Source organism: Homalodisca vitripennis, unplaced genomic scaffold, assembly GCF_021130785.1.
Source record: "Homalodisca vitripennis isolate AUS2020 unplaced genomic scaffold, UT_GWSS_2.1 ScUCBcl_2810;HRSCAF=7915, whole genome shotgun sequence".
Taxonomy (NCBI): domain Eukaryota; kingdom Metazoa; phylum Arthropoda; class Insecta; order Hemiptera; family Cicadellidae; genus Homalodisca; species Homalodisca vitripennis.
The window spans coordinates 1-72,089 of NW_025779002.1; the positions used below are offsets into that span (position 1 = coordinate 1).

The 72,089-nt window shown below is 31.6% G+C and overlaps 1 protein-coding gene across 2 annotated transcripts; it reads left to right on the top strand.

Annotated features, from left to right (window-relative positions):
* Positions 1-6,793: 6,793 nt before the first annotated feature.
* LOC124372310 (nuclear distribution protein nudE-like 1-A) lies at positions 6,794-55,808 on the top strand (the record flags this gene model as incomplete). 2 transcript variants are annotated; one of them, XM_046830689.1, is given in 6 exon segments in its annotated part: positions 6,794-6,942; positions 11,780-11,916; positions 12,303-12,440; positions 38,330-38,430; positions 50,198-50,253; positions 53,632-55,808. In XM_046830689.1, coding segments are annotated over 6 exon segments (645 nt in total), but the record flags the coding sequence as incomplete, so codon positions are not given.
* Positions 55,809-72,089: the final 16,281 nt, after the last annotated feature.

Below are 72,089 nucleotides of genomic sequence, written 5' to 3' on the forward strand. Positions count from 1 at the left end.
TATCAGCAATAAAATTGCAAAATTTGCACGAAACAAAAGTATATTCTATTATGCTTTGAAACCATGAGAAACTTAGGCCTAAAGTTTTAATTTTTATAATTTTTTTAATATTTCAAAAACGAGACACAGGATTATATTTTAATTCTTTATGTTTACAATTATTATACCTTTCATTTAAGTGTACATGTAGAATATGTCCATAAAAATGGAACAAATAATTATCTTAATAATGACATAGTTATCAGTTGATTTGTAGGATGTGGCCATAAAAAAGTTATTTTTAGTCTGGCCAGTTTTGAATTTTGGTCTCTTATCTTTATTTCTCTACTTTAGATTAATATTTAAAATACAAACAGAGTCAGGTGACAATTTTAAATTGTGTTTTTTAATAGTACCTATAATAATGAGTAAGTAGAAACAGCTTTTCAATATTTCAATCTGTTTAAATATTAGTCAAAATGCAGTGAAATATTGTTAAATTGAATTTTGATAAATATTGTTAAAATTAAATTTGCAAATACATTGTCCGTACTAAAAAAGGGTTAGGGTATGATAAGCGGACCCAGATTTTTATATCGAAATTGGCAAACGATATTACTTAATCATAACCACCGATATAATCAATCGATAGATACTGATTAATTATTTTGAACAAATAACTTTAAAAATAAACTAAATCGACAGCTGTAAACACTTTTAAATAATACACGTAAGGTAATATTTCAATTTTACATATAAGTAACATTTGATTATTAAAAATGGCAGTCAATTTTAGAAAACTACATGACATTGCTTTGAAAGATGATAAGACATGTTTTACGCGGCTTCAACATGTTGGACTCGTACCGAAAAATCCATTATGTGAAATTTGTGGGAAAGAAACAACTGTAACTGTGTGAGGAGCAAATATGGTCATCTTCAGTTTTCCTAATTTTGCTTATAATAATTTGTTTCATCACTGTAAATATTAAACCCATATTTTAATTTAAAACATATTATTGTTATTGAGGACTATAGATACTTTTATATCGATTGATAGTCTAGGATTTGATATGCGAATATTAGATATCGATGATTACATTTTTCGATACAAAAAACCGGGTCCGCTTATCGTACCCTACCCCTAAAAAGAGTTAAAAAGTTGTTATAAAAATATTACTATGGTGTATGGATGAGGAATAGTAGGTACATTATTTAGCTGGTACTTAAGCATTCACTGCAAGCTTACCACCATGTTATAAATGATCAATAAGTTAGATTTTTGTTGTCAAAATTTGATTTGATATAGTTGATAAAAAATTTAAATTAAGTCAAACCCTAACATTCATTTACATTGTTTTGGAGTAACAAAAGGCACTAGGCCTAGTTACTAATAATAATTTAAGATTATTGTTTTTACTATGAGTAATATATTAGGCTATATTAAAATGGCTGCATCTCTAAAATATTTTTTTAGTGTTGTGCTTAACTTTTTAATATTAAATAATTAAAGTTGTTGGGCTAATTGTTTTGTTAGACTTCAGTTTTGGTAAACCTTCCAAACATAAAACAAATGTGTGATAAAGGTTTTTTTTTATTTAAAAAAAATGGTAAAGCACACTGAATGCAATGAGTTTTATTTTTGTGTGTGATTCAAAGCTTTTTGTAGATATGAATTTAAAAAAATTGATTATTACAGATGCCTTTTTTAAGATATTGCGATTTTAGTAAAACACCTTTTCCGTCCCTAAAAACACTTAAAGAATTTTAAAAAGTATTTTTTTAAAGCCACATAAAGATAGGTAGGGTTTATATTTTTTTCTGAAATTAGTACAGTTTCCTTAATAATATTGTGAATTTTCATTACATTTACACTATAAATCATGAAGATACAAATTTTTTAATGAAAGTACAAGCTTGTCCGGAGTTCTTTGAGTATTTAAAAACGCCCATTTTGGCCAAACTGGAACTGCCTATAAAACAAAAATGAGTTGAGGCAGGAAAATTCCTTATCTGTATGGAAGGATTAAAATTTAAAGTTTCATAAAAATCTGAGATTGTGACAAATCCAAAATTTTCTGGCTAATTTGATGTGGAATGATCCCATAATAAACTAAACCAACCTCTTCTATTATAGTGTCTTTCCATTAAAATATATGGTTACTTAACATGTAGGTGCTTATTTTGAACTATCTCATATGATAATACCAAAGGACAAGTATTGTTATGTTTGTGGCCATGGCATATTGTTAACATAAGGCGTCCAGCGAAAACAGTTATTACCACTGCTCTGGATACATTTATTCAGAATCTGAATCAGAATCAGAATATCTTTATTGTCATTTGTCAATATTTACAATTGCTATAGACAACGTCAATATAACTAATATAATAAATAAAAATGTTATAAGGCTACTCAGTTTATTTGAATGTCATTAACTGATATAATATATTGAACTAATTTGTACAGTGTATTTGTCAATTTAAAAAATGTAACTGTAGTATTAGTAAATACATAACAAAATAAATAGTTGAAACAATGAATTAAATTACAACTAATCAACAACTCCATTCCAGGCCTAAGGAAGGTAACAATTCATAGCAAAAAAATTCTTCAAGGGAATAGAATGCCTTACTTATAAGCCAGTTCGACAGTTTAGCTGCAAATGGTTGTAGTTCTAAGCTTCTAAACGTTTGAGGGTAATTTGTTAAAACATTTAATTTGTAAATATATTTATGGCTAACTAATGGTTTTCCTAAGTCTAGAGGAAGGTGCAACAATATCCCGAGCTCCCCTAGTGTCATAATCATGAATTTCATCAAAGCAGATAAAGTCTTCAAAATTCTCCTTTACATATATTACATTTTGAAATATGATGAAAATGCCAGGAACAGTCATTATATTGTAGTCAATAAAGCATTGTTTACAATCATCTTGATAACCCAAATTGGCTAAAATTCTTACTGCCTTTCTTTGCCACGCAAAAACTTGACTGGCACCCCTACTGTTACCCCAGAGCATTGAGGCATAAAGTAAGTGTGAGTGAAAGTCACTGAAATAAGAAGAGAGCAACATATTTCTACCAACACAGTTTTGTAATTTACGTAACAGAAAACAAGCCTTAGATAGTTTAGAAATTACTGAGTTAGTTTGAGCTTCCCATGATAGTTTTTGATCTAATGTTACTCCAAGTAATTTCACTGGCTTAATACAGCTCTCTGCTATGTGCAACTTTTTTAATGTGAAACAAATTGTTTCAGTTTTATCCCATTGACTTTAAGATGGTTGACATCAAACCCACGAGTTTTGCAATTTCCTCCACTCGGTCACTTTGTGCTTCCCACTTTCTTGGAAAACTTTGCCAGTAACTAAAAAAGAAGTGTCATCTGCATATATAGAATAGTCTTACATGGAATATTGGTTGGCAGATCATTTATATACATAATAAACAAGAGTGGGCCCAAAACTGACCCCTGTGGAACCCCAGCAAGGACCTCCTGAAAATGAGGATTCTGAACCGGCCACTGAGACTTTGTGTAATCTGCCACAAAGATAAGTTTTAAGGAAGTGCAACGGTTTATCATCAATACCATAGTATTTCAGTTTACTCAGTAGAGTTTCATGTGATATACTATCAAAGGCCTTACTGAGATCCACAAGAGTCATATTAACATATTCACAGTTCTCAAAGCTATTTATGACATTAGTTACAACTTCATTTAGAGCTTTAGTTGTAGATCGACCAGGACGAAAGCCAAATTGGGCTATTACTTAAAATGTTATATAGATCAAAGAATTCTAACAGTTGGTTCTTAACGCATGACTCCATTATTTTTGAAAAACACAGATACAATACATATTGTTCTATAGTTGTCAATACATGATTTATTACCTTTCTTAAAAAGAGAGTATACTCCTAGACTTTTTTAAGCAATCTGGAAATTTAGAACAGGTGAAAATGAAAGATTGATTCAAAAATGTTAATGGCTTAACAATAGCATCAGCAATAAGTTTGATAACTTTGTTACTAAAACCATACACATCTTCACTGTTTAGAGGGTTTTAATGATCTTATTACCTTAAGTACATCAAGCTCGCTGACATATGTCAAGTAAAAGTTTCCTGGAGGCTGTTCAACATTACTTAGAAAGGAAAAATGACTAATATTATTCTTATTAATTGCCTTAGCACTATCAACTACATTTTTCCCAATGCCAATATAATAGTTAGTTATTAAATTCTTCAGCTGTAATAGGTGGTATTGGATTTTCCGTTTATAATAGTAATTACCAGCCTCAGACTTTATTATTTTTCCATGCGGCTGAACATTTATTCTTTGAATTTTTTAATATGTTCTCATTATGCAAGATTTTTGCTTCTTTAATTTTACTCCTGTAAAACTTCTTTTTGGCAATGTAACACTTCTTAAGTAATATATTGTTTTTTGTAATGAGGAATTTTTAGCAAATCCTGTAACATAATTACCGTGCTTCTCATTTTTCTTAAGCCACTGTCAAACCAAGAAGTATTATTCTTACTTTGATTTCTCTGTTTAACATTTTTAGTTTTTTTTTTGGACAACTGTTATTGTACACTATTGATAATTTACTTAAAAAATAATCATATGCAATATCTACATCTTCTATGTTATACAACAAGTTCCAATTTAATAAAGAACTTATTTCTGTGAACTCTTGCAATGTTTTCATCACTTATCTTCCTATAAGAGATTTTAAACAGTTTGGGGAACAGTAAGTGGAGCAGTGAATTCAAAAATAAACAATAGAATGGTCTGAGATTCTCTCCTTCCATAAGCGGTTTTTTAATACAAATTATTATCTAAATCTGTAGCTATATTGTCAATACAACTGTTATTTCTTGTTGGGAGTTTATTTACGCAGTAAAGATTGAATGATTTTAGAAGGTTTACAAACATTACAGTGTCTTGCTCTCCACTCTTTAGAATGTCAATATTAAAATCCCCCCTAATACAATTTTTACATTTAGGCTTTTTTCTTTGAATAAAGCATAAGAGATTATCAAGATTAGCCAAAAACATTTGGCACATAGAGCTAGGAGTCCCTATATACAGATATAAAAATTACATTCCAAATATTTACATGTATACAAACAGCTTCAAGTAAACCAATTTGGGTTAAATGGGCGATATCAATCACCTCAAAGCAATATTGTCATTAACAAGAATAGAAGCACCTCCATAAGCATTTTCTCTGCAAAAGGCAGCAGCTAAATTAAAACCTACAGGAAAATACAAGGAGACTTCCATTTTGTGCAGCCAGTGCTCATTAATAAGGACAATGTCGCAATTGGCTTCATCTAAAATAACAGCTAACTCATTTAACTTGTTCCTTATTGACTGGATATTTAAATGCATGATGCGTACAGTTTTGGTGTTATTTGATTTCAAATTGTGACTTAAACTAGACTTAAAATTATATACAGAATTTACATCATCACTCTTGTTGCACACTAGGTCATCAGGTGTTGGACTGCCATTGGTAAGTTTCCCGCTGTAGACCCAGGTACTGCTGACTGCTGAGGGCTTCCTGGTGTGTTGTCTACTGTTGCAGGCTGCTCGCTGTTGCTCGGTTTCCTCAGATGGGGGTGACGGTGAATTAGCTTTCTCTCTCGCCGCCTCACATATCTTGCTCACCAACCACAGCTTTCCCGTACGATTTAGGTGCATTACCATGCCTTGTGTGGAGGAGGTCCCTAGTGGCTTTGCTGGCTTCCACAAGAGTGACATTACTGAAACCATCGCAAATGTTCTTTAGGGCTACATTAGTTTTCTTAGTTTCCTTGTTTTCGCCAGTCCAACAAATCATACCGGTTAGGAAAGGTCAACCAGAATGATTCTTTTTGTACTATATCTTTTTAAGGTGCTAGTAATGGCGGTCAATGGCTAGGTGCGCTTCATTATGAGATACATCGTTAGTGCCACAGGAAATCACCAAAATATCCTTGTTCTTCAACTCCTCCCCATCAATGTTTTTATGATCCAAAACCTGACTAGCTCTGCCGCCAGGTCTTACAAAAACCCAATTGCATCGTATGGATGTTTGTGTTTATTGATATACCATGCTAGGTCTTTACCATGGCTATCAGTGCAAAGCAACATTCTTGGCAGAGTGACTTCCCCAGCTCTTGCTTTGTCATCAGTGTTTGTGATGCTAGTTTCTAGATCGTCATCTATGTGAGAAAGAGCTGCAAAGGGATTTTGGGTCGTAAAAGAACTCTTCGTTATGTTATCCAATGTTGGAGGTTTCTCCTGTGCCACTGAACGACCTCTTTTGTAAACCACCTTATTAAAACCTTGGTCTGATCCTTGAGTATTCTATGTTCTATGTGTACTGTAATAATAACCTCCTTCTGTTATCTCCATATTATTCTGGTAGAAAGAATGTTTGTATAGTTTGTAACTATCAGAATACACATACTGTAACATAAAGGAAGCTGTCACCTTCCTTGTCGTTACATGTCATAATCTACTGAAGTCTTGTTCCCAGTGAATGTACTGTCCATGACAACATATCATCTACCTAAATGAAAATATCATTGCCACTAGTGTTTAGAAAAAAATAACATGATTCCCTTACTTCACGCCTAAAAAAGCAAGCAAATGATGTAAGTGGAGTTATGTAACAAGAAAAATATGTGGTAATAAGGTCCACTTAGTGCAGTCCTGTTCTGAGAACTTGTGGGTACCCTCTCTTATTTTTGCACTGGGATAATTATGTAGCATTTTACTTAACACAATCGATCGTTTAAGGTTTAATCTCAATTGTTCTGCAGGAAAAAGTGGAACACAGCCAACAAGAGAAGGTTTCCCAGATTCTGGAGCTGCAGGAGGAGGTGGCACAGAGTCGAACGAGAGAAGAACATTACCGCAAATATATCCGGGAACTTGAGCAAAAGAATGATGATCTGGAGAGGGCACAGAGGTGAGATGTACTGCTTCTTCATGAAAATTATTTGCTTTTTGTATAGCAGCTGTGTTCTGTGTATTCTTCATCTACTGTAATGGGAGTGTGGGGAATTGAACACATGGAGTGACCAACGATATTATTAGCTGGAGGTGTTCTCTATAGCATTGGCACAATCTAAAGGAGAATGTATTATCATTTTAAACGCCTAGTAACAATTTTTGTATCATAGAGTGGCTCAGTATATGTTGGGTAGTTACAAAAATAAAGTCTAACCTTAACTCAGTCAAAGCTAAAAAGTTTTTGCAGAAAAATGTGCATTATTATTTATGAGTGAGTATTTGTGGCCATCGCATATTGTTAACATAAGTAGGAAAAAACATGGGAAAATCAGAAGTCTTAATTTAAAATTAGAATTCTTGATTTTAATAATACTTGCATAACTTAAATACAATTTTTGTATGGTAGAACTCATCATGAGATAGGGTTTTTTATGTTTTTGATCAAGATTAAATTCTAGCCTAAATAAATAAGAACAATAGCTAGTGTACAGCACAATGAGTGTTAGTATTCTGAGATATTTAAATGACTCTGGAGCTGTCCATTAGACTGAGATTTGCCATCACCTCTCTGACTCTCTTTTGAAGGACAGATATTTGCTGTAGGTTACCTTCAGTGGTCTTCCCCAAACTACTAGGCCATGAGATGTGACTGTAGAAGCGAGTGATAGACTTTCTTTGGTGCATTTAGATTACCAATCCGTTTAATTCTTCTCATAATGAAAAATCCAGTACTTATTTTTTTGCGTAGATTATTTATTTGTTTGGTCCAGCTAAGATCATCGGTATCAGTTGTAACACCCAGCAATTTTGATAAATTTTCTTACAATGCTGAAAATGTTTCTTTTTTATTACTTAAGTTTGGGTGTTATATAACTAAATATTTTTCACAATTTTTCAAACAGTAATGAACAGTTTATTTTTGCTATGTTGGCGGTTTTATAATCCATGGAATGACTCATCATCATAGCCAATTCATATGTGATTGTAAAAGAAATATCACATTTGAAATTCAATGCAAATAGTTTTTTCTTAAAGAAGTTCGACTCCCTCTAATCAGTAAAACTGATCCAGATAATCTGGAGATCTGGATAAATGAGGTCCAGAAGAATGCAGTTGTACTACATGAAGAAAATAAATAACATATAGCACCTTTTCATAATTTTTATTATTTACATCTGTTTCAGCAATTATATTGAAATTCTGAATTATACAATAAAATAATGAAACAAAGAAAAAGTACAGTAAACAAATGTATTTTAGATATGATTGATATTGTATTTAACAAGAAATACAATTAGTTATGGGTTACCTTTGTCAGGTATGTCAGGAAACATCATTTTACATAAATTAGAAACTAACAGTACACTCAGTGGTAATAACCCGCTTCATAGTAAAGTACAGATATGTCAATGACATTATATGTCCCTTTCTAGATCATTACTAGAAACAGAAAAAGAGACCTTTTTCTTCAAGAAGAGATTAAGCGATTTCTTAACATTTGTAAAATGCATTAGGTAACACTTTTAAATTTTTTAAAGAAATTCAAACAAAAAATCTACTTTCTCGACTTCATAATAAAAAATGAAAACTGTAATCGTAATTCCAAAATGTTAAGAAAACTATATTAAACTGACCCATTTATCCCAAAATACTGTAATCGTACTTAGAATTATAAAATGGCAGCATTTAATTTAATGGTGATTTGGTGATAAAAATAATTAATCAATAAATATATTACTATGAATAAATCTGATTTTGAAATGAAATGAAAATAATTATAAATTAGACAGTAAAAAATCAATACAATTCTAAAATTACTGGAAAAAAACCAAAACGATTTGTGGCTAAAAATTAAACAAATTTGAGATAGTCATGGAAGCTGAGACTCAGTAAATCATAATGGGAAGCATAAAGGAACAACAGCAGCTCACTTACCTAGTGTTAAGGTGACAACAGAGGCAACATACTTGGGAGTGATAATAGATAAAGACCTAAGCTGGACACAGCATATTGATAATCTATGTAGAAAACTGAATACTGGGATCTATGATTAACAAAAATAAGTAACACAGCCACTGCTAAAACAGTATACAGTACCATGCTCTGTTTGAAACTCATTGCCTCCATGGTCTCTTAGTGTGACAACAAATCTTCAACTTACATGGGATCTTAGTGATCCAGAAGATAGCAGTGAAGGCACTAGCTTTGTACATGAGAGTAGACTACCCAGAGGATCCAACATCCATCACTACAAAACTCTAGGTGCAGCAAACTTCCAACTTCCTGTACACCGACTAGCTCTGTTTGAATAAAAGCCCATGAGGAGAAGCATGAGAATAAAGCTGTAAAATTACTTAGCAGACCTCAAGAAGTGTAAAGCAAATAATTTCAAGAGTGAATTAACATCTTGCCTGCCATGCCGACCCGATCGGTCGGCGACGTAATTGCAACAACTCGGCAATGCCGACCCGATCGGCCGGCACAATGACGTTTCCATTGTTTTTCTTTGTTGCCGCTGTGGATGTCGACTCTAGTGGCAAATGACTGAACTAAGTTTTCTAAACAGATATGAGACTAATCAGAGAACGTTGTCTGGAGTCGTTTTATTGTTTATAGGTTAGCTAAAAACACCACGCAATATCGTTAACATTTTGACTCACGATCGGATCGGCAGGTTTTTTTTAAGAAAATATTTTACGTTTTTTTTCTTTTATACATTTTTTAATAATTGAAGCAAACATTGTTTTAATTTAATATTGTACTTTCCTCGCCAAAATTGTATGGGGAATTTTTTAAATTAAATATTTGAAGCTGCTAACTTAGTTTTCAGTTATTGGGTAGTAAATTAAATTTCGTATTCAATTTGTTATGAAAAACAAAGTTTATTATTGTTACAAAGATATGTTTGAGGATAGCAAGGTTTTAAGTTTATTATGAATAAGCTACAAAGATATGTGAAATAGAGGATTACATAGTTGTATTCAAATTTATTTGTGAATATTCTTGAAGCAGTCTTTGCAGAGATAAGGCTTCCCTGGACATAATTCACTAAAAGTGGTCACTTTTTTAAGATTCTTGGCTGCAAGTCGACCTCCTTGAAGCATAGCTGTTTGGTAGCAAATCTTGCAGTTTTTTCTTGATCTAGTTTGTTTTTACCTTCTCCAATAAACGTAGATGATTCTGAAACGTAGTGATCCAGAAACAACTGTATGTCATTGTCCTCTAGGTTTTCATCCATCTTGGAGAGTTGTTAACACAATTACAATAATGCCTACGCACACGGATAGACACAGCTTGAATGTAAAGACGTGAAGTATCAATGAGGTTAGTATTTAGGCGCGAAACAACCCGCGTTACAGCTATAAGCGGCAAGGAAAAGGAGTGGGGGACGAGTGAGTACTGTGTCTGGCATCAGCTGGGGTCTGGTAACAGCTGGCGCTAGTCAGCCAGTGCGCGCACACTCTGTCATCACAGTAGTATAAAGTAAAATATCAAGGTCGACTGAAATTTGAACGTCGGTCCGATCGGGTCGGCAACAATTTTTTAAAGGCAATTTTTGTTGAAAAATATTGTTGCCGACCCGATCGGGTCTGAGTTAACCCCCCATCCCCTTAACATGTGTTTTGTGAAAATCAATTTTATTAACCAGTATCAATAGTCCAAAACTAATTTCACAACCAAAAACACGACTGCACAAGTTGGCAATCCAGGAATCTTGAGAATCTCTTATGGTGGTAGGCAAGGTGTTAAAGAAGTGGCTGATACAAAACCCCTTGTACACTATTGAAGAGTATTTTGGAAGAGATATTGTATGATATAATGAAAACTGAAGACCAATAAAGCACTGATAAATAAATAAACTTAATTTAACTAACAACCTAATATTTAACTTGACTTTGTAATTAACAATTTTTATTATTAGTTTTATGGCGAGTTTATTATTAGTTGAATATAAGTGTGTAAAAACAAGAGAAAATTTATATTTTAAAGAAGAACTAAAAATTTATTTAAATAACAAAGAGGTTCAATTATTATGTTAAACTCAATGCAAATCAATGCAAAAAATTCAATATTTGAACAAACTTCAAACTAAAGAAAGTAATTCAAACTAAAGTAAACTTTACGAATGAAGTTTGTTAGTTCAGCTGTGTTCAACAATAATTATAAAGAGTGTGTCAACCATCATGTAGGGTTTGGGAGCCTGAAGAACCTAATTAAATTGTAAAATATGTTTGAGATTCTCCCAATTAAATGGGTGTGGTGCGGTTTTTTATACGACCAAGTGACTGGCTCTTTTTCTTCATCAAAGAAACTATTACAGCAAATGTTTATTGGGACATGCTCCAGCAGTACGTTTTCCTTTAGTAAGACCAAATTAAATAAGAAAATTGACAGTGTACTATTTCAACAATATCATGCACAATAAAAGATTCCCAAATCGTTGGATCAGTAAGCCTATTCCTTGACCTCCATGAAGTCCCGAATTACATCTCCAGGCTTTTACTTCACTGAGAAATGTGAAACATGAGTTATGTAACTGCTTACTCAATTTTGTTATAATTTGATATGTTGAAAAATAATATTACTATTAAAGGGTAATATTAAAGTATGTAAAAAAGTATCATGACAAGTTAATACATCACAGTAATAAAAGAATTTGTAATGTAATATATATCAGTTGAAAGTATCTGTTTTACAAAAATCAAAGTCATTACTATTGCCCTCTAAATATTCTTAGGAATAACATAATAAGTTGAGTTTGTATTTTGTCTTGATCTTGAAATTTTGTACAGGGCCATGTATGTGTCTCTGGAAGAATTTGAGACCAAACTTAATGCTTCCATAGAACGGAATGTTCTTCTGGAGTCTGAGCTTGACGAGAAGGAGAGTCTCAAAGTCATGGTGCAGAGGTTGAAAGATGAAGCTAGAGGTAAAGTATTTTGTAATGCTTTATTCCTGAAATTATCATTTTATCCACCATTCTCAGGGTTAACAATTGTCACATTCAGATATTTTTCTTAACTGAAATACCACAATGTTTATATTTTTGTTTTGTCGTAAGTCCTCCGTAGCCTTACCCCTGGACTCATGTACCTATGTTTGCCATACAATTAATTGGTGTTCCTCAAGTAAAAACTTGTTGATTATTGTGTACAGATCTCAAACAAGAAATCCAAGTGACACAGAGCTTTATGATGACATCGGAGAATTGCAAGTCATCTTATCCTTACCCATGGACAGTTCTTACATACCTATGTTAGCTATACAATTAACTAGTGTTTTCTCATATAAAAACTTCTTGTTTGTTGTGTACAGATCTGAAGCAAGAAATCCAAGTGATACAGAGCTCCAAGATGACATCGGGGAGTCGCAAGTCCTCTGTAGCCTCACCCCTGGACTCCAACAAGCTGCCTGACTCAACGGTACCATCCCTGACGCCCTCCTCTGTCAAAAGTAAGCTCAACAAAGCCTACCGTAACTCTTTCGTTTGGAGTTGCTTGAGGCCAACGGCCGATCGATCGTGATAATAGACTTGACAATTGATGTTAACTTCGCCTTAGTTGTAAAAGTTTTTTCTGGAAAGTTTTCTTGAGTTGTGTGACACTTGTTAATTGTTTATAGTGAAAAAACTTTTTTTACCAAAGTACTAGAAATTCAGCACCCAATCACTTTCAATACAAAAAGTCCTTTTGGCATTCCAACATGACCAGATTATGTACATTTATCATTATTGTGTGTTTTATAAAATCAACTATAATCAGCATAAAATAGAATAAGTAATTTTATTGTGTTTTAAAGTCATCCATATGTATATTCATAGTTCTGTTGAGGTTTTTTTATTGTTGATTAAAATGTTATTAAAAATTATTTTAATGTCAGCAGAAATTAAAATTTTAAGTTACTAAATTATTGACGGTTACAAGGAGGCCTAGCGGTTGAATTCAATCCCTGCAATGCAACAATACATGTTTTTCCTTAATTAATTATCAATTATTGATTATAATTTTGTCAGTTTAAAACTAAAATCTCATAAACATAAATACAGTTACAAATTTATTCTTTAAAGGATTTTCAGGTTTATATACATATCTTTTTAGACATCAATATGTTTAATTTTGTATTTTAACCAATATTTTGTAATCTTATGAAATTAATTTAAAACTATTAAGTTATTTATGTAATGAAAAGAAGAGTATGTACAATGAATTATGAAATAGAAGTGGTAAAACACATTCTTTAAAGAAGACCAAACTATTCAAACAATGGGCATTTTACTCAGCTAAAAAGTTATTGGGAATATAGAAAATTGTTTATTGATCAAGCACATTGGGCATATTGAGAATAATTGAAAGCCAACTGTACTGGTGGCCACCTTGATTTTTAACCCCACAAAAATAGTGTTAAACTCACAATACCTTTTCATCTATGTTTAATCGTAGTATTGTGAGAGATATCTCATTTTAAAGATATTACAAAATAGGAGTGTGCGGCATCACATGTCTTGTAATGAGTTCCCTGAAGTACAACATAAGTCTATAGGTTATTTCATTATTAACAGATAGAATGACAGACAATCGTTTGGAAAAGAAATTTTTGCATCTCCCCCCCGGCAAACAAAAAAGATAAGTTATGACAGCCTACTGAGTAATAAACTTCAATGGCGGTCAGACAAATTCCATGGTTGAACATGCAACATCTGTTCATTTTTGTCCATTTAGAAATGAAATTCATGAACAATTTTAAGTCTGCAGATGAAATCTTTCTCAAGATATCTTGACATATGATACATCCACATTGGTCATTGATTTAGATAGTTGTGTGTAATAGATTAGTTGTGTGTAATAACAGCACATGTTTAACCCTTTGGAGACCAACTTCCGATATATTGGAAGTCGCTAATAGTAGCGAATATGGCCAACTTTCGATACATCAGATGTTTCATAATAAATGTTTTTGATTAATGCAATGACACATTTTAATTGAATTTTCACGAAAAAAGATTCTGCCTCTCAAAAGGAAGGGAAGTCGGCGAGAACTGAGTTGAATGCATCGCCACCAGTTCCCACCAATAAAAAACTTACATCCTCAGTTCGAGGTAAATTTTGGAGCCCAAGATAATTATTCATGATGACATTATAAATTAATCAAGCACACGACAGTAAAAACAAACTAAAAGAACAATTAATTATTCGAAACTGTGACCGATGATTCGTGTGTTTGTAAATACTTGATGAGTCACTCATCTAGGCCTGTTTGGAGGCGATTTGGTGACAGGAAACTTGACTCATCGGGTATTTTTCGATACATTAACTAAAATAGTACAAGGAAAGTACTAGTAACATGTAATAAGATTTATTTTGGTTCCCTATGAGGAAAACTCGTCCAAAAATAGTGGCCTCTGGGATACCAACACAGTTGCTGATGTCGTTACATTACAAATAGCGTTATTTACGTGAAGAACAATGCTTCAGTGTACTGAACTAGAGTAGGCCTATCTGGAAAACATTTGGTTTAGTTCACAAGAGTCAAATTTTATCCATACATTGTTGGAAAACACAGTATTGAGGATTTTGTACTAAATGTATATAAATATGTAATATTTATAACTGAGAATTTTCTTGAAAGTCATACATTTTGTAGTTGTATATAAATATTCTCTTATAATATATTCTCTTTTAGAATACATATGGCTTTATGCCTCAACATTTTTATATCACTGACCAAGGGTGGTTTGAAACTATTTTTTTCTCAAATTACGAATATTTTTTTTAAGTATTAAAAATAAATATTAATATATTTTGCAAATAAATGACATATACTCTGGTAGCCCATTTTAAAATATACAATATAAAAAAACAGGCAAACGATTTGATTTATGGTTACTAAAATATAGCCATTTCTCCAAAGTTCACAAATCCCATAAAAATAGCTTGGTATTTCTGGTTTACTTCTTGTCATATAGACTGGTCTCCAAACGGTTAAACAATGAAAGTTTATACACCAAGTCACTATACAATGACTCGTATGTATGTTGTATGTGTTAGGATAGTTGGGCTACATGTGTTATGTGTCACATGTTAAAATCTCTTATAATTGAACTGAGATTGTTTAGAAATTTATTTATTCAGCTATTTTCTTGTTACTATCATGGTTATCCATATTTCCAATGTAAAAATATTCACTAATGCTCAGCCAAATCTCACGGAATGACACCATAATCAGATTTAGTGTTCCTCATATAGAAATGAAGCTTCATTCACAATTTCAAATCTATATAGGGCAGTTTGTTTTTGAGATATTGTGCAGATAGATAGGCATTTTCTGTACCTGTTATGTTCCTTATTATGCTTGATGCCACAGTGAATATATAAAAAGATATTGTGTTGCAAAATAGAAAATGGGACAAAATCTTTGAAACAATTTTTTGTTATTGGCAAATTTTTGTAGTATTACCATTTACATGTTATAAAGACTATCATCATAGGGTTATTTCTATACAAATCAACCAATGATACAATGATTTTGAAGCTTGATGTCTAATTTTTTAATGATTTTCAGATGAGAATCGTATCTACCAAGACTAGTTATAATGCAAAATGTTATTAATGAGATGACTTTAAAAATTAACAGCATTGTGTTTTTGGTTGTACCATAATATTTTTAAAAACAGTGTAGCTCAAAATCAACTCATGCATTTTGAATGCCCCTTTAATTTTATACATCACATGACTATTAATAGTTGAATTTTATTTCTGTGAGGCCTTTTGTTTTCAAAGAAAACATCATCAGACGAACTCGGAAGTCATACAGGGACAGTCTATCTGAGTTGTACATGTTGTACAGGTAAAAAGAATTTACTACAACAACTTGGAGAAAGTGCATTTCATTGCGACTCATTGTCTTCATCAGATGAAAAATTATCGTCAATAACATTATCGTCTTCCTCCATTATGAGTACATACACTTACACAGTCAACAGACACTATAATCCACTAACACAATATCGCAAAGCATACACAACAAACGAAAATGATGAACCAGCGACAAATCGCACCAACTGACTCACCGAAACAGGCACACCTCTCTATGAGTGTTACAGCTTTCCCGGGTAACTGCTCAACTCACACTGAGGCAATATGAAAGCAGCTGCCGTATGCCGAGCTCGCTCGTCCACCGCCCGGCACACCATTTTCGCATGACGAGCATGCTCGTCACCCGCAGTGAATGTGTTAAATTACACTTTTTAATGTTTTGTTAATCCTCCCAAAATATTTTTGATGAATGCAAAATATTGTTCACTTTAATCTTTTTGAAATAAATATATATGTTATATTATATACATACAAAATTTCAAAATTGGAAGGAAATGGGTTCTTATTTTAACAAATATTTTGCTACTGGAGTACACACTGGTTTGGTATGAGCTGCCATTTACAATAAGTAAGGTACTGTGTTCCGCAATCAATTAGGTGTGAATTTATCTGCCGTACCCAGTTTTTTTTACATCTAATTTGGTTAATGTTTTTAAATTTGTGAAAACAATAAAACCGTTATTAAACCGTGAATTTTTTTCACCATGTAAAAACCTTTAACAAAAGCTTTGAATTTAATTTAAAAACCGTGAAAATTTTTACAACTTGCGATAAAATTAATCAACAATGCATCGTCATGACGACTATATCATAAGATCCGGTTCACATGTGAAAGAGAAAATACGATTTCATTTTAGATCTTGGCTATAACACAAGCAAGAGGTGGTATGAGTTCAATGGCATGGTTTGCTAAATAATGAGTGTCAAAGGAAATACAATTTTTCTCTTGTATAATAAAGCTCTTACTATTTACTAGCATGTAGGAACGGTCCACACGTGGAGAATTGCATAAGCCTGATCGCAACGATCAGTCCGGGTACAATTTACTTTCACAAGGGCCAAAATACACTGACAGGACATTGCAAAAAGCTGGCTGCTGACTGTAGCAGCAAAATTACTGGACTCTTTAAGAGAGCTAACGCAAGTTTCAGTGTTCTACTACAATTCAAGTCCCCTTACCCTGCCTCATTCAGCAGACATCTCTTGATGAAACAACAAGAATGAACAGTTTATTATTTATAATGATTCGCTGTGCTTACAAGCGAAGCAGAAGAGACTGAAGAGTGGCAAGATAGTTTAGAGTTTATCCCATCTTGAGTTCCAGGTGTCTATCAGGTCAGTTTTACCTACTGCTACTGGACTCAAATCATAAGGAAGATGCCATAATAAAAAAAAAAAATTACCATATGCCCAAAAGCTCACTCAACAAACAAATGCGGAGTAGTAACTTGCTTCTTGTTTCCACAACACATGCCTACACTCTAAATCTTCTTTTATAAACCATTCAGTTTTAAAGTCACACATTGTTAACAGTAAAACAATGTTAACAACATCAGAACTGACACAAAACACAGCTGTGTTCAGGCTAAGTTGAAATTCGAGAGCACGCAAGAGTTACCAAAAGTGATGAATCCCGAGTTACTGCACTCGTTCAAGGCATGTTTTGGCACTAGACACTGAAATTGGCCCACTCTGTTAGAAAGCACCAATCGTGATGCCTGCACATTGTGGTCGGCTATGATTAGCCAGCTCACGCTCATTTGTGTGAGCCGCTTTCACATGAATTCGGTTCACCACCTTATGACGTGGTGTAAAGAGTTTTTGTTCATATGGCCTTTGTAAACTTGCTTTAGGAGCTATTTAATAGTATTGCCAAGACCATTGTGTGCACTCTTACAAGAAATGTTGTGAAGGACTGCCACTCAGCTTTAACTCCAAAATTTCTTTACATGCAAACATTAATTATAGATAATTAATAGGTAATGTGAAGAGTTTTTGAAACTGTTTGACAAAGAATAGTACCATATTTTAGTTATTCATACTGTTCCGGAGTTTGTAGGCCATGAATTTTGATTAATTATAGTAATTTTTCATATTCTTGTTCTGAGGGGTGCTGCCAACAGAAAAGTAGGTTATCTTTTTGTAAGGATGAAAGTTTGCTTCAAAATTTTTAAAATTTTTTGTAGAAAACTAAAGTCAACTGTGTTGAGTTTAAACAATCTGATATGAAAAGATACTGTAGATTTTACAACTTTCCATCCCATTTATAATAAAGAATGGAGGGATATAGCGTAGCTTGACTGGTAATCCAGTGAAAGGATTATATCTTATCTTGTACGATGAAGGAATGATTTTTTGGCCAAATCACAACTAATTCTTGTGACTTCTGTTGTTTTCCTTAAGTTGCTACATAAGAAAATATACTTTTTACTTTTCTGGATCCAGCCTGTATGTGTAATTGAATACACTCTTTTCAGTTAGAATTATTCAAGGTGATATTGAAGACCTGAAGTACTGTGTGAAGTTTCATTTCTACATATGTATGATGGCGTATGTCATACCTTGGGATTTGGTTGAGCGTTAATCAATATTTTTACTTTGATCTCAGGGGCAACTACGATGGAAATTAGCAGAATAAATAACTTTATAAACAAGCTGAGTAGAATCATATGCGATTTTAACATGTGACATATTAACATATGTAGCTTATTCATACAGTACAAAGATTTTAAGAATTATGAAATACTGTAAATTATGCATGAAACTTCATTTATACTTAGAAAAGAATGAGTTATATGATAGTGCATGTCCAACTATGGAATTTGGCTGAACATCATTGAAGTGTATTGCTCAATATTTCTTTTGTCTGCCGGAAGAATGTAAATATTTCTTTTTGGTTTGATGTCTGTCTGTTTATCTGTCTATGGGACATCTTGAGAATAAAATTTTGCATGGAACCTCAGCAAAGCCTCTTAAGTGACATGTGGTGTGGCATACTCCTATCTTGTTAATGCAATATTTTGGAAAATTAATCAAAAGATTTGTTAAGAATTTTACTTAAAATTATGAATAAGAATGAGTCTCTTGTAAACCTTCTCTGTAACAAAATACATACAAAGTTTTATAATGATCGGTCATATAGTTTACGATTTTATATATATATATATATATATATATATATATATATATATATATATATCGATTGATTAGTATTAACAGATAATCATAATTTTTGCAGTTCATTATCATTGAGACACTAAACTCTAAGTTTCTAAGGTGTAACATTATGGATTGAGATGATTTGCTAATTATAATGCAGATTTAAGCTTTAGATCCGTGTCAAAAACAGAGCCTTAGATATGTTGCTGGCAGCTAACTAGCGTTCCCTCTTAGAAAGAACATGTAAAAATGGGATATTTTGTGTCCACTGGTCACTTTTCTAAACCATAGAGAAATTCTGCTTGAGGTATCCAGTTCTGCCCAATTTTATACACAAAGAGGTTGTAAAACACTAAATAGGTTGTACTTTCTCTCAGTCTATTTTACATACTATACCATATATGCACACAATACCGTGTCTACACAGTTCTTTAATTAGCCTACAATGCAAGGAGTGGTCATAAGGAGAATATCTTATGTTTAAATTAGATGGCTTTTGGGATTTGGTTACCCACTGGTAAACAAACTCCCATCTCCTCAGTCGGGACAACTTGAGTGCAAACACTGTCCTATTTTACTCTTAATTTTGGTTGAACATTTTCATGTATTAAATAACAACTCTTATCAACAATAATTTTAATCAACATAAGTTAAAGTTCATTACACATTCAGTACTATCGTCTGAAATTAGGTTTGAAACCTGACCTTGACTGAAAATTACCTAAACTGCCTAAGATTTGGTAAACGGATTTGACTATACTTTCCCAATACATTTAGGGTTTCTAAACTTATGTCAAGGTATCATATTGATATTTACCATTTGTGAATATTGCATAAAAATATGTTATTGAAGTAACTAATAGTACTTTAAAATATTTTAACATGATTTACATATCCAAATTCGAATGCTTGTGCTTGTATTTGATTGATGGATGACATATAGAAATGTTTTATTTAATACAATTAAATTAAAAGCTGTGAAAGTAGTACTCATCAACATAAATAATGCACATTCTTGATTTTTGACAAGAATAAAGGATATGTTAAGTATTTACACTTTTTAATTTAATTTAATTTATTGAAATCAGGATTACATCTTCACATTAAATAAGTCATGTATAGTATGTCTCGTTCAGCCCTCATGTAGTTCTGTCATATGAAGATTATGCTATGATTGAGAAGACCTGCACAAACTACAACATTATGGCTGTCATTGTCAACTGCTGTTGATGTCTGAGATCGCATTGAGTTATATTATACAAGATTAATAAACCAGTTCTCGTTGCAACGTCACCTGGCATAGTCAGATAACCTGCTGTGCTAAAACATGTAATAACTACGGTTTAGAAAACCGATTAACAATTTTTGTATAAAAGATTCAAAAAAATTGTGAATTAGACTATAACTCTTTTTTTTGTAGTCAAGTTTTTTTTACTTTATTGTTAGGGGATGTTCAATGAGTTTTTATGAATACATAACAAAACGTATAGTAAAAATAAACATTTTAGAATTTTGTGTAGTTTTGTATAGGCTGTTAGTGGTAGGTATATAGAAATTAAGTGCTTTGGTAAATCAAGTTCAGTAATAGATCTTTTATTTTTGTGTTACTATAATGTAGTTATAACAGAATTTAAATATTAATTTTATACATTTCACACGTAACATCATTCTTTTTTTCCTATTAAAAAAGAATTGAATTTGAAAAGATTAACTTATTGTTGGAGGGTTTACTTAATACTGACATTAACAAGGATTTTTGATGGGACTTTAGTACTTTTTAATGACTTACTTATACAGATACTCAGACCATTTCATTTGAATCATCTTAAGATCCTGTGAGGAGTTGGTCAAAGATGTCAAATAGAAGTGTATCATTGTTTAACAAGATTGGTTGGAATAATGATTTGGTAGAAACACAATGTGGAAAGCTCTGAAAAATGGTCAATTTATAAAATCATCTCATATTGTGATATACTGTCACAGATAATAATTTTGTATTCAGTTAGTGTTTGATGTTGCTCAACTTTAAAACTTTGTAAACTGGTTGAATCAATTTATTCATTTGAATCGATATTGTTCCAAAATAACAAAATTAAATATCAATGAGCCAGAATATCAAATTTGAAATATGAGATATTTATTTTTCACAAGAACAATGTTGCTAACCTGTTTTTAGTGAAAATGTACTACATTAACCCTTTTACTACAGACTTGCATATTTGCTACATTGGCTAATCACCCAAAAATGCCACGTTGTGCAAATATCCACATCGGATTCTGTGTGGAAATCGCAACAATGCACAAACGTGCAAATTGGATTTAAAAAAAAATAATCTTCAGCATTAAGCAAATACGTTGAAATGTGTCACTCCTTCTCAGTAATATCTGCAATATTTTATTAAATTAACTTTTGTTTCTTAATTATGTATGTTGTTGTAATAGTCAGCTATGTTTGACTATGTTGTGATTCCTGATATTGTTTAGTATTTTATTATGGTTGCTATTGGTTTTTATTGTTGCCGATATTGAAAACAAGCAAAAGAATAAGGTCATCAGTAAGCGAAGGGTGCAATCCATATTTTTTTAGCAAAATGCCAATGGGGAGCAACATGGATTTATTATTTTATTTTGTTTATTTATTTATTCATATCTAATAATCAATAATCAAAATAAAATTTTGTGTGATAGCTTGTATATAAATATGTTACAATAACAAAAATGAAATAAAGGTAATGGTTTAATATTTTGGGTAGTACATTAAATTATACTTCAAAAAGAAGAAAAATAAATCAAAATAATTTAAGTTACATAAATTTGTTTATGTATTTATACTTAAAATACATTACGCCTTCTTTTAGAATGGCATTTTCACATCATAAAAAAAGAGTTCGGCAGTAAAAGGGTTAAATATGAGTTGAGAGGCCAAAGAAATATGACAAGTTTGAATGTTCAAAATCTTTGTGTGACCTTTAAAATAATATGGTAATCCACAGAACATCATCCCATGTTGATGTGCAGTGTTTCACTTCTATAAGCGACAGTTTTAACAAATGATCAAGTTGGTTAATGACCTCTGTAATATATACTGGTATAATAAAAAAGAATAATTTTCTTGAATGAACATCTTTCTAGTCATCTTCTAGGATTTAAACAAATGATGTAGTCATTTTGAAGTATAGTCCACCTCCAAATTCTGGAAGTGTTAATTTGATACGATTTTTTTGAGAAGGGAAAAATAACTGATTGTTTGGTGCAGTGATTAAGTAAGAATGCTTTAAGATCTAATGTTGACAATTAGTACAAAGTAAAGGTTTTATTACTTTTTAAAGTGGCTATTAATTATAATACAGTGTTCATTGGGTTCAATTTGGTTTGCATAATTTTGTTAGTAATCTATTTAAATGGTTTATTTTAGTTAGACAGCCTTTAATGAGTTATTATAAATATTACTATAGTTTTTAGGATTGTTGGATTGATTCAGTATTGAAAAATTAGTGCCTTGAATCTTAAAACAAATAGATATAATCAGCTAATCATAGTTTTAAAATATGTACAGGTTAACATTCTATCTTTACACACATTTAAATGCATAAAGTTACTAATTGCTGTTTTAATCATGATATTCTTTATTTTGATAATACATGCTTTAAAATTACAAAATCTCCTTTTCAAAGAAAAATTCATTGTTACAAACAAGTCCACATGAAATGTTTATAACCATAATGAAGAAAACTTCCCAATGCATAATACAACAGTAGGTAATTTATTAATTCAAAATGAAGTTAAAATAAGGAAATTTCTCTAAACTCAAGTGTAATTTACTGAACAGAACGTTTTTCTAAATCTGTGTGTATAAAACTGCACTGCAAATCCTGTTATCAAATATGAAATATCATGGCATATTGTAAAATAAATAATTTACAGTAAAAATTGAATTTTTTTACAGGATTTTAGGACTAAAATCAATTAACGAAATAAAACCCAATTCCTATTCATGAAATACTTAATGACTTAAACTCTTGTGTAATAGACCCATTCATATAGTTGTGTGTGTGTGGTATTTGTGAGTGTCTGCATGTATATATGCATGTGTAGTGTGTGCTATGCATATTTTAATTTGTACATTAATTGATGTGATAAAGCATATTGCCTTCTGATTGTTATGTATAATATTCTAGTGTGTAACTTAGTTCTGTTAAAACTGTGTTGTTAATGTTATTCCTATGTTGTTATTGGTATTGTATATGAAAAGTTGGTGCAATAAAAATTTTAATTTCTTTTGGCTTTGTACTTTGTTGTATGATTATACTTAGCACAAATCAGCTTGAACCTTGCATGCTTTCTCCTGTGAACACTTTTGCACTCTATGATTATTAGCAATAAGTTTGACACGAAAATAATTATAATCCTTACGATTCCATAAAAAAATACCTGAAAAACATCCAAGAGATGCTTTTACTACTTTTCCCATTCATAGTATTTTATAATTATATAATTCATCTTTATTTCTTTGATCCTTATGTATGATTTTTATCTGGTGTAGACAATTCTAAAAAATAAAATATTTAGTGTGGTTTAAAAGTCTGCACTCTTATTAATTTTTGAATGACACCATATACAAATAGAATATTTAAGGAATCTGACTAGGTTACTAGACCTACTTTTTGACATACATACAATTTTGTCAGGATGTTTCCAAAAAAGAATACCTCCTAACTAAACACTTTAGTTAGAACATAACATATTACTCAAGTTTCCTTTCTCAAATGTTAGGATGGACTTTTTGATCACCCAGTATTTAGTATTTCAGTGTGATAAGCATTTCACTGTTTCCACATGACACTACTAGACAATTCTGGAAGTTTGAAATGTAATTTAATATCTATAATTTCATGATTTTTACAAAAAATTTAAATTGTACCTCTTTTATCGAGTTTTTGTGAAAATATGGGATAAGGTATTTTAACTAATTAGTTGGATATAAATGATAAACATTTGCAAAGACCTTAAAAAGCTGATTTCTTGATAAACATTTAATTTATTTTGTAACGTCATTGGTTTAACAAAATCTAAAAAATTAAAAACAGGCAAGTTAGTTATACTTATAAATTACATGTTGATGTGTAATTTTTGTTAAAAGGTAATTTTGCGTGCTTAATTTGATAATATTAAGTTCATGAACAAATAAAATAGTATACTTTAACAGAAATTCTGTCTAATTAAGTTTTTTAATTTACTAGTTTGAACATATCTATTTTGTATAAACAAATATTTTATTTGAAAACGGGTACTGAGGTTTTATGCACATACTGTAGACATCCATATAAAACAAAAAACACTAAGCATTTTTTGTAGTATGGATGCTGGAATCTAAAATTTAAAGCTATTTTGTTTTGTTTGTATTTTTTTAACATCTATGTATGATAAGCAAACAATTTTAAGTTTGCTTTCACTTTGATGGTAGTAATTACATTTTTATGAAAACAAGGACTTCAAAACCATTCAATATCACCAAATTCTATAATTTTCTTCATGTGGATAAACATATATAGGAAAAAAATTAATTTACAGTTTTTAATTTTAAGTGATTTATAAATATTAAGTTTATAACGTTTCAAGTAATTTTAAGAATGAAAATACCATCAACAAATTTCAGTAGAATTATGTTTTTTGTTACAGTTTGACTGGTAATGTTGGTTGTTTTCTTTCTTTTCGGTTGGTATATATATGCTTCTCTATTAAACTGTAACTTTTATTTAGTTGTTTGATTTTTGTTAATTTGTACAGAAATAGAATGAAGTGGTTTCATAACATAGTTGTATGTGTAACAAAGTAATTTCATTCTCACATTTAAAGTATTAATAATTTCATAGTTTAATGTTTATAATTTTGAAAATATACTTTAATATTTTTGTTTGGTTTTAAGTTGTTCTGCACATAATTGACAAATTACATTATGATCCTTTTCAACAATATATGCTAAATTCAAATCTAATTTAAAACACACATTTTTCTGTTTTGAACAAAACTCATAGTCTCGCATGCTGCATGTATTATGCTTATTTTATGCATGTATTTTATTTTTGTTCAGATGAGCATGGAATTTAATAAAGGTATGTTTTTCTCTTTTGGTCATTTTCTTTTCCTTGTCTTTATTTTGCATGGTTTAAGCTGATTTTTGCAATATGTTTTATTGGTTTGTAAAATTTTTGCTAATGTAAAAATGTAAAGAATAAGAAACACATTATTTAAAATGTCTGTATAATTAATTTACTTAGTTTGAGCGAATGGATATCTGGTATAATGGGTTTAAGTTTTTCTTAGAAGACAGTGACACATGCAATAATCATCCCCTTCAACCATTGGTGAAAACAATAAAATCCACTAACAACGATTTGTCCTTATTAATAAATATAGTAAGAGGGCTATCCAGAATGTGGATCAGGTTTTTATAGAAACAAAAAAGAAAGTACAAGAAAAAATTGTGCTATATACGTTTGAAAGTGACACTAAAATACTATTTTTCAACATAGTCACCATACAAATTTAAGCACTTATCATAGTGGTGAACTAGTTTAGAAATTCCAGCATTATAAAATTCTGTTGCCTGAGACTTCAACCAGGTAGTCACATTCTCCCGCAGTTCCAAGTCGTCATCAAAGTGTTGTGTCACAAGCCAGGTCTTAATTGCTGGAAACAAGTGGTAGTCACTGGGTGCAAGTTTCGGACTGTAACACAGATATGGAAATGCCTCCCAATTAAAAGCATCCAGGACTTCTCAAATCTGATTTGCCGTGTGTGGTTAGACATTGTCATGCAAAAACAATATTTTTAAACATAACTATTCCTCTGCCTTTGTTTTGTATTGCTTTCTTAACTTTTGCAACGTTAAGCAATACTTTTCAGAATTTATGATTGTGCCATGTTCTAAAACATAAACAAGAAAAACTCCTTTCCTATCCCAAAAAGCAGTTGTCATAATCTTCCATGCTGACAATAATTGCATGCATTTCCTTGGTTTTTGGGGGAGCGGATGTGTCCCTAATCTACAAACTGTAATTTGGTTTCGTAATTCACGTGTTTTACTCCTGTAATGATTCGATCGAGCAGCGAGTCACCTTCTTTTTCATATATGTTAAAAAAGGCAATAAAACAGCCATACACTGATTTTTATAGGTATCTGTTAAGATTTTCAGTACCTACCCATCTTGCACAAAATTTATGGTAACCTAACTTCTGTGTAACAATTTTGTGTAGCAGTCATCTTGAAATGTAAGGAAAACTAAGTGAGAGTTCTGTTATTGTGAATTGGCAGTCTTCTTTAATCTTTTCATCTACTTTAGAGACGATTTCATAGGTCACATTGCTTGGCCGTCCATTTCGTTTGTCATAATTCACATTAGTTTGGCCATTTTTAAACCTAATGCACCATTGAAAACTTTAGTAATCACATCGTTCTCATAAACTTCACAGAGTTGGTAATAAATCTTAATTGGTTTATTGTGCTTAACACCAACAAAACCGTATTACCAGTGCACTTCACAACTTGTGGGATTTTCAATTGTGTCACACATTTTAAACTACTATTGTAAAATAACAAGGAGCAACAGTAACCTTTCACTAGCATGGCTGGATAGCCATTGAATGGAGAAATGCCCTTACGTCAAAATGGCCATGATAGTCTTGCCCCTAGTGGCTATAGAGTGAAACGTAATCCACTTTTTGGATAGCCCTTGTATTCAACATTTATATTTTAGAACTTATCTAGGTACAAGCTTTTCAATACGATTGAATAAAATTCTGCCGTTTATGCATGTAATCATTTGTGGCAGTTTGTATGACAACAAGGTGTGACCCCACCCCATTGATTGTCTTATTTGTTTGACCTATAAGGAACCCATGTTTCATTACCAGTGACTATATGATTTAAAAAGATAGTAACCTTCTTCATGGTACAGGATGAAGAAACTTTAGAGCTGATCCCATTCTCTTTGTTTTGAGTTTATCATAAGTAACCATAGGTGGTCCACCACTTTGTGTGTCGTGAATATTGGTTTGTTCTTTACGGAACAACAGGAACCATTTTAACCCACTAACCACTTATCACGGTACTGACGGTGATGGCTGACGTGGTACCAAAATACCCATCATGAGACGGTACCATGATGAAAACTAATGTTATTAAATATATTTTTAAATGTCATTATGGGCTCAAATAATAAAGTTTATGTATTACAATTAAACACAGGTACATGTACTTACGTATAAAGTATTAACCCCTGAAAAAATGTGAGTTCAAGGTATGATACTATATTTTTACACTTTTATAATCAGTTACGTAATTGAATTGTTGTTAATGTTATATTTCGGTAAAACGATCAGTCAGTGTCTTAATTTGTAAAATTTTGTATTTTATTTTTGGATGTCTGACAATGTTGTTTCAACAGTATACTCTATGGTTTGAGTAAACAAACAGTAACTGGTATGTACTTTCTGTTTTGTAATTATGGTTGTGTAGTTTGAACTTTACAAACATGGTAATACCTTCTAATGAGTTTGATCTGTTTTCTCAAAAATGAGATTAAATTCTAGCCTGTTTCATTAGCTAAAATGCATTAGCTCAGTCAACCTAATTATAATAAAACTGAATTTTTGCGAGTTACTTGTATTTGTGTAAAAAGAACACAAATGTTGCATTTTTATAAAAATCTACTTAAAATTGAGAAAAAAAAACAAAGATAAATGAATGAAAAGGAATTTTTTAACATACAGAATTAAATTTTCTATAAAACTGCACCAAATATCATACATTATAACTATGTTGTACTAAACAAATTTTCGCTTTCAAATTTACAAAAAATAACAATCAAATTTATAAAAATATTCTGGAAATATGAAAAATATTATGTACTTCACATGTGTACAAATTACATTATGTTATAGCCTTTTTCATTAGCTAAAAAAACAATAGCTTAGTCAAGCAAATAGCAATAAAATTAAACTTTTTGTGAGAGTTTTGATAAACCCTTGTATTTTTTGCATATTTAATTGGATTTGTATTAGGAGATGAGGTGCAGGAATATTGAGTGGCCAATGGGTTAAAGTGCAGTATACAATTAATTCAAGATGAATTTCTATCCATTGCATTTTGTTTACCAAAAGTAATCTAAAGAAAATAATCGAATGTCTATATACTTCATAGTTGGCGGGAGATTTGATTATGGCGGATATTTTGAACACCAGTTTGTAGCACATAGAACAGCATACAATAGTGACATTCACTATGAGACTGCCATATGCATAGTGAATACATTACACAGGGCCATTTAGATTGTGCCGCTACCTCTACCCATTCAGCAATAAGTTGCCTCTGCAACTTACTTTCTGAACGACCCTAATACATTTAACAGTCTACAGAACTCTGTAAGAGACCATAGATTACTTATTCTTGACACAAAATATTCTGCCTTAAGTCTATCGACGACATCAACACTGTGATTGTTAATATTGTAGTCTGTCACAATCACTAGTTTTTGTGCCTCATCAGGTGCCTCATTGATTGCATCATCTAGGTATGATTGAAATCAAGATGACGTTCATCTTTTCTTTTTTTGAGAGTATGAAACTGTGGTACTTCTATTAGGAGATTTATTAAATGCAATCAAGTTTGATTTGATTTTTGATTTGATAATGACTTTTTAATACTTGTAAAATCAAGTTTTTATATGTACCAAAACCACATGTTCAGAAAGAACTGACCCTTTTAGTTATGTAGATGTCATTTTCACAAAATGCAAATTAATTTGGTGCTACAATCTGAATTATTGGTAGTTTTTGAGACTTATGAAATTGCAGTGGCAATAACTTTGCAGTTATTTTGTACATTGCTTAATATATATCAATTTCAATATTCATATGATATACTTAAGATCATCAAGAACCTTAATAATGAACCCCTGTCAGGAAAATTGCCACAGTGTATTTGTAATGCTACTGAGATTAATTAATTCAACTCTGTTACAGGATTGTTACTTATCCACATTTTTTAAAATTTTAACAACTTTATTTAAACAAAACTATTATATGTTAAACATGTTGGAAAGCTTACGTTCTGAGTAATTTGTTTGTATTATAAAAATTGCTCATTTTACAATAGTTAAGTAAATGAAATAAGAATTTTTATTTTTACATAAATATTGTGCTGTCATCTTCAAAGTACTTAACGAGCAAACTAATGGTAAAACTATGCAAATAATGTCTTTAGTATATGTGAGTAGAGCTATAGCGAGCTGCAAATAATTTCAATTAATATGTGAGCGAGTAACTCAAGTCAGAATGAAGTGGAATAACAAATGACAGCCACACTATCAATGGAGTGATGTATTAAACGTTTAATGTATTAATCCTGTAGCAGCATAAGGCAGAAAATATGAGTAAGCAAGGACAACATTACTGTAAGTAGATGATTTTATTAGAAGTTCAGAGTACCACTGTGTGAGGCAACAAAAAGCAGAAAAGTATAATAAATAAGATCATGGCAATTCTGTATGATTGGACTTTAGTGCCTGGCTCTCTGATGTGTGATTTTTGACAAATGTCTGGGAGAGGGTTAAACCAAGAACATGTGTTTGTCAAAACTGAGTGAATACAACAGTCCACATGTTAAGGAATCATAGTATGATGTTTGTAGATTGATTACAGATTAAAGCCTTTAGTCGTTAAATTTCATTTTACAAATATTTGTGGTTGGAAAACATTTGTTTTGCACAGGGTGGTGAAATAGTTCCAGCTCTATTCCACCTAAAATGTGAAAGTTTCTCCGAATAGCTTTGGCCAACAATCTGACATGTATACTCATCTTCCTGTTATATATTTTACTATACGTTTTTATTTGTTCGCACACACATTTTTTATATTCATAATTATTTTGCCAACCAACCATTTTTAGTAGTTAGATAATTGATTCTGTAGAAAAAGTTGGTATTCCTGAAGTAAAATAATAACGTTTAGAAGAAAAATTATTTCTCGTCAAAACGAAATATATTATGGTTATAATTATTAGTACAAGGGTTATGTGGAAATTATTTATGTTCTTTCTTTAAATAAAATAAACAAGTGGATAGAAGGTTATATTATATACATCCAATAACAGATGGATTCCTTAAAGTTAACTATCCCAAAAGGTGTATTGGTTTTCTGAGCAGTGTAGGAACTATTGTTGTACCGAAAAATGACACCAGATGTTAGCAGACCATAACGTTTGTTTTTTAATCGCCCATTGTAGATCTTTTGGTGTTGAAGTGTATGTAACCACGTAGGTACCACGTTCCATTAATTCCATCATCAGTACTCCTTTAGAATCTTAAAACATTGTTGCTACGATTTTTTACCAGAAAAAAACATGCTGGACTTTTGTTAATTTGCGTAATGATCCCACACCTTTTGTTTTTTTAGTCTCAGGATACATGCTTACTTGATCCAAGTTTCATCTCTAGGTACTATTCTGTTCGGAAATTATATTACTTCTTGATTATAGTGTATAAAAGAGTCCAAAGTCGAAGTCAATCATTTTGTTTTGTGTTCTTCTCAAGGAGTGTTTGGGACTTGTATATAAAACTTTCGGTAGCCTAATTTGTTTGTCACTATTTTGCCACGAATTTTTATCTTGATTTTCTCAACAAATTTTTCAGTGACATAGACAGTCTGCTCCCTACACAACACTAATGTCTCTATGAATTGGTGCTGCTCAGTATTTATTACATAGCTGTGAAGAATAGAATGGCATCACGTTACCTTCCTTTTGGCGGATTTTAATTGCAGCACAGCACACATTTTGACAAATGACGAAAAAACTAGTGTTCGAACAGCCTTTACTTTTACCACAAGCAAATTCTGCTAATTTTAATTTTTTTATATTTTGGTGTAATTATTTATATTTTCCAATGTTTTCACATTTCAGTATTGATAACCATTTTGAGGAATTTTTTGTATTTAACGATATTTGATAAAAACATTTATTATAGGACTCATTCTAAAGTTTTAGTTTGGTTATCATGTAAATTTAGGTTTTACACAATATAATTCTTATGAAAGAAAAATATTGTGTTATGACATAAAAGCTTAGCCTATTATGAAAAAGTTGGTATGTAAAGTGACATCTTAAGTGTATATAAACTGTACTTTTATCAATTTTTAAAATGTATCTTTTATGTACGTGAGAAGTGGTGTGCCACTGTGAAAACAGCCTTGTTACTTCTAGGGTTATTTATTTTATTTACATGCAACAATACAGGTTACACACCCAATTACATTGTGCATGTTTCAATCAAGATGACATGCAATAATATCCACACATTCAAATATAATCCAGTCCAGTCCAGTGTTCCACCAAAATAGTTTCCATTAAATAGATAATTAAGCCTAAGGATAAATAACAGATACATATATATATATATATATATATATATATATATATATATATATAGATATAACAACGTAACTATAATAAAATTATAAACAAAATAACAACAATAATAAATAATCATAAATATTAACAAAGTCAAGATAAGCCATAACAAAAAGAACACACACACATGTGTGTGTATAATTAAAAGTATAAACATCTTAATAAAAATATTGGTAGTATAGTATATTATTGTTAAATGTGTATATGTAAGGTATTAGATAGTCTAGCTCAGTTTATATCCCTCTGACAAAGTCTTTTGTATTGATTAATATTATGTAAAAATATATCAACCTCCCCAGGCAAAGAATTATGCAATCTCATCATTGTATTCAAAGGTGATGAAAAATGTGCAATTGTACGAGAAAAATTAATGTAATGTAAATTAATTAATGTTATGTCGAACTCCTTCTTATTAGTGTAGTTCTTGGTGGATTGGTGTACTCGAGTTACATCAAGACTTACCTCTAAGATCAAACTAGGTTTTGATTAGTAAAAATCACCTCTATATGAAGTCAATTAAGGAATTTGTTTTAAAAAGTAACGCACCTAATCAGGTATTATAGAATCTTTTAACATATCATGGCATGTAGAAAAAGTAATTGGTATAAAGGAACATCTAGTTTCATTAATCAGCATTTGGACATATTCTTAATATAATAAAAAATGTCCAACATCTATAGACATGCACAAAGTCAGCAGTCCAGCAACTGGGCCTCAGATATACCCTCTCATTTATCATCTGATGACTTTAGAGCTGTCCCTTGATACAATGAATATCTGACAGATATGTGACAAGTAATCTCTACCTAAGTGCTGTTATAAGGACCCTAGCTTTGTTGTCAGTTGTCTGCTGTGGGAAGTACAAAGATATCTTTGAATTTTACTCTGAGATTTTGTGTTTTGTTCTACATATGGATTTCTTTGTTAATAATTTAGTGGAGGGGCCGTGAAAGACTGGATGCAATGCTTCCAGTTAAAACTGTTGCGTTGGATGAGGGTATACTATTTTCACTAACATCTTTAACAAGATATTGAGGTGGCGTTTTTTATGTATTTTTAAGTTTCCAAAAGTAAGGGTAGGTGTTATCTCAATTAATTTTAAATATGATGACCCATTGAGTGATATCTTATTTTAAAGGTATTGATCAGACAAAAGCAATAACACCATCAAACAAGTGTCTGATGACGCAGTTCTGGTGTGTTTCATTTGAAAACAGAGTAAAAAATTCCAACTTAAATTGGAAGTTTGTTTTATAGAATCTATTAAAGAGACATCAAATTTGTATCAGTCTCATTGGTTTAACATAACCTTGAAAACTTTGTGTCATACAATGGAGTTACTGTTGAAAGAGTACAGCTTCTGGAAGGTTTCTGCCTCTCTAAGTTTCAAACTTTTGGAAGCTCTTGGCATCTAAAAATTCCCTCAATATTAAACTTTCCAGATTCATTAAACTTTTGCTTTTGGGAGATCTCAGCCATCAGGAGCTCCCATAAACTGGAGACTCCCTCAACTAGGTTTCAACCTTAAGAATTAAATAGTCTCTTAAAGTCCAGTCCAAGGTCTTACTGGACTTTGATAACGAATTATGTAAAAGATGACAATAGAACAAATTCCACTCATATTCAATCTAGTTGTGTACAGGGCATTTTCTTTTGTCGCTAATATATTTTCCTAATCTGTCACACTACTCATTACTGTAATGGAGTTGCTTTATCTCTTCAGTTATTACTGTCTATGTCGGTATTGATAGGAGCACAAGAGCTTGTGGACCCTCTATAAAATTAAATAATCAGTTGTTACAGGTAGAGTACTGAATTCGCAGTAAATTATTTCATGTTTCAGGAAATAAAAAAAAGATGCCTTAAGTGACAGTGTAGTACGCATCAAGTAAAACGAGACAGAGCTTATCAGATCACAGCTCCTTATATATGGGTGAGGTGAGGGGAGGGAAGGAAACATTTCTTCATAGGGCCCAATACAGACCACTCCCCGTAACTGCTTCTGAAGCAGCTCACGGCTGTAGTCAGTCTTAGTTCTCAAAATCAGGCAGTTTTTATTATAGGCTACTTGATCTGTGCGGGAATAGTACATTTTGTCTATGCATTTATTTTATTATTTATTTTTATATACAGATAAATAACTTCACATTGTATATAAAAATATATAATTTACTTGTTAACTAATAAATTGTTTTTAATAATTGCAATAAAATAGAGATCCTAATTCAGAGGACCAAATCGGGACCACCCGTCAGACGGACGGGATCACATGATGTCTCCACCAATGAGAAGTGGCAATTAAATCGGACGATGGGTCCAATGGTCACAGAATAAGCTCACCAGTATTGATTTTACTCTGAACTATTTCAAAGATAGCAAGGAGTCTTGTGCTGAATACTAAACACTAAAACATTCTCAGCTAGATATATTGCAAATATTATATTATGATGTGATTTTTTTTTTTTTGATAACGGAAATTATCTGTAACTGTAAGTACACAGTTTGTTGTAGAAGAACTTGCAATTATATAGCCGGTGGCCCTAACTCCTCTGTTTAGAGATGAGAAATGTTATAGTCTGGCATCTGTTCACAGTCAATGTCTCGGGTGGATATTTTATTTAATCAGTACAGGTAACATACACTGTTGTGAAAAAAAACTATTGTTTGCTATTTTATCAAGGTTATTAATAAAAAGAGGACTCATATGGACAAGAGAGTGTGTGACATTATAAAATTGCAAGTAAACCTCATATTTCCACGCAATGTCTTCCTCAGTTGTATCTCTTTTTGAGACAGAAAAACTCTTAAAATATTTGGAGAAATTTCCTGACAAGTTAATCAAAGGTTTAACCTAAGCTTAAGACTTAGGTAGAATTCATATTTAAAACTAATTTCAGAGAGTACTCATTTCTAGAAAAATTGTCTTACTACTTAAGGTGAATTCATATATAGAACTGATTTCAGAGACATACATAGTGCGGTGAGTCTTTTGTAGTTTGTTCTTAAAAACAATAGAAAGCTGTAAGCTTTTTTCATTTTGTAACAATCCCAGCGATGACTGCAGAGGCGGAAAGAAGGTTATTGATTTTTAAGTGAATAACACATTTTTAAGATAAAGTATGAATCAGTTTACTAACAGCCTTAGAAATGCTTGCAATTTAGAAATATATGTTTAATAAAATATCAAATTAATGAATGAAAAAGTCATTGATGTTGTTGCATAAGAGAAAGAAAAATGGATATACAATGTAATGGCTATAAAATTTAAAACATTTCAATTAAAAATCTTTAAATTAAATATGTTTATTGTATAAAGTTTTGATTATTTTCCTTTTTACTGTATTTTAATCAGTAACAACTTTAAAAATACTGTACAATTATAAAGTACTTAATTATGTGAACCTCCAGTGTTATTACTCACAAGCTACTACTTGTAAATGCTGTTTTTTTTTTGTTTTTTTTTTCCTGGATTGCCCTTTAAACCATGTTGGAATATGGAAGAGATTCACAACCTGTTCCTGATCCAAAAGTTCAACTGGTACATCCATGGTTACTTAGAGGTCAGCTGTGTTAACACCACCGCAATCAGTTTCTGAAGGACCTTCTAAGAGATCACAGTTATTGGTTCTATCAGTATGTTCTCTACTGCTATCTTAAATATGATAACAACATCTTGAAAAAGTCTCAATGAAGGGCATCAAGACCAAAGAGGACACTACTCTGTCCAAGAGGAAACAAAGTGTGAGACTTTGTGAGTGACCGCAACTGGACCATATCTCCAGAACAGCTTCTATGGTACGACTGACTGTTCATACTATGATTGGGAGATGTGAAATGAAAGAGATTGGGAGAAAACTTTTCTTATATTTTAGCCTGGTGATGTACAACTGCCTCCCTGAATGTGTCAGAGAGGTCCTGTCAAGTTTTCAAAAAGAAATTTTAAAATATTTTATTTGGCATGTTTATGTAACTACTAGCATTTACCCAAGGCTTCACACACAATTTTGTAAGTTTTGCACGTGTATGAGCACTTCTGGTTCAAGTGAATTATATTTCCAACACCATAGTTGATTTCTCCTTGTTTCCCCAATCAAAGAAATATATAAAAAAGTTTATATTTATGGCCATTGTACTTTATTCCAGTCTTTGTATTTTTTGCCATAGTTGATTTAGCCTTGTTTGCCCGATCAAGGAAATATATATAGGGTCGTCTGAGGAAAGGAAAACATTTTAATAGGTGATTATAGACCTAAAAGAGGCCAAAAGTTCATATAGACATATGTCTGGAAATGCTTCGTTAACGAGATAAGGCTAGTGAAAGAGTTCTTCCAGACACCCACTCCAAGGATTAAATAAAACCAAACTGAAAACATTAGAATGGTAATTAAGACAGACATGTGAACGTTTCATGTGAATTTTGACCTGAAAAATTAAGTAAACTACGTTCCAAAATCCCTTAGTTTGTAAAATAATTGCTTAAAAATAAAAAATTATTTTAAAGCATGATTTTTATGTTTTAGGTGCTATAATTTCATTAAATAGCTAACAAATACATAAATACATGAACAAAGATTGTAGAGAATTTAATTCTGAGAAAATTTATGTAAATAATGTCAATAGCTAATATATAGGAGTCTGACAGACTGCTTCACCTAATAGAATCAAAGTATAGAGGTTATTGTTTTCTTTAGAAAATATTGTTAAAATATCTACTGCAATTTTAAATGATGGCTTAAAATCATTCAAAACTCCTCCAATAATGTGAGGCACTTTCAAGGTGCATCATCATCACAGTAACTCTAGATAGATACTTATCATCATATACAGCACAGGGCTTGGCTAAAATGATAATAAAGGTGCTATAAAATTATAATACAATAAAAGTGAATCTCACAAGTCACCATCTGAAAATAAATTAAATTACGAAAGAGCTAAATAAAACTAAACTTAATTCTTTTACCCATCCCTGATTTTATCCATTGATGAAAATGTCTTTATTACACACATCTTTATTTACAACATGCTTCACTGTTTCAGTAGTTTTTGGAACCATGACAGTATTTGAAGCAGAGTGCTATGCACAGAACCAATCCACAGTCAGCGTGGGCTTTACAACTTGTAGTGTTTCACGTGATGTTTTGGTTCTCACGTTGTGATTTTGCTCTCATGACACTGTCTATAATGAACTTTTGTTCTATATTGGCACAACTGAAGGAAAATATCTCTGTAATATTCTAAGTGTTGTGGCTCCAGTCGAAGGTTGTTCTTTATTCAGAGGCCTTTTTAGTATCTTGAGTTTCTTTTCTAGGAGCTGTCTAGGTGAAATTGAGGCAACATTGTTTCAATTCAGTTTTAGTAAGATATTAAGCATGAGCATAGAGAACAGAGAGATACAAACTGGTACAAGAGAACTGAAACTTGCAATTTAAAAAATGCACTTGAAAAACTAGAAAACAATAACATTCTGTTTCTAAAATCTTGCACTATGTACTTTCGTAATAGTTCCTTAGTTGAATGTTGAGTGTAGTAGTAAACAAAAAGCATTACTTTGGAGTTTTAGTAGTTCAAATAAACACTATTAGAGGTCAATGTGTATCATCTTACAGCTGTCAGGCTTTGAGTTGTGAAACAGCTCTTTGGAAACACAATAAAATGGACATGGAAGTTGGACGCAAAAGTGGGGTCATCCATCTTAACATGGGTGAGGTGGTTTAGATGTTAAGTATCAAATAATCTCAGGCATGAAGGGACAGCACAACACAATCATAATGATTACCCAGCACAAATTATGAGGAGGTTGAATAAGTCTAATTTTAATAAGATAACAGAAAAAAGGCACATATAGGATGACCAAATTCTGAACTGGAAGAAATTGGGTAAAACCATTTTGATGAAGGTTTTCCAATGTGACTTTCTTAATTAAATACAAGTTTATTAAGAATCTCATTAAAAATATTAATTTTTTATCAGAGAAATCCAAGTTGCAACAGTTAATCTAAGAAATTTTGTCATTTTATGGATTGGCAACTTGCACTTCCCTTTTCCATATTTTATAAACTCCCTTTTACTAAAAGAAAATAATAAATAATATTGGATGTGCTTTTGAACCCATTGGTAGGTTTTTGTCCTTGATGTTATTTTATTTGAGACAAAATTATCCTACATATTATTCCTAATATCCTATTCAGCACATTCCAAAACTTTCATACATTTTTAAACTCTCCACATTAATTAGTTAAAACTTAATAGAGCTATTTTGTTAATAGTTGTGAAAAATATCATGTATTGAAATATCATGTATAATAACCTTCAATCTTTGTAATTTCAGAACTTTTAAAATAATACTAAAATGATCTATAAATTATATTGGAAAATTATGAGTGTTTGTGGAGATGATTGATGATAACATAACTTTTGACATATTCCAAAACTATTTTAAAATTACAACCTCCAAATAGACATTTTCACTGGTTTACATTAACCAAATGGTTCATGGAGGTGTCTGGTAAATCAGAAATGATTTCCTATTGAATAACAGGTAAGTCATAGGCATATCCTTTATAATGGCATAATAAACACTTCTGAAAATAATGTGACAGTTTATTTGACCTTTCTGATATATTTACCAGATACCTCCATAAACCATTTGTTTAATACAAAATTAATATTTGGAATAAAATTCTTATCGAACTTGTATTTCATTAAAAAAGTGCAACTGGAATGAAGTTTACATTAAAAATTAGTTATTTTAAATGTGAGTGTAAACAAAATAGTTTTTTTTCATACTCACAAGTAGTGTAAGTTTTGTCCATATACCAAAGTTATTGATATATTCCATGTTCTAGGCACCAACCCAAGTCAAATTCCCAACCCAAGTATCCGACTGACAGCCTTGGGTAGAGCTTCGACGATGGACATTGTAGGAGACCTGTTGAGAAAAGTTGGGGTAAGTGAGTCTGGTCATTTTCAAAACTATTTTACTTTTTTTTGTGTTGGCATTATTTCCTCACTTTGGAATTCTGTATTTTTAATAACCTTTGTAGAATTGTATTTAGGATATAATTATTACAGCATGCGTAGTTAGATGGCTGAGAATTGCTTTTGTTACAAAGTTAAACGCAGCCTAGTAAGTTGAAATCACTAGTAGTCATAGTTATGGAACGCTTTAATGTGAAAGTCCTTTCTCACCCTCTGAATTAGTAAATAGATGACCATTTTCAAATACCCATTATGAGTTTTTTAATAAAATAATTTGAAGTAACTTTTTATAGTTTTAAAATTATTTGAAATGAAGGGGGAAGGGGCTAACACAAATATTAAAAAAAGGCCTCTCAGGTAGCACACACAATATTAGAACATATAGATAAGACAGTAGCAGTTCCACCATAAAAATAAATGGTATCTGTTTGATTATGCAAGAGATAACTTGGAGGTTGGAAACAACTCTAAATTTTTCTTATAGAGTTTCTTATTGTGCATGGTAACTCACTCTTATTCATAAAAAAAAATTCATAGTAAAAATTACACAATAAAATCTGTCATATCCGGCCTAATAAGGAGCCGGAGTAGGCTAGATAAAATTAAATACAGATATGGAATTCGAAGCACAATGTAAATATGAAGACTTTAAATATGCACTGGCACTGTTTTCCATAAATTTATATACATTTACGATATGGCAAATGTTTATCCCATTGGTAACTTTAAAAACCGATCTACTGACTTGATATTTTTTGGTTACATTTTGTTGTTGTTATGCATGTAAAATAAAACGGAATTCCCAGGGTTATTAATACAATATAATTAAGAACAAAAAATGAATCATTCATAAATGTAAAATATTTAAAATTTAGATCTGTACTTAATGAAAACGTAAAAGAAGACATTCACATACCTATTTTCACTTATATCATGGCTCTGCCAAGGTCATTGCTTCTAAAATTGTATAGGCGAGGTTGTTGAAAGGTAAAACGTAAGGTTTGGATTTCATATGTCCCCTTCCATTAATGTTTGAGCAAATTTATGCATGGTAACCATTTTAATGGCTCCATTTTTCAAAAGAGACTAAAGCTATATATGACCTAATCGGCCAAAGACATTAGTCTGGGAAGCGGTTAAGTAACGCTTCACATAGACATAGCCATTAAGTTGCTTATATTGCTAGGGCAAGCATTAGTAATATTTTACTCAAATATACATTTATCAGTCAACTAATGTTTGTGGGACTATTTTTGTAATATTATTAGGGGTTATATGTGTTTGATTTATTAAGCATATTACTATTAGTGTTTAACTAATTCAAGCAAGTAAATATTTTCATCCAAAATCATTTTTGATTATTGTTGAAAAATGTGTTTTGGGATAATATGGCATCTGCTAATAGGTTTTACCATGGAATAGTAAAGTAAAGTCATGTTGAAATAAAAGTTGTTAAATATTATTCTATAATACGAGGTGTGTTTTTTTAGTAAGTACAGTTTTGAAATTCCTGTGCTTACCTTAGCGCTTCTACCGTCTTCTGTAAGCCACAGATGCAAGTGCAACAAAAATCGCTTGGTTTTATATAAAATATACCACATATTTTAAATATTTTCCAAATAGCCATATTTCAAATGCCCCCGTCAATTGAGAAAAAAAAATTGAGATCTTGTTTACTGTGAAGTATGTGCTGTTATTTGTTGGTTGGTGCTAAAGGCGCAAAAGCAGTTAAAATTCACCATCAGAACTGTGAAGTATGGACAAAACATTATGACTGATGTAATAGCATTCAAATGAGTAAGAGCTTTAAAAAATGGCCGAAAGAATTTTCTTGATAAGAAACGGAGTGGAAAATCCTCAATGATTATAGACAATTTGGTGTAGAAAGTGGATGATAAAGTGAAAATGAATAGACATTTAACAATATTTATGTTATCAAGGGAATTTCCTCAAGTTTTTAAAAATTTAAAGAGTTTTATCGATTTGTTGCTGAGAAATTTGATTTGCTGTATGACAATGTCTGTCTACATGCGGCAAGAAGAACTCAATATCTCATCACAGCATTTTGGTAGTAACAATTTAGCACCTGGTGTATGTGGATTAATATTGGTGGCTTTTTTATGTAGAAAAGTAGACAAAAATGTGCAATTGTTACAAAAAGTTTACTTGATGTTTGTTATATATCAAAACTGCAATTATTTAAGAAAACATGCCTCTTAATAAAATACAATATTAATAGTTGTAAGAAAGTGTAATATTTGAAAATACCAAACAATTATTTTATAACAAGTGGATCAATAATAATACCAATACAACAGAATATTGAGTCCTGACAGAATGTGACGTAAGTTCTATCAACCAATGAAAGTAATTTCATCACACTTGTTACTATGGCGCATGGCAAAATGTTACATGATTGTACTCTGTTTATTTACAACTTTATTTATTTTGTGATTTTCTCGTAGCCTTCATGTTATTAGACCAGAGTAAAATTGTTAGAATCTAACTTTGACTTTTGGACCCCAAATCAATAGAGTTCTTCTTTGGACTAATAGGGACCTGCATAACATGTTTAAACTGTCTATGACTCTATCAATAGTCATCACATAAATGGACTAATAGATGAATAGGCAACAACTCTATTTTAAGGAGGCCTTGTAGGGATGTGTGAATATTATTGTATTAAACATAAGTGTGAATATTATACTAAACAGATGTGTGAATATATACTGTGATACTGTGCATCGTAATATTTCAACAAGTTTTAGGTTATTTCTCTCCTACAGAAAGAAAACAGATGCCATTTAGGACATGGTGGTTGAAAATTGGTTTTCTTGCTAATTCCAACTTTGTTGTATCAAAATCTACAATTGAGGTGTAATTTGTGTGTGTTATCATCCCCTACCATTTACCACCAATAATATAGAAACACATCAAATTATAATATTACAGATCCTTAGTGGCTGTTTGAAAAGTTTTATCAATTGGTTGAAGAGAGCTGATAGAGGGTTTTTACTCAACCTGCTGCTGTTATCTTGTTCCAAGTAGTACACTTTCTGTTCCTCCTAACACAATTTTACTCGTCAAATATAAAAATACAAACGACATTTTATATTCTACGTTTGTAAATCATTTAAGTAATTTCACAAATTCTAATAATTTTAAAAATCCAGTACTTATAAAATACAAAATCACAGTTGTACTTATACTAGTTACATTTTATTGTTGTGGCATTGTTTTGCCAATAAATGTCTAGTTAGCATTAATAAATTCAGTTAACAAAATTAAACATGTTAATATTTATGTCATGTCATAAGTAGGATATAACAAAAATTTGGCATGCAAGGAAAAGAGTGGACGGATTGCACAAACATACTTTAATGCTTAATGCATTTATTTACAAAAACTTTAATTTCGATACCTTAAAATTTATTGTTTTAATTGGTGTATTCTTTATGTCTCATGCACATAGAAATTGTTTCATTACAATTTTATTCAAATTATTTCTCTTCAGCAGTTTTTTTTTAATTGTGTTTTAAAAGACTAGTATAGTTTTTTCTTAAATGTACATGTCTAGCTTTTTATGATTTAGCTTTATTTCTGTTTTTTTATTTTAAATTTTAAACTCTACGTTTTCTTTTGGTTTAAGTTTTATATTAAACATCTTTTTATTAGACAACAGTTTTTCTTCCATTAATAATTTAACAAATTTTAAAAAACATTTTCAAAAGTTTGGCTTTAGAAAGTGTTTCTCAAAAACTTCGGTGATATCATGTTGTCAATATATTTTTGTTTCTAGAAAAATAAAAATATACTTTTTGTTTGGGAGTAATTTATTTTAAGGTTTTTTTTACATTTGGAGAAACTGAAATAAATAATTAAAGATAATCAATGCCTGTTAACTTTTATTTAAATTAAAGCTCTCTGAGTTATTTTATGCTTTCTCTTTTTGCTATTAAGTTTTACATTTGTTTGTTCTTTTATGTTGGCCAGCTTGAGAAGTGGTTGTGTGCTGCCTGTGACAGGATCAAATGCGTCTGTCCCAATCCTCGTCCTAACCCTTTCTCCTTTCCACGGCAGTAGTTCATATTGTAATTGTTTTCTAGATTAAATGTGTTAGACTACGAGTGTACCTTTCCTATACATAACTGTACAGTATATATTCTTACAACGGTGATAGTAACCATACATTTAGAAATTTAAGGCAACTATTGTGTGGGTAATATTGTTTTGTGATATAAATTTAAAAAAAATTGTACCTAAAAATGTATTTTCACATCGGTTTGTTAATATTTTGTCTGATTTTTGTTACTTATGTGGGTATTAATAAATATTATTGATTAATTTATGTGTTTAAAATATTGTGATGAATGCTAGAGAATTTGCTCAACAATAAATAAACCCTATTATAGCATAGAGTTATGATTTTTTGAAACTTGTTTAAAACACAATAGGTAAATATTGAGAATTTGTTCCGATTTCAGGTGAGTTCAAAGTGTCAGTCACCTGAGAAGTATGTGTGTGGTCAAAATTACTAATAAAATTTGTTCTGCTTGTGTTTTTGTTTTTTCTCTCTTTCATGTCATAAAAAAGTCATTGTTTAATGACCATTTTTATTTGTGAGAACTAAAAATAAATTGTAGGACAGTGGATTTGGACATTACATTTTCTCTGCTAAAATTATGCTTTGAAATTGTACTAATTTTGAGAAAAAAAAGATAGTCATTAGATTGCACATTTCTTTTGTAGTTTTATAAAACATTTATTGTATTATGTAATTTATAACAAAATTACAGTTAGATATGTGATAAGATACAACAAATTAAAAAAAAAACTGAATTTTAGTATATTTCAGATAATTGTGATTCTCAAAATATCTACAAAGAAAAATATTTTGTTGTATATAATTTTGTGCTATGGATTTCTCAAAATATTACCGACACTTGAATTTTGCCAAATTTATGTGCTAATCTCTTAATCAATAGGCGAATCAAAATGAAAAGTACGGTTTAGACCTACAGTAACAAAAAATATCAGTCAAATTATAATTCTTTTACAAACATTTGTACTAATCACTAAACAAAACCACAACATTAAATTATATTACATCTTAAGTTATTAAATAAACGCAATGGAACTTACGTTTGCTAACCAAGTAAACAACCAACATACCAAACTCCAGACCTGTCCATGAAGCCAGTGTTAGGATTTTAAATAGTGGAATAATGGTTAGTTAGTATCGCTTTCATAGTTAATATGGATATAATAATCACTAATGTGATATTAGTGCCTTAACACAATGATTTAATGTGATACTTAGCAATAATAAGGGTACAAACCTAACATAATTTAATAATTGTAAATATATTTTGTACATAACTGTTATTTATTGTAAGAATTAATTGTATTAAGGCAAACATACTTAATATATAGACAAGTTTTATATAACTGAAGTTAAACATAATAATAATAGAACAGTACCATTATAATTTGGGATAATTTGGAAGGAATAATATTTTCCCTTAATGTTTGTAAATTTAACATTTCCTCAATCAAAAACAGAAATATGGTAATAACTTTATTTTGTAATATGCATTTTTTTTGGTTTTGAAATATAATATAATTTTTTTGCAATTAATTGTGGTTTAATATTTATCTTATGCTTTAATCGTAAAATGCATTATACCGTTATAATGCTTGCATAACTTCATTTAAACTTCATGTAATTGGAGCGGTGGAGGGGGTCCGACTGGTCAGCTTCGGTAGAGGGACTCACCACTATTCAGCCACACTTTAATTCAGTTGCATGCGGTTGTGTGTTGACACAGGGATTCTTGTGACATGTGATTTTTTATGGTGTCATGGAGCGGACCATCGAGCAATGCTACGCTGTTAAGTTTTGTTTTAAACTCTGAAAATCTGCGTCTGTGACTCTTGAACTCATTAAACAGGCTTATGGGGATGGTGGCTTAAGCCGCACAAAAGTTTTTGAGTGGCACAAAATGTGTAAGAAAGACCGGGAGCTTGTCGAAGACGATCACTGCATTGGACGCCTGATGACCACTCGAACCGATGCTCAGGTGGCCAAAGTGGAAACAAAGTTTTGGACTCTGGGTTTAACCATCTTGTTTATTTGTGAGGAGAGCCTTTTAGTTGGAACCATTTACACCATTGTAACAGAGGGTGAGGAAATTGTGCACAAATCTGGTGCCAAAGACTTGAGTGAGGAACAAAAACTGTTGCTGATGGAAACACTGCAAGAAATTTGGACTGTGTTCAGAAAGATGAAAATTTTGTCGGCAACATTATTACTGGCGATGAATCGTGGGTGTTCCAGTATAACCTGGAAACAAAACGTCAAAGTTCAGAATAGCACACGCAGGGGTCACCGCGTCTGAAACAAGCTCAGATAACAATGTTGAATGTTTTATTTAACCAACATTGAATTATTCATAAAGAGTTTGTGCTTACTGGAATGACCGTAAATGTTGAATTTTATATGCAAGTACTGACACGCCTCCAAAATCGTATAAAACACATGCAACCACCCATTGTAAAGAATTGGAAACTTCACCATGACAATGCGTCGTGCCATGCTGCGATTGTTGTGCGGCAGCTGCTGGCAAAATTCGGCGTAACAACATTGTCACACACCCCTACAGCCCAGTCCTGGCTCTACCAGACTTTCTTGTTTCCACGAATGAAAAGGTAGCTCAAAGGACATATGTTTGATTCCATGGAGGAGGCTCAATAGGCAACGACAAAAGTTTTGAACAGTATTCAGGAAACCAACTTCCAGCGGGCTTTTGACAAGTGGCAGACGCACCGAACTAAATGTATCTATGCAGGAGGAATGTATTTTTAAGACTATTAAGTAATTGTAATGACACCTACAACAAATTTTGATTTTTGGAACCAGTCTCGATACTTATTAAATAGACCCTGTATATGAAAATGTCTCAGAATTATTCTTGTTCATTTTGATTTTACTATTAGAATTGGTTTGTATTATTGTTTTATTTGAAGAATGTAGTAAGATACAATAATTTTTTAATGTAGATAAATTGTTTATTGTTTATCGCCATTAAAGTAAATTAATTCTTTGTTTAAAGCTCATTATTAAAGATTGGTTAACATAAATAGATAACAGCATTTTGAACATTTGCCTTTATGTTGTTACAAAAACTTTTACAAGTTTATCTCTTTTACCTTTTTTTAGCTCAGACCACTATGTTTGTAACAGTTAGTTATTTCTGTAAAAGAATTTAAATAAATTATATTTTACTACTCATTTACTTAATTTGAGTAAAATTTATTATGCAACTAACCCACATTTTTTACGAATTATTATAGCCAATATCAATTATTTATATCGCCAATGTAGTCTGTGTGATTAGAATTTTCACTTCAACCAGGAATTTTGTTCCTTAAGTTATCAACTCTAAATTGTAAATGTTTATTTTAGTATAAAGAACTAAGGGTATAAATTTTCTATGGAGACAGAGTAAGGTCTCATAGAGTAAAATAAGTTGACAAATAGTTATCACTCATTCTTGTATGAGAACCACTGCCGTACCTCTCCTCTCCTCAACATTTACTCCCGAGTTGAAACAACGTGTGAACACATGGCAGCTGCTCGCAGGTCTGTACATGCACAGGCTTGCGCTTGCACGCTGTAACACGTGTGATCAGACTAACAACCCATCAGCTTGTGCCATACTAACTCTGGGCACTCGCGTTGAGCAATTTCTTATTATGTAATATTTACAAAATTCTATTGTATAGTGTTTATAATCTTTTGCAGTAACATGTTGCACAGTACATTTAGAATGATTTATTGTGCAATATTATGTTATGAATCTAATTATAGAATCAATGTTGACACCTTGAGCTGAGATTGTGTGGAGTGCATGGAAATCTCAATTAATTTAAGTTTGCTTTTTCTTGATGACTGTAACCTTTTTTATATTTAATTTAACTCAAGTAATTTTGTAATATTTATACATTTCATTTTATTGAAATTGTTACAATTGTGCTGAAAAAGATAATATCTTCAACTAATAAAATATCCATGTATAATGCGCATAAAAATGATCCACCAGTACACTTTGAAAATGGCACACAATATACACTATTCTATAGTTCTAATTGTTTTTAAATAAGAATAGTACGTACATGTTTGTAACATTTAAAATGTTATAAAGAATTAACAAATTTGGTGTAATGACCTAGAGGGTGGTCTTACTGTGGTCTAAAAAGATCGGGACTCATTACCGAACATTGAATACAGGCTAAATTTGGAACATTATTTATTATGTAGAAATAGGACACCTACAATATTAACGTATTCGACTAAAATGTTCAATATATAGATTCAATCACCACATATTATGTTTACATGATACAATATAAACTGCAAACAAGTACAATGGTATTATTTTGTCAGGTCCCAAAATAACCATAAATTATTTTAATATTAATACTATAAACCTACAGCTCATAAAGGTGAATAGTAATGCACATTTCATTAAATTTGATCTACAATAGTCCAACATTCAAATGAACCAACCATGAAGCAAGTCCCACTTGATATGCTAATTGATCTTCTATAACAAACATACATGGAGGAATATGAAGAAAAGAAAAAGAGGACTTTGCTTTAATGATCTGTTATAAAAAAGAAAATTGTACAAATATTTTAAATCTTGAACACTATGAAACAAAAACATACCCAAGACTCACTTGATGTTTTCTTGGCATCAAACTCTGCTTTTGGGAATGTTAACTTTTAGTGTAGTATAAATGGAACTTAGTAATACATAGTGCCAATGTTCTTGTGGAGTTAGTTGGCTGGTGTAATCATGCATGTAAATGTGCTTATTTTAAATCCTTTTATGACCAAACAATATTTTGGAACTGTTTTAGTGTGAACATTGTCTTCACTGATAGAGGCACAAATCTGACAAACCAGTAATATGATTTATTACCAATGTATGATTTAGCATAGGTTTTAAAGTTTAATTATGAGTTGTAAGTCTCTCCAAGCATATCTTGCAAACTGATTTTCAAATGAATTCATCAAACCAATGCAATGGAATTTTGAAGAAACCGACATAACTTAATTGTTATATAGATGGATGGACAATCCTTTTGATCCCCAAAATCAATAGGGATTTTCTTTGGACCAAGAAGAAATTTACCAATTGCAAGGTTTTGGGACCTTTGTATTAAATCATCACATAGACGGCAGATGGACAGACAGATTGACTGCCCTTTGACCTTTTGACCGCAAAATCAAGACCACTCTTCTTTACACTAAGGGGAATTCATGTACCAAGTTTTAAGTCTCTAGATCCTTTCTATGGAGACATAACAAGGTAGGTAGAAGACAGACACGTAGATATACTACGTATGGATATACTAACTGTTAACCTTTTGATCCCAAAATCAGTAGGGTTGATTTTGGACCAAGTGGAATCTGTGTACTAAGTTCCATTTGTCTAAGACTTTAATATAAAGAGTACACAGACGGCATGGTTTTAAGAATGGCTTGTCAGGTTAATATTAACCCTTTGAACGCCGATATAAATTTAGTAATTTTTTAGATTACGCTCATTTAAGGTGAAAAAATAAAAATGAAAATTCCTTAAAGCTAATTTTTTTATTCATTCCTAATGACTAATAGTCACACAAAAAAAAATAAATTTTACAATATTGTAATACTTGCATTAAAATAATCACATTTTTTCATAATAATGTAATATTTAAATCAAAATCAAATTTAGGTTACTGAGTAATCAAATGCATGTGATGAAAAATATGAAAACTATGTACAAGGATACGAAAACAAATAAAGTGTAATATGCTGATCTTGATTAGTTTGATAAGTTCTGATAATAATAGATTTAGGCAGTTGTACGGTAAACTTCAAAACAAAATCGGGAGGAAGCCATGGGGTCTCGGGACATGACTTGCAGCCATAATTACACAACAGAAAAGAAACAATAAAAACTTTATTATAACACCTAAAACATGGTAACAATAAATTTTTACAACTTTTTGTATAAGGAATAACAACGCAAGAACACTTCCCAAAGGCGCAATGCGTGCTCCACTGACAGTCGGTAATGGCGGATAGTATCGTCATCGGCGTACAGACGGGAGTGGGAGAACAGCTGCCAGCAACAAAAAAATTTACTGTTTACCTACTGCGGCCAGCTGACAGCTGCAACTGGATTTTTTGGTCAAGCCAGTACATTACTTTGTATTGTGGCTTATGAATTGAACTTATAAACTTCAAAAACAGTAATAAAATATATTTTTATCGATCGGCGGATTATTTCGTCTTTGGCGTTATAAGACCAAAAAACATCGCAGATTATTCCGTCTACGGCGTGCTAAGGGTTAAAACGCCCATTTATTTGTAGCGCAGGCAACATAGTCCTATGAGAAGATGAATGTAAAGATGAAGATTCTTTTGGAATTCAACTGTAGACTACAACATTCAACCAATTTCTCACAAAAGAAAAATCAGGATGCATCCTTGGTACTGTTCCAACTGGTGGTAGAAATATCTTAAAAACATCTGTTTAACATCACCGTAAATATGAAGAGATGGATAACTTATTTATGAGATCAACTGTTTACAGGATTAGTTGGATGGGGCTCCAAAAACATTCTTATTGTACACCATTTTCTTCTCTGTTCAGAGAGTAAAACTACTATTTTACCTGTCTCTAAGAAATGAAAAGAACCAAATGAAAAAAAATTTAAGCTTAATTTATAAAACCTCAATTCAGTTAAAAACATGCTTTGTGTAATTCACAGAATCAAATGCTTTGTAAAAGTCAGATGTTGTGAGAATAAATATTTTTTATAATAAGAATTTAGTACTGTCATTAAATATACAAATAAACAAAAATTGTGTGTCTTTTTAAATATTTTATTTTCATACCAATATATGTATAGGATGGTCATGACCTAGTCTTAAAATGTTTTGTGGGTGATAATGCAAGATAAATGCAAATCAAATACTGAAATTAAAGTTTTTGTTACTCACACACACCCAGTGAAAAATTATTTTAGTTTTTTAATAAAAACATAAACATTTCACCAAAGTTGTAAAATTACTATGAAATTTTGACACATTTCTCAAATTTTATTAATACCATTGTACGGATAACTTTTAATTGGTCTGAATCTCCAGAAATATTAATTAAATCGATTAAAACTGGGTAGTTCAAATTTTTTGAAAAAATTTAACCAACTTAAAAAGCTGAGATTCACAATTTTTTTAATGCTAGAGACTAGCAAATGTTATACGTAGAAACTGCTTCAAAACCTGAGCTTTCAGCAATTATGATATATCGTTTTTTTTTTTTCATTTAAGTACAGTTATGTGAGTTTCGATAGTGTAAAACACGATATGATAAAAATTTCGCTTAGCAAAGCACAACTGGATAGCGTCATGACTTACACTGACACTGAGACATATTTTTCAATTATTAATTACTTATTACTTATTAATTTATATTATCAATTTTTAGGGATCTAAAATTAGTTGTGTTACAATGTTACCCATTGTAGCTGTGGATAAGGTAGGCTAGTAAGTATTTTGAAAATTTAATTTATATGGTTTAACTGTCTATAGCTTGTTATTCTTGTTATGTTTAATCCAGGTAAAGTGTGTTGTTTCATGTATTTATGGATTAAAATCGTAATCTAATTGTTTCTAGGCGCTGGAAGCAAAGCTGGCATCCTGTAGGAACACCAATGGGGACACTTACACGAGGTGAGAGTATGCTTAGTTTGAGGGTAGAAATTAAAACGTATTCGTCATAAATTGTCAATATATTCTTTTAGATTTATTTGTTCATGAAAAATTTGAATTACATAGAAAATTTCATTGTGTAACACAAATGGTGCCCAAGGTACCCAAAATATTTTGCCATAGAGCTGTGCTTACTGCATTCACACTGTTATTCAAAATAAAGAAAAGATGTTTCTGCCCAAGTTGATCCCCTAGCATAATCTTTTTAAACTTTTTCAACATTAAAACTGTTTAATCAGTGTCCAAACAGGAAGCAAATGTTCACAGCTACATGTAGTTCACTAAAACTTGCCATCATAAAAAAACAAATAGGGAAGACAGATAAGATGACGGGTCGACAAAAAGAGCAGCACTAAACTGCCAATGAATGCAGGCACCGTGTACACGTGTAGTGACAATAGAATTGTGTACTTTGTAAGCCCTGAACCTGATAGCATTATTTCAATTTTTTCGGTACCCAGTTGTGATACATTTCTAATACAAGATGAAATAACAAACATATCACAACATTTTATTACGTTATATAGTCTAAAGTACGCTGTATTTAATGGAGTAATAAAAAAATGTCATGTTCTCACAAAAATTATAATAATATTGAATAAAATAGTTTACTAGAAAACAATGTACCTACTATCAGTAGAGGAAAATGCAACTTTGAAAAATAACAACACGATTTAGTTAAATTGGTGAATGGGAAGAAAACAAATTCTTTTGCATGTAAACAGTCATGGGAAAGGTTTTATATGGAATATAAACAACTGTCAAGTTGAGTATGAGACCTGGGGTTTTGTGAAATTGAGTGGACATACAAGACAAGTATTAGCTTATCATAATAAAGAAGGAGAAAAGTATCCCAAGACGATGTGCTTGTGATAGTATCCAGAACCAATGATGTCACTGTAAATCTTGGAATCAAATGCATTAAAGAAGAAACTCTGGAAAAAACTAACGATGCCAAAATTTGCGTACATTACAATAATTGTTACATCTACTATTTGTACTCGTACTATATTTTCAAAAATGATCTTAGATGTAATTTCAATTGAGATATCCAGCTGATGAAATTCACATTAAATAGATACCAATCCAATTATAACAACTAAGGAAATGTCATCAAATAACATTTGTACTCACATTAGATTCATTTACCTACTTGCTGTGCATCTGTCATGTGCTCCTTATCAATTATATGTGTAACTTTTTAGATTTATGTTGTCAATTATGCCTTTGGCTTGTTCATTGCTATGTTTTTGATAATTTGTCCATTACGTCCATGTTAATCCTGAGAGTCTCGGCAGGTCACTCTTGTCTGACCACAACAGATTTATCACAGAACTCACTTCTACTCAGGTAATTGATCTGTTGACTCAGCAGGTCACACCTGGTAATTAGCTGTTATTTTAATGTCCGCTTGGCAAATACCTAATCGTGTATGTCATACCAACTCGTATTTAAAATTGGTATTATCTGAGCTCTGATCCATTAAATCACTCGGGGATTATGAACCAGAGTTCCCCAATTGTTGAACACTACTTAAGAGATTACAGATTTTTTCAGCCATACCTAAGTAAGGATCATAACACTATAAATAATTTTGAAACTGTCCAATACAGTGGATCAAACATTGTTATTGGCGGAGCTGACAGACTGGACATGATAAGTATTCTCTGATCTGACATAGAGAACTTTGATAGCTACCCTTAGAAGGAAGTCCTATGTAATGCAATCTAATATAAGAAAAACCTAGCAGTAAGGGTCAACTTTTGTCTTAAGCTTGATAACTGAAAAAGAGGATGGCCAGTTTTAAAAACATAGTGTTTCAGTTTTGTTTCCACACTCTGGCAATGTGCAAAGGTCTGTTATGTTTTAAAATCATCCATCTAATAATCTTTTTTATACATTAACCATGTATTTTCAAAGGACATAAAAGGGGCTATTACTAGTTTCTTCAGATATTTTTCAAAATCCAAAATCACATTTGGCTGGCGCCTGAGGAATTTTGTAGATATCAGTTAGTTATGAAGTAATTCTTATCCTCCCATATATTTAAATGTTTGAAATGCTTTATTAGTACCAGACTAATCCAGAATAACTTGTTTTAAACCTAGTGTATCAGGTGATTCATGTCATCCTTCTACTGACTGTTGGCCGAGCATTAGTGAAGCCTATCCCTTAAGAAGATGGAACAATTTTATTTCTGTATGTCTGTCTGCACGATATCTTTATTATGAACTAATCTATGGACTTGCGAAGTGTATGAAGCTCCATATGAGGAACACTGAGTTCGATAATGGTGCATGTCACTTCACAGGATTTGGCTGAGCATTAGCAAATATTTTTATATTGGTCTTATGAGTAACCTTGATGAAGGCTTTGGGAAAATAGCAGAATAAATAACTTTGTAAACATCCATAGGAGATTTTAACATGTTACATAATAATACATGTAACCTAGCTACTCCAATATATTCAACTTCATTTCAAGGGGACTTGGTGTGTAGATTTGTATTATCTAACACTGAAATGAAACCCAATTTAAAAACAATGAACAAAAATGTATCATGTATCAGGATGTCTCAAGAAAAATTGCATGTGTAGACTTCAAATTTCATATGAAACTTCATTTCTACATAGGCAAGAATGGGTTCTATGATGGTGCATGTCCAACCTTGGAATTTGGCTGAGCACCATTGAAGCCTATCACTCATTAGGCTGACACAATTTCTCTTTTGTTTGCTGGGGAATGTACAAAGTTATTTTCTGTATGATTGTATTCTTTCTAGCTTCAATAATTACATGAGCTATAGACTGTATTGTATAAAAAAATTATTGCATTGAATCTCAGCAAAACCTGTTACATGACACATAGTTTGTCATACTCCTACCTTGTTTATTATATATATGAAACTCATTATCTAGTATTAAAACTAATGATAGGCTCTGTAATTAACTACTCAGAAATTGTCACTTAAAATTATCCATAAACCATTAGTTCTTAGATTAGGAATAATATTTTTCTGACAAATATTAGTTCATATATTAGGAATAATAATATTCTTCTGAAGAACAAACCAAATGTTATATTTTTTTCTGGTTTAATTATCAAATTTTTATTTTGTTAGTGTTGCAGTAAGATATCACAGCATTTCTTGACTTAATATGTTGAAATAAATGGTTTTATCATTACAATTTAAAAATGTAATAATTTTACATTTTGAAAAGTAATATTTTTTATGAAGGTCAGCTTGTATGAGACTTAAGTGTTAGTAGAAAAATAAATAAATAAATAATCAATGTTTCGTGTAAAGTAAGAAATTTAAATTTGATTTACTTTTCCCAGGACCAGGAGACTGAATCGCTCCAGTACATCTTCACCTACTATTCACAACTTGGGTAGGCAGTAAACCCCTCTCCCTCAATATGACGGCAGTGCCTTTGACAGTACGGATAGACTACACGGAGTGATGTGAAAGTGTGAACGTTCAACAAACATTTAGTTCTCAAATTGAAGAGACTTTATTTATCAAGACTATTTCAATTGATTGTTTTGTGACTGAAGTATCGTAATGTTCCTTTTTTCTACTTGCACGTCCCGAGCGTGTGTACGAAGTGATCTAGACATGACTTGAGAAACCCTCCCAGCTCTTGTCATTAGATATTCTCTCTGATTTCGCACTACAATGTAGTGGGAGGTTTTTAGTTTATGCTTTATTACTGGTTTTCAAGACTCGGACAGAACTTTGTCACAGTTGCTTCTGGAAAGAAAAGATTGGTGATTCTTTTTTTTATTAATTGGTCTTATTTCTATTTAATAGAGGGTGAAAGTATTGTTGAAAATATTGGCTTCGTTTTAGTTAAGCTTTGAGCTTTTTTGGGAAATCTAAATTTCAATCTATTTAGGAAACATTTTGCTAAAGGATTACATGTTCTACATTAGCGTATTTGCAAATTCCTCGTTATAGATTTATAATAATATGTAATGTAATTAGTGTAATATCAAGAGCTTAATGTTAAGTTTAAAAGTTGGAATTTTAATTTTTCTTGGACCTGTTGCTCTCAAAAAATATTTTAAAATTTATGTTGATTAAAGTTTGTGTTTTAATACTTGGCTTAGTTAAAGGCCATTTTTTAACATTTGCCAATACTATCAGTGGAGTAAAATTACTGTAATCAAACCCTTAAGCAAAATTATTTATTGATATATTTATATTACATTTTATCTCTTTAAAAATCTTTGTTTTGCATAACAACTTTAATTCAAATGTAATAGTGTGGTTTCAATAATTTATTTCTTAATGGGAAGCAGTTTAGACATTTTTATTTCCCTTTGTTTTAGGAAATACAGCACAATGTATCATCTCTGAGATTTAGTTTTATATACTAAAATTGTAATAATTTTAAAATCTAATCCATGTTAACTATTTTTAGAAATAGATATAATTAAGTTGATCATAAAAGTGGTATAATGTTTGTCACCTATCAATTCTATAAATTAATGAAATCAAATAAAATTTTAAGAAACTTTAATTACTATAGCTACTTAATTTATTTGTAAAGCTGTTGTACAATGTTTTAATTCCTTTATTTAGCTTTATTTTTTAATATACATATATATATTTATAAATTCTATAAATATTTGCATAATATTATGTACATGTCCCAGATTGATATTGTTTGTAATGATATTTTATATGATATATATTGTAAATAAAATATTACATCTTAATGGTTAAATGCATAAAACAATATTTCAGTACATTTAAATTAACTATGAAAAGCATTGTTTTATGGCACAAACATTTTGGAATTTTTAAGTGAAGTAGTGAATGTTTATTCTTAAAAATTATATATTTTATGAAAATTTTGCTAGACCAGTATTGCTGTGCCAAAGTTTTAAGTTTTTACACTCATTTCAAAATTTATATGATGAAACAAGTTTTTATAAAATATTAGTATTATTATTGTGATTTAATATTTCAAGAAAGTAAAGAGAATACTAAATATAAGTGTAAAGATTATCTATGATAAAATTTGAACTTAAAAAAATTCTGATATTATAGAAGTTTATTTAATATAAATAAAATTAATGGCTCCATATTTTTGTTTTTGAATGTTGCAAAAGTTAACCAGCTTATTTGTTTTGGCAAAACAAAATTTTAGTTTGGTATAAACATTTACATTCAGTATTGTGCTTGAAATGATAACCTTTTATAATTAAACACCCTTCGGTTGTGTGTTTTGTCATTGCAGAAATATAAACAATTTTGCTAATCAATATTTTCTTAGTTTTAAGGAATGGATCAGTTTATTAATGCATGAATCTATCAAGTGGAACACATCAGATTAATATTTATTTTAGTTTAAGTTTGTTGTAAAAATTGTGTAAAATATTGTTTTTTATATTAAAGTATTTTGCAATAAGTAGAGTGTATAAATATTAGTATCTAATATTTTGTCCCAAGATAATTTGGTCTGTAGGCAAATATTAATGGCGTTTAATTAAAATGATTATAGCAATTGTGTTATATTTTTTTTACCCATGAGTATTCATATTGTTTGAGTATGTTTTAGACAAAATGAACGTTACTGACAATGTTGTCAGAATAAAATGAATATAAAGACATTTTTTATACTGAATATACCAATTTAAAAATGAAATAACATTGAGTTATTGATAGAATTTGTAAGTTAAACCATATTTTTTAATACCATTTGGGTCTTTACGTTATTTTTTATGTAAAGTTTATGAGTGTTTCATCATCTTTATTTATTATTTTCTTCAAATGGTTTTATTTTTGTATAATAGTAAAAATTAGAATCTAAGTATTTTGTTTAAACTTTTTAGTGGTATTGTTTAGATATTATGTACTGCATTGACTTTTTATCTCCAGTATGGGAAACATGTTTCAATCTTGTATACTGTATAAATATGTTGCAACATGTTTTATTCCTCTGATAGCATAAACAGTGAAGTTCAGCTTGATGTAAAGAGTGCCCAGCTTCATGTAAGCTACCCCAGAGTAGGTTAAAGTCAAAGGTGATTCCCACTGGTGAAAAGTAGCTCCACAGTGACTTCTGATAAGGCTGGGATTTATACTAAAGTTACTTCTGTTTTTGTTGGGTTTGCCACTAGGTCATTTGAGGAGCAGAAGTCAATAGTCATGTTCAATACAATTGATGCTCTCAGATCTATTGGCCATTCTACGGCAAAATTAATTGTATCATCTGCATAATCACAGTTGATCCTTAGTTTAGTTAGGAATGTTTATTTGGCATTGGTTTAAACATTAATAATCCAAATATAGAGTTTTGCGGCACTTGTGTTTTGATTTGTAGAGGTTTGGACGGCATGATTTGCATACTAAAATTTGTTGATTGGCAAGTTGTACCAAAATTATCAGCTCTGAATAGGCTATTGAAAAATCAATTTGTTAAAATCCATTTCAGATAGTTATTTACTATTTTTCACTTACGTATTTCCGGCACTCTTAATTCTGAAGTAACAATTTTGTCTTGGTAAATAGATAGTTTTCACAACCAAATATATATTTACCATAATTTCTTTGGTTATATATGATAACTGATTGGATTATTGTAATATCATTGTTTGTCACGTTTATACTCTTATTTGAGTAACCCGTGTAGTTGTGAAATAAAAATTTAGTCTTGGTCGGATTTAAGTAATAAGAAATAGATTTATTCTAAAATATTGGTGATAAAATAATGATTTATTGTAAACTATGCGCAAGTGATGATGGATAGTGCTCTGGCCTTAAGTGATTTGAGGGAACAGGTGGAGTAGGTCTCGGAAAGTTAATCTAGTGATGGGTCAGATATAGAGAATATCTTGGTGAAATCACATTATATTGATTATCTGTTTGATCATCTTATTATACATTCTAATTCAGCAATGTTCAGGCGGATGTAAATAAAGATTAGCTAACTTAGCTAAACACTGTCTATGTTATTATGCTGTATTGTATTTATGTACTTACATGAATCGCCGAGTTTCCTCTGTGTACATTCGTGGACGGCAGCAGATCGGCAATAGGCAAATTACCAACCGCTAAAAATAGTTTTTTGTCCTTTGTTTATGAAGAACCGTAATTAGGTAACCTATTATTAAATTATTGTGTTTTTGTAAATAATATTTGTTTCAAATTTGTATTTCCTATGTTTACATTTATGCAACATCTTGTATCAGCTGCTCGACGCGAAGCAGATCACCAATACATATTGTTTACTTTTAAATTTTTGTAGTTGTATCCGTTTTCTATACAAAATATATTGTTTATTTTTTTCAAAACTAGTGGTGGATTGAAATGTTTAAAACATTTTAAGTGCATAATAGATGCTCATATTTTTGAAGATGAAAGGCATTTGGAACGGTTGTTACTTAAAATGGTTATCTTGACGGATAAATCAAACGATTAAAACGCTAATTTGAAGTTGAAATAACTAAGTTTTGTTTTCTGTGTAGCATGGGAGGAAAAGTTGACCTTGGCAAGCGTATGGCAGTTGCAGGGTGGCAGTCTGCTAATTGTGACTGACTCGCTTGGCATCTGTCGCAAGTACGATGTTTACGGCACAACAGGAGGCACAATGTGTTCTATGCTACGCAGAATTGAAATTGATTATTAGTTTACAACGTCGGTTTTGGGTTACGTATATATGTAATAAAGCAATTTGTCACTGGTTTAACCAGTTTTGTAGCACAGAAAGTGTGCTGAAAGGACATTTGATTAGCCAGCCAAAAACAAGTGAAGACAAAATCGAAGAAATCCGAGTAACTTGTATCAGAAACCCGAAAGAATAGATAGACTGACGAAGTCTTCAGATAAATGTAACCACACATTCCACGATGTTAATCTTAAAACATTGAGACTCCATGCCTACTAAATTCACTTAACACGTCAGATTAAACTCGCCGATCGCCCTTAACATACAGACTTTGCCAGTTTAATGCTCATTGAGGAAAATTTGTGATTTGGCACTTTTGTGGAGGCAAAATTCGGAAGTGATCGCAACTGAGACACCAGATATGCCACATAATACTTGGCGAGAAATCTAATACCGCTTTGAAATCTGCAGAGCAACAAATGTTGCTCACATCAAAACGTGATATGGTATGAAAACGGAATTTCTTATTCTCTCTTAAATTTGACATTTAAATAGTTTAGTTATCTTGAATAGTTTTTAAGTAATGATGGTTCAAAACTAAGCATTCTTTTTCGGAGATCCTGTATTCTGGAACCCATATTATAATGTATTAAATTAAAGTAGATGGTAGGAGCATATAACTTTGTTCTTGAAATAATGCTAATTTTCTGAAACTTTTCAAATTCCTTTAAAGTAGGGTGGTATTCTTAGTTTTTTTATATTATCACAAAGTCTCCAAAGGATTAAGAATAGTAAAAACTTAATTGATAATGATTTCATTTAAATCATACTTAGCCTAAAAAGGTTTTAGGATTCGAAATATAAGAATACAGTTTTTAACATTTGGAATGGGGTATATAAAAGTTCAAAAATTTTGCATTCATCCATTACTAGTTCTCTAGACATCTGTCTTGCTATGATTTTCTGCACATATAGTCTGTGTTTCTTGGGTCATACATGTTTATGAACATGGAGAAAAATACAAAAATGTTATGTAATGCTTATAAAATTTACTAAAAATGTTGTAATAAACAATTTTTGGTATCTCAAGTGGTTTTCAAGATATTCATTAATCCCATAAGAACTTTTCTATAACCAAGAACTGCCGATATTTTGAAACACGTTAGAATTTGGTACAAAAATTGATTTTTTTAAATATCTCGAGTAAGTTTGTTGGCCAGCTTGGTATCCCATTTCCTTCTATTATCGTGACTGTTTAAACATAAAAAAATTCACAACTCTGTAATGATGAACCTATAAAAAGTTAAATTGTATATTATAAAATTTCGTAAGAAATTTTTTGTAAACATGTTATTTATCTCGAACGGTTTTTGAGATATTGAGTACATGTAAATCTCATGAGAATGATTTAATATTTCAGTTATCACAAACTCTACCTATTTCTTCCGACTCAGCCAGAAGGACTATTGTATATTTTTTTGTAGTTTTGATAAAATCTGTTATACTATTTCATAAATTTTATGTTAGCCTGTAAAATGCAGTAGTGACACAAAAACATAAAACAAAATACAGTATTAAAGGACAAATGTTTTTCAAGGTATTTTTAAAATGAACATTTTAGTGAATAATTTGTAGGTTTTCGTGGAAATATTGATTTTGATTGCTTATGAATAAATAAATTACACAAATGATTTTATTGAAAAATAACATATTTTATAAGCAATATAAAAATATTAAAAATTCAAATAAAAAAAATTATGAAAGTTTTTTATTGTATCCTTGCATTTTTACTTTTTTCGCGGAAGTTGCACAAGATAAGTTCCAATGCAAATATTCTAAAACTATTCTATACTAGTTTTGAGCTATTCTTGTTTTGTTTCTAATTCTTTTCATTCAGTAGGGTATCTTTTATTCAAATATTTAGGTATTTGCAGACTATGTCTATATGTGGTGTACAATATAGACAGATTCATTGGGTTATAAAAATGAAATAATAATGTTATAGATTTATCAAGAGGTGAAGGCCACACTAATGGACTAATCGACTGTCTTGGATGAGTAATGCAGCAACGGGGATCGTTTTCTTGGCTGTGAAATCGTCTTTCTGAAAATAATTTATGTATTGTTTTAATTCAGGTTCGTTGGGCCAATGAATCTGTATTAATAAAGTTTCCATGTAAGGTTTGCGTAGCTAACAATTTTATTTTGTACAATTCAATGTAATTAATTTGGCTCACAGGTTCGTTGGAGTAGTGAAGTGATCGAACCTCAATATTTACTGTAAAGGCTAGTTCGCCCAACGACTCAGTATAAAGTATATATTTTGCAAAAAGCTCGTTGGGCCAACAACCAACACTTCAACCTAGTTGTTCCCAAATATACTTGATAATCAAGGTTTTTAAAAGGAAGTAATCAAATTACCAGGACTTACCATAAAACTCGCCATGTTGCACCCACGTTAAATTTTGTTCCCATAGAAGTTCCCCGGACCCCTTACTGCCATGAGGGAGATCCCACACTCTCCCCGACCGTCCGGTAGGGGCCTGAAAGTCAACTGAACGATCCAGTTTGTAAATGCGCCTTGTTCATGGCGAGTGGAATACTGTTAGAGGCCGGTGATTGCTCTTGCCTGAAAGTCAACTGAACGATCTAGTTTGTAAATGCGCCTTGTTCATGGCGAGTGGACTACTGTTAGAGGACGGTGATTGCTCTTGCCTGAAAGTCAACTGAACGATCTAGTTTGTAAATGCGCCTTGTTCATGGCGAGTGGACTACTGTTATAGGCCGGTGATTGCTCTTGCCTGAAAGTCAACTGAACGATCTAGTTTGTAAATGCGCCTTGTTCATGGCGAGTGGACTACTGTTATAGGCCGGTGATTGCTCTTGCCTGAAAGTCAACTGAACGATCTAGTTTGTAAATGTGTCTTGTTCATGGCGAGTGGACTACTGTTAGAGACCGGTGATTGCTGTGTTAACAAGCAAAATTTCCTCATCACAAACATGAAACATGAAAAAAACGTAAATATAAATAGAATACAGAGTTGTTGATTAAACGGTCTGTATAAAGTGAGAGACGACCTACAAAAGTACGACTGAAAGCGGAATATCACGCACAGTAAAGTAGGAACGTGTCAGTTGGATATTTAGATTAAACCATAAATCTCATCCCAAGGCGTTATAAATAGCGAGATGACGTCATACCGCTGGAGCTGGAAATGCGGAATCATTTACATACTGGGACTGATATAACTTTTTATTGTCTCTACAGAATGGAGAACGAATTTGTTTTTGTGACAGGGTCTGAGACATCTTTTTGATTTAGGGTCTGTATGATTCTTAGTCGGACTGAAGAAATTTTGTTTGTCGAACTTGAATACTACATCAAACAATTTTTAAACTTAACTATTTATCATTCAATGATACGCGATGAACGTTTTGTTGTAACTTCCTTTGTAAAATTTTTTCGGAGAATCTTATAATATAATAACACTGAATTAAAATTTGACCATGTTTTAACTTTTTCAAAATTAAAATTAACTCCACTTCATCAATTATTATTTAAAACATATTTTGTTAAAAATTTCTACGGAGTCAGAACATAAAGTGAATTTGGATTCAATTACAGCTTACAAAATACGCAGTGTAGGTGGTTTCGTGTAAATTATATGAATTACTACAACTGATTTCACAGTATTTTATCTGGGAATATTCAAGCGATATCTATTTAAATATTGACACAAGTTTCATATGTTAAACAATGTATTTCAGTCAAATAAGTGTAGATTGGCTATTTAATTTTAATCTTTAATACAGTATATTTATAAATGGCTATGAATAGTACTAATATAAATGCGAGGGCAATGCTGTTATTATCATAGGACTCGGTTAACATGTTGTAGAAATACTGTTGGAGACTTTGCAATCAAATAGTTTTAGTAAAAAATGTACAATCCCTTGTTAAAGCATGAATACTAAGATATTCTGCAATAATATACATTAATGTACTCTAATAACATGCGTCCCGAAATAAACCCTGAATGCAATGTCAGTTTCTGAAATATAATAATATGCCTAGGCTGTAATGGCATTGTTTCGTTTTACAAATCATACATTTCACGTTATACAGGTATGTATTGAACATTGTACGGAATTGTTTAAAGCACTTTCTAAAAAAATGTTTGACAAAATATCATTTATTTAATCTACTGCCACGATACAATAACAGATTTTTCAAATTATTGTCTAATTCTGAATTGGAGGCAATGTTGAGTTTCAATAAATAGATGTTCTCTTCAGGATTTATACCTTTACCCGCCATGACAGGCTAGGTCACAGAATATTTTAGATAATTAAATGTAATGAATTTACATTCGGTATAATTCTGTGAATTAATTCAATAAATACCAGAGATATTGTATACATTATTTTGATATTTCACACAATTTCTTAATGATTTAGACTGTACAAAATTCTTTACAAATTAACATTTATATGACAAGAGGAATTTGTTTGTAAAATTACTTATTTCGAAACGTTACTTGTTATTGCAACAAAAATACTCTAGTATAAGCAGCCTATTACAGCCCAATCCGTTCCACATTCTTCATTATACCATAAGCATCCTTATTACGCTCAGGGATAAGTAAGAAGTCACTTGAGATTCCATTGAATAAGATCCTTATGATTGGTATAATGTATGATTCAGAGAAAATTAAACAGACCTAAGTTATAATCAGTAAACCTCGAGTTAACAAAACAAAATTGTATAACTACGTTCAAAAATTATACTGTTCTTCTGAAAGCAGAGACTCGCACTTTGTCACTTACATAAACAAGTTAAAAAGTAGTTGGTGAAAATATCGAAAGTTCCAAAGTGTATATGGTTACTTATTTATATTATTTATATAGAACTTATTTTAGGTTTTCTAACAAAGGTAAATTAATCATGATGGTAAGATTGGTATGGCATCACGTGTTGGACATTACGTGGGAGAAAGTAAATAAATCACATATCGAGGTTATTGAAAACCTTTGCTGTGACATGTAATTTTTTACAGGTGCTTAAATAAGGCATTTTTTATTTTTTTGAGAGGAGAATTTTTTTTAGTTTAATGACATGTTATGATTTTTATTTCTTCCACCTACAATTATACTCCAGTAGCTCAACACCATCGCGGGAGACGTCAGCTGGCGGGGTCCGGCTCGACCGGGTAAGACGAGGAGCTTCAGGATACATCCGCCGGAGTTCGCTTCAAGGGCTGAAGCGCCTTACAGCGGACACCTCATGTACTACAGTACGTAAGTACGCTGTGCCTGGCTGGCTCGCTCTCTCGGTCGGTGTCTCTCAGTCGGAGTCGTCGTCGAGTCGGAGTCGTCGAGTCGGAGTCGCCGCCCCCACATACGCTACGATAAAGTGCAAGTAAGTAGGTACTTATTTACCTGCAAAAACACGCTTTTACCTGCACTTGCCTAGGTCACTAACGATAAGATAAGTACATGACATTACGTACTTAAGCTGCTAATAGAATATAATTTTAGATATAAAGTATAGCAAGAAAATAGATAAGTACAAATAGGATTAGATTCTATTACTAGTAACGAAGAGTTTGAATTAAGCTGTTATATAGTTTATCGTTTCTTTTCGAGGCCGCTGGGTCGCTTGACGCACGTTGGCACCAGCGTTCATGAGCTTCGGGCTAGGCGTAATTTAATTTAGTTTTACTTAGTTTATCGTTTCTTTTCGAGGCCGTTGGGTCGCTTGACGTACGTTGGCACCAGCGTTCCTGAGCTTCGGGCTAAGCGTAATTTAATTTAGTTTTACTTAGTTTATCATTTCCTTTCGAGGCCGCTGGGTCGCTTGACGTACGTTGGCACCAACGTTCCTGAGCTTCGGGCTAGGCGTAATTTAATTTAGTTTTACTTAGTTTATCGTTTCTTTTCGAGGCCGTTGGGTCGCTTGACGTACGTTGGCACCAGCGTTCCTGAGCTTCGGGCTAGGCGTAATTTAATTTAGTTTTACTTAGTTTATCGTTTCTCTTCGAGGCCGCTGGGTTGCTCGACGTACGTTGGCACCAGCGTAACTGAGCTTCGGACTAGGCGTAATTTAGTTTAGTTTTACTTAGTTTATCGTTTCTTTTCGAGGCCGTTGGGCCGCTTGACATACGTTGGCACCAGCGTTCCTGAGCTTCGGGCTAGGCGTAATTTAATTTAGTTTTACTTAGTTTATCGTTTCTTTTCGAGGCCGTTGGGTAGCTTGACGTACGTTAGCACCAGCGTTCCTGAGCTTCGGGCTAGGCGTAATTTAATTTAGTTTTACTTAGTTTATCGTTTCTTTTCGAGGCCGCTGGGTCGCTTGACGTACGTTGGCACCAGCGTTCCTGAGCTTCGGGCTAAGCGTAATTTAATTTAGTTTTACTTAGTTTATCGTTTCTTTTCGAGGCCGTTGGGTCGCTTGACGTACGTTGGCACCAGCGTTCCTGAGCTTCGGGCTAGGCGTAATTTAGTTTAGTTTTACTTAGTTTATCGTTTCTTTTCGAGGCCGTTGGGTCGCTTGACATACGTTGGCACCAGCGTTCCTGAGCTTCGGGCTAGGCGTAATTTAATTTAGTTTTACTTAGTTTATCGTTTCTTTTCGAGGCCGTTGGGTAGCTTGACGTACGTTAGCACCAGCGTTCCTGAGCTTCGGGCTAGGCGTAATTTAATTTAGTTTTACTTAGTTTATCGTTTCTTTTCGAGGCCGCTGGGTCGCTTGACGTACGTTGGCACCAGCGTTCCTGAGCTTCGGGCTAAGCGTAATTTAATTTAGTTTTACTTAGTTTATCGTTTCTTTTCGAGGCCGTTGGGTCGCTTGACGTACGTTGGCACCAGCGTTCCTGAGCTTCGGGCTAGGCGTAATTTAATATAGTTTTACTTAGTTTATCGTTTCTCTTCGAGGCCGCTGGGTTGCTTGACGTACGTTGGCACCAGCGTTCCTGAGCTTCGGACTAGGCGTAATTTAGTTTAGTTCTACTCAGTTTATCGTTTCTTTTAGAGGCCGCTGGGTTGCTTGACGTACGTTGGCACCAGCGTTCCTTAGTTTCGAGCTCGAATCGAGCTAGGCGTGATTTTGAGCGAACTAGTGTTCGCATTTTATTTTTATTTAGTTTATCGTTTCTTTTAGAGGCTGTTGGGTTGCTTGACGTAAGTTGGCTCCAGCGTTCCTCGTTTTCGAGCTTCAGTTGAACTAGCAACTGTCGTATTAGGGAACGTTTAGGTAGTGAAACAGTCATCCTAAAGCAAATGCTGACGCCTTCCCTTTATTCCCTCTCGTTTCCGAGTCTGCGATGATGAAAGCATGTTGATCCGTTGATCATCGGTGCTGTATTTGCTTCGGCTTTTGGTTTTACATTAATTCGGTTCTGAGCTGAACTTGGAAACTACCTCTCCCTTTCGAACACTGGATTTTACCCCTCTCGACTGTTCTATCCGGTGTCTTAGGGTTATATATTTTTATAAACTATCCCTGACCCGATTAAACGTTATATTGCTACTGTATAAGTACGTTAAACTTTCAAAACTATAGAATTTAAAATCCAATTTTTAGAATGAAGTCAATATTTTAAATACGTTAAATTTTATTAGTGACCTGTGAACCATGGTATATAATGGTTATTTTAATACTTTACCAACGTGCCAGAATAGTTATAACGGTACAGAAGGGGGTTGATGACAAGAGTAATTGAAATACTAATATTAGGATTTTGGACATTGTTATATGTTACCAAATTAATGTATAACACAACTTTCCGAAATCTATTTCAATCCTCAAAACGTTGTGTTGTACATTTTGTAACATATAACGATAGCGAATGTCCGAAACCCTATTACCCTTTAAAACAAAAAACGTAATGACTCATTGTCACACACATTTGGATTTAGTCCATACAATGCATAGCTTACATAACATTTGTAATAACTACAAATTGTCCTTAAGGAGAGTCGGTAGCTTTATATCGATACAATGTTAATTTGTTGAACTATAAGGTAGTTTTTATATTATTAGAGAGAGAATATTAAACAATTTCTGCACTATTTGGTATATCCTTATGCAAATGTTAACACTAGGTGTTGTAAGCAAACAGAAAAGTATTTTAATTTTTTTTAATGTAGTGTATTATTTAAAATTTGTTGTTTACAATACAAAGAATTAAACTATCTCAGGAGTACATTAATTTTAAATCCTCGTGTTAAGTGATATATAATATTGCCTACAAGATAAAAAAAAAATCATAAATAATACGGCGATAAGTGGCTAAAATACTCGCTTTAGGGAATTTGTCTATGAAGAAAACAGTTATATTTCTAAGGATTTCCTCTCCTTAGGTAATACATTCTTGCTTCCGTAAGACAATTTCTCAGCATCTTTTACGGCCTCATATTCATCTTACAATCTCTTTTTTGTCTAACTTGTATTTTCCCGAAACATTTATTTTTGAATTACATTGACGCTTTTATTACTTTTCTTGGTTGCGCACAATGTGTAAGTCACATAATTTTAGCACAATTTCCTCCAGAAACAATTTCTAACTTGTCATGTACTCCACACCTTACAATATTTCTTTCGTCGAATCATGGAATGGCTTCATGAACTGCAAATTTGGTAACCGATACCATATCGTGTTGAGAGACCTCCGAGTAAGCACTTTCCTCAATGTGTAAGGGTGGGAAAGGTATCTTAGAATAGGTTTAGGTAAACATCGATTCATTGGAGTTGCTCTCTCCGTTGTCCGCTGTGGGCGAACGTGGAGCCTACCACGCTGACTGGAAGTCTAACGTGCTTTAGACCTTGTACTACACAATTTTAAATTTACAGATAATTTTTTGACGCAACTTTGAATAGTTATTGTTTAATTCAAATCAGAGTAGAATATATTATGATAGAACTACAATAAGATTTCACACTGATTGAAAACAAGATCATTCGAAACTCTAATAACTCTAAAAAACTCCGAAACTCTAAGGATAATAACTGCATACATACAGTTGCAACTAAGTTCTTCGATAGTTAAAATAATGTTATTAATGCATTTTTGCGTACTATCTATAATAATGTAGACACATATTTTTAGTGAGACCAGGTTACTTCTTCGATACTCAACTCAAATTCTCTACCGAGAAAAGTTTATCGAACATACAAGGCGAAAATGCAAAGGTGAATCATATTAATAGAGATAAAAGTGGAGGGAAGAAAATGCTGAAAGGGAAGGGTGGGAAGGAAGGAGAGATGAGCCTCCCTGTTTGGAGAGCACTCTATCATCAAAGAAAGATGGCGAGAGGTCGCTGTGCTTCAACAACCACCAGCAATGAACGGAATGTTGTTATTAATCTGAGTTTCATTATTAACATCAGTTCATGTAAAGTATTTACTCCTCCAAGTAGAACTTTGTAAAGCTGCCTGTGATGGCAGAGGTCGCTTGGAAGTTTATTATTGAAAATACCTCACTGGTTATAGAAAACTTGTTTATCAAAATTAGCTGTAATTAAATTCCGTTAAAGTTTTCTCCCGAATAGCTTTAAGTGACAAAAGCCAAATTTTATCTCAGTAGAGTCTGATGGGCAAGTATATAAACTAAAATATTATTAGCAGCATACATCTTACAAACTGGAAATTCGTTAAACTAATTTATTATCAGTTATAAAAATATCAACTAACCTCGAACTACACCATTGGGCCCAATTTTATGGTTTCAATACATCAATACAATCGATTGTTCATTTTTGTTCCGATCCTTTAATCAGTGAAGTGTATTTAAAAATTAACATGATATTTAAAACTTTGTAAGTTATTTTATCTTTTGGATGGGAAGATTTCACACAATTCCTTGATGGACTATTTTATATGGGTTTATTTTGGTCTTAAAATTAAACAGAGACAATAGATTTTCGGTATTTCAAGTAACGATATTGTTCTTTATAGATAAATTGTAATTTTAATATTAGCAATTATGCTAGTTTTTGTAGAATTTGATATATTAGTCAAGACAGACAATGTTTTGACACAAACCCATTATGTTGTGGTAATCAACAGTTATCTGCTAGAGAACAAATGCTGACCCTCATTCCCAGATATCCAGCGTCAGCTCTATATTTTTTTTATTTTACTCTTTCGTACTATGACGTCATTACCTGTTGAAATATGATTTCGTTTTGTAAGTCAGTTATTTGGTAGGTTGGTTGTTTACTTTAACTGCATTGTGTTTATTCGATAATTTAATGTATAGTATCATAATTTCGTGTTGTGGTTTTGTTTAGTGATTAGTGCTATAATTCCTGTTAACAGATTTTTGTACAAATAATAATCAGTTTACAGAAATTTTAGTTATAAGTATCTTTTTTACTGTAGGTCGATACCGTACTTCTCATTTTGACTAGCCTGTTCACTAAGATGTAATAGCATACAAATGTGGAAAACTGTTAAGTGTCAGTAACAATTAGAAATTCTTTTCAAAAAATATATAAAACATGGTGTTTTTCTGTATTTATATTTTGACAATAAGAATTATATGAAATATACTAAAATTCATTGTTATGTACCTTTATTACATCTCTACCTGCACTTTTTGTATTATTCTACATAATATAATAAATGTGTAATATAACAATTTTAAAGCTAAAAACTATATCAGGTTTTGTATTTTCTGAAAATTGGTAAAATTACGAACTATAGCCCTTCTTCTGTATTTTTTCTTAAAGTTTATAAACAAACAATTGAAATGAACATTTTTAAAAATGATTTATTTTGATATAGTGGAGTTTTTTATGTAACATATGGTACGCATTGTATGTATTGTAATACGAGGGTTAAAAATATATGTTTTTACTTTAGCTTGATAGGTTGAAATAAGCTAATTGTCATATAAATAGTGTAACGCGAACCATATGGTGCGAGCAAAACCACTAACAAACATAAAACTAACCGTAATAATATACATGAAATAAGAACTGGTGCTATTAGAACGACAAGTTGGTAAATGTAGCGTAAAAATATATGAAAACTTTGCACTAAAACCATTGAATTCAATGAAACTTTGGTATACTGTATAAACAATGAGATCTGCAAAAAATCTACTCTTTGCTATAATCCTGTCTACAGGTAGAGTCGGTAATTAATTTTCTAATATCTTCCGGTAACAATGGAAGAAAACAACATGAAGGAATTGTGTCTTAGATCATATAATTGAACTTTCCTTTTCCTTGTGATCATTTTTTTGTAAATGAATAGAATTCAGTATACCACATAGAACTAATTGGTATAATATTATTTTTATTTAGTAATTATATTCCTATAATAAATGTAAATCTAAACACTTTTTAGTTTATTTGTAAAAGTGTGTACTTTTATAATATTATTTAAACTATGGAGTACAACAAAGTTAGAAATATTTTCTGAATAGCCCATAAAAATATGGGATAAAATGCTATTAATTATATTTTTTAATGAGACATCTCCCTTAACGCTATTATCAGAAATAAGATCAACTGCATGAGGTTTAACATTGTTTTTCTAGGGAGAACTTATATAAAGCCCTATAGATAAGTTATTTTGTTATTTTACGTTAATAAATGAATCGGATTAAGACTGGTTGGTGTGGAGTCTGTTTCAGCCAGGATTTTGTAGATGACATTTTGGATGTGCGGTCTGTCGTTTTGTTTTTCACCATCCACGCATCTTCCGGTATCTCAGGGAACTCAGTTTTTGGTTTTTGATGTGAAAAGTAAAAAATAAAAGAATATTTTTTTAATTAACTGGATTGTTCCACAGTACGATAGGTCAATATCCCATAATTCTATAACTAAACTAAGGTCATAAAACAGCATGAGGAGGTATGCTTAACAGAAGGGTAAACAATTTTCGAGCAGAACCACTTCGCCTCAAAGTTTCATAGTTGTAGATCAGACGGTTTTACTATTTACTGAAGGATTTTGGTTTTGTACCAATTATATTTAAGCACAATTAGTACTTACAAACTCAGTCGCTTGAGGCCGAGACGAAATCTAATTACCACATACCGAAAATAATTTCACTTAAACCGGAAGTGAGCCAATTTAGATGAGCTACTTAAAAATAGCACGCGGAGTATTTGATTGCTAATGAAATTGTAAAACGAGGTATCATTTATGTGCTGTAGGTACTAACTATGTAGGTATTAATCAATATGTATTACAAAAAAAGTACTTCTCAGTTTTTGATGTTGTTCACTATCCCTATGGGAAATTACTGAGAACTACATATGGATAATTTTGAACTCGAAACAAATTTATTTTGTTTTATACTTTTCAATATGCGACTTTACATAATAGACAGTTAATTAACTTTGCGCATTTTTATTTACAACACAATATTTAAACTTAAAATAAATGTTTACTAATAACTACCCTAACGTATTTCTCCAATGAACGAGTGATGCTGTTAAATCACGGTTTAGCGTGGAATGGAACATTAGCAAAGAGATATTGCGTAAAATTACCGTCACATGTCACACTATCCCATACGACTTTCATATTACCGTCACATTGTCACGTTCCTACCATTGCCACGTTTGTAACATCACATAACTTCCATAATATGGAATGATATTATCATTCTTCAATTTTTATCATGACACAAACTAAATGGCGCGGCTTAGTGATTATTTATAGAAACCATTAATATTTATTCTTTTGAAAAGTATTTTGATAAACAATTATATCTTTTTAAGAGAGTATTATAATATATAAGAATTAGTAGCGTAGCGTTATAGTGTAATATGTAACAGTAACAATTACATATAAATAGTTTTTAGAGCTTTGTATAAATAGTAAAAGGTAACAATGCACATTTTCATGAGGTTTCTCAGCAAATTCTTTGTTGTAACAAACAAAAATATGTATCTCTTAAGGGTACTGCATAGTACTGTATTCTGTATATAGGCTTTTAAATTTTGTTTTTAAATGTACTAATTAAATCTTTAACAAACCAAAATGTTGAGTTTAACCTACAGATTTTTGTTTGATAACCCATGAAACGTTTCAAAGTTTGAAGATGTCATCACAAGATCACATAAACAGATGTGTACAGTACAAGCACACGCGCACACTCAGGTGCCCGCAGTGTCGTCTCTCTATAGCCAGAACACAAACATTGTTTGCTGTCCAAACTCTAGTCTCTTTGTTTGCTGTTTATCCTGAGAACAAACAGAAGTCATGTGCAGTACGGCACGGCGTGTGTCGACTGTTACTGAGATATCTCTCCTGCCTATTGTACTGTGTTTGCCATGACAAATCTCTGTCTAGTTTTAAACCATCTCGATTATGATCGCAAATCCAAGTTAAGTGTTAGAAAGGGTTGCTGAGCCGAAACTTTAAAGCAGAAAATATTGGTTTCTACACAATCATTGCATGCGTGCTTTTTAATATACCTAAATAAATAAAAACTCTTTTTGACATCAAAATCAAATTGTAAGAGTCCAATCAAACAAAAATCTAATTATTTTGATCTTAAATATATTTTCAAAACACTTCAGTAATATATGTTGAAGAATCACTAACAATAATATTTAAAGAATGCTGGTTTGCTTTTTGTATTATTGTGTCAATCGTAACCTCATTATGTATTTTGGTTTTCTTGGAATGATACTTAAAGGTTTATTCTTTCACAGAAAAATAGTTCTTATTATTAAATCTCTATACAAAACTTGGTTTTACACAGATGGGAATATATAAATGACAGCTTTAATTATATTTTACTGTCGGAAATAATTTAAAAGATATTTAGAGTTGGTAGTAACCATAGCGGTGAACACCAGTTAGAATAAGAGGGTTACTCCAGTTTATTATAATAAAATAACAAGTTCATTCGTCTTTAGTCGATAAAGACGCTTCTTAGTAAGTCACGAAAGTGATAAAAAATCGCAAGTATACTAGACAGAAGTTCACTGGTAGAAATTCATCGCCGTCAAAGCCTCAAACATTTTCAGCGGTCTTTGAAGATACCAAGTCCTTAGTTGGGATCACAAGTTAAGGGCGTAATGATGACAGACAGTTACCAACTTAACTTTGTTCAATCGCTAAACTTCATTGAACTCAATAAACTGGCGAATCCTCGAGTTGTTAACTGCAGCCAAAGCTCGTCTGCCCTTATCTTGGAAAGGAAGTTTGGGG